The sequence below is a fragment of the Gadus chalcogrammus genome, unplaced genomic scaffold (genome assembly GCF_026213295.1).
Source record: "Gadus chalcogrammus isolate NIFS_2021 unplaced genomic scaffold, NIFS_Gcha_1.0 GACHA092, whole genome shotgun sequence".
Lineage (NCBI taxonomy): Eukaryota > Metazoa > Chordata > Actinopteri > Gadiformes > Gadidae > Gadus > Gadus chalcogrammus.
The window spans coordinates 113486-185574 of NW_026613527.1; the positions used below are offsets into that span (position 1 = coordinate 113486).

The 72089-nt window shown below is 45.3% G+C and overlaps 2 protein-coding genes and 1 long non-coding RNA gene across 6 annotated transcripts; 2 read left to right on the forward strand and 1 right to left on the reverse strand.

Moving 5' to 3' along the window:
• Window positions 1-10550: 10550 nt before the first annotated feature.
• On the forward strand, window positions 10551-12355 carry LOC130378635 (uncharacterized). Its single transcript, XR_008894817.1, has 3 exons — window positions 10551-10703; window positions 12002-12098; window positions 12295-12355. It is a non-coding gene; the product is annotated as an uncharacterized LOC130378635 (long non-coding RNA).
• Window positions 12356-21365: 9010 nt separating this feature from the next.
• On the forward strand, window positions 21366-33135 carry LOC130378634 (NLR family CARD domain-containing protein 3-like). The gene is made up of 7 exons (XM_056585346.1): window positions 21366-22140; window positions 25533-27333; window positions 29651-29824; window positions 31009-31182; window positions 31378-31551; window positions 31728-31774; window positions 33030-33135. The coding sequence occupies exons 1-7, from the start codon at window positions 21792-21794 to the stop codon at window positions 33116-33118; spliced, it is 2808 nt and encodes a 935-aa protein (XP_056441321.1). The 5' UTR covers window positions 21366-21791; the 3' UTR covers window positions 33119-33135.
• Window positions 33136-53654: 20519 nt separating this feature from the next.
• Window positions 53655-56971, reverse strand: LOC130378631 (E3 ubiquitin/ISG15 ligase TRIM25-like). 4 transcript variants are annotated; one of them, XM_056585342.1, is made up of 3 exons: window positions 56918-56971; window positions 55602-56669; window positions 53655-54810 (listed from the first exon to the last, which is right to left on the reverse strand). In XM_056585342.1, the coding sequence occupies exons 2-3, from the start codon at window positions 56665-56667 to the stop codon at window positions 54230-54232; spliced, it is 1647 nt and encodes a 548-aa protein (XP_056441317.1). In that variant the 5' UTR covers window positions 56668-56669; window positions 56918-56971; the 3' UTR covers window positions 53655-54229. The 4 variants fall into 4 exon arrangements, with proteins under 4 accessions (XP_056441317.1, XP_056441316.1, XP_056441318.1 ...); XM_056585341.1 differs by having other exon boundaries at window positions 56826-56944; XM_056585343.1 differs by having other exon boundaries at window positions 56847-56936.
• Between the last annotated feature and the right edge of the window lie 15118 nt (window positions 56972-72089).

The window sequence follows — 72089 nt, forward strand, 5'->3', positions numbered from 1 at the left end:
GGCTGCTCCACCACAGAAGGAGCCGAAGCCTTTACGTCACCCCGGCCACGCCCACTAGGCCACGCCCACTTGACGTCCTCTCTAGCGGGTGGTTTCGAACTCGAGAGGCCAGAGATCGGCAGAGAGCCACCCCGGGCCTAAGTAGATCACGGTATTTTCCTCTCACACGCGTTAGATACAATTCCCTCCGTTAAGCTTCAGTTACCATACCGAAACATGCCGACTTTATAATAAATGAAGTCAGTTAAAAGCATCCCGGGATTGGACAACTTTCTTCAAGAATATGCAACATATTGAAATTCCGTTTAGGTATTATCAAAGATACAAGTGCGTAGATTTGTTAAATAAGGTAAACGGTCGAAAATTGATGTTGTTATGTCTAAAACAGTTGAAGTTCCGTTTGGACAAAACGTTATTACAGTTTATCGCCTAGTTTAGGTCAACGGAAATGAAGACATTTTAGCAGTCTTATTTTGTAAAACACTTCCAGTCTCGTTTGTATTCGCCAACAACATCGCACTAACGCATTTAATTATAGTTATTGTCATATGACCAGCATTGTTTTCCTCACGCGATAAAGGTTTGTCGATGACGACATTTAGTCATAATTTTCGGTGTCAAAAGCAACACTATTTGCAACTACTGGTGGTGGTGGTGGTTATCAGGTACTAAACTCATAAAGCAAAATTTGGCTATATAACTCAAGGTTAACCTGCAGCAACCCCGGCAAGTTCGACCACGTCGGTGGATCATCTAGAAAACACTCTTTGAGTTTGGTGTCACGTTGGTGGCATATCATGGAAAAAATAAAACTCAAGGTTCGCTGCGGCGACCCCGGTGAGTGCGTTGACCAAAGCGCAGCGGTAACAACTCGGGCACTCGTGACTATGACCACGTCGGCGGCACGTTATCTATTACTCATGGTTGACTGCAGTAACCCTGGTGGTTCAACGCACAACTGGGGCACAACTCAGGCATTAGTCGTGAGTTCGTTGCACACGTCTGTGCGGTACAACACAGAACTCTACGTCCTACATCCGGTCGAATTCAAGGTTCTTTCTTCAAGCGCACACAATGCTCTCTAACGTCGTTAAGACAGGTTTTACACGTTTGCAACCATAGCTGTTTTTGGTGGCCTGTTTCCTTTCTAGTGTTGGTCTAGTCTTGTGTCAAGCTGTCATTTTAGTTGTTTTTTTAGTTACATTCATACTCTTTCCAGTGTTATCGTAATTCCATTTAGATATTATCGAAGTTACAAGTGCGTAGTTTTGTTAAATAAGGTAAATGGTTGAAAATTGATGTTATGTCTGGAACAGTTGAAGTTCCAGTCGAACAAAATAGCGTTATAAGTCTTTATCGCCTAGTTTAGGTCAACGAAAATGAAGAGACATTTTAGCAGTCTTATTTTCGTAAAACACTTTTTAGTCTTGGTTTATTCGCCAACTATATTGTACTATGCATTTAATCACTGCTATTGTCACATGCCCAGCATTCACGTTGCGTCCAGTCTCGTTTTCTCACGCGATAAAGGTTTGTTGATGACGACTTAGTCATAATTTTCATTGCCAAAAGCAATACTATTTGCAACTACCGGCGGTGGTGGTTATCAGGTACTAAATTCATAAAGCAAAATTCGGTTTCATAACTCAGGTTAACCTGCAGCAACCCCGGCGAGTGTGACCACGTCGGTGGATCATATAGAAAACACTCTTGAGTTCGCTGTCACGTCAGTGGCGTACATAGGAAAATAAAACTCAAGGTTGCAGCGGCAACCCCGGTGAGTGCGTTGACCACGTCGGTGGTAACAACTCGGGCACTCGTGAGTATGACCACGTCGGTGGCACGTTATCTAATACTCATGGTTTGACTGCAGTAACCCCGGTGAGTGCGTTGCTCACGTCGGTGGGAACAACTCAACCACTCGTGAGTTCGTTGCGCACGTCGGTGAGGTACAACTCAGAACTCTAGTTCGTTGCAGCAACCCCGGTGAGTGCGTTGCCCACGTCGGTGGGAACAACTCAAGCACTCGTGAGTTCGTTGCGCACGTCGGTGCGGTACAACACAGAACTCCACGTTCGCTGCAGCAACCCTGGTAGTGCGTTGACCACGTCGGTGGGCACAACTCGGGGACATGCAAATTTAATTACCACGTCGGTGGCATAATATCAAACACTCAAGTGCAGGGCACTCGGAGTTCATTGAACACGTCGGTGTTTAACACGGAAGTACACAATATTTGCTGCAGCAACACCGGTGAGTGCGTGACCACGTCGGTGGCACATCAAGGGCACTCGTGATTCGTTGACCACGTCGGTGTTCAACATGGAAGTTCACAATACTTGCTGCAACAACACCGGTGAGTGCGTGACCACGTCGGTGGCACATCAAGGGCACTCGTGAGTTCGTTGACCACATCGGTGGTTCAACGCGAAAGCACTCAGGTCACGCAGCGACCCCGGAGAGTGAATCGACCACGGCAGTTGGTACAGCACGAAAGCACTCGTGGCTCGCTGCGTAACAGCTGCAGAGTGCTCTAAATTTTAATTGATCTCGCTGAGGTATTTCAAGTCAACTGCTTTTACGTGATTCATCGATCTCGCTGACTGTTTTAAGCTTATCGTTTTACGGTATGTATGATTGACTCTTAATATGTCGTATATTGGGTATGCCTTTTATCTTCCAGTAGCAGTATAGATCCTTGTCCACTTCTTCTACGAGGGTATGTATGGTCTCATTACCCCCTTTCGCTATTCTATTTTTGGGGTCGGCTCCGCCCCTGCCAGTCCCGGCAGGACATGCCGAGTTATCACCTATTTCCGGCGTAGGCCTACGTCCTCTCTTTTGGGGAAGGCTCCGCCCTGCTAGTCCTGGCAGGATACGCTGAGTCCGCACGTCACCCTGGATCAGTGACGGGGCTCATGCCAAAGATTTACCATGCAAAATATTCCCATGTCGTTATTTAAATAAATCCTGTTCATACTTATCAGTGATCGAGTCTTTATGGGAGAAATGTTAAGCTTGCTGGTAGTTCTACCAGGAGGACTCAAATCACGCGCGGCTGGCCACCAATCACCAGCTACCAATCACCTGCCTACACCTGCTCTATAAAGAGTAGTCTAACATATGTCTTTGCTGCTCAGGTCTTCGTTCGACGCACCTCCATCCACCCCACCACCACCAGGTCGGCCTCAGTCTACTTGTCCAGGGGAAGGCTCCGCCCCTGCTAGTCCTGGCAGGATACGCCGAGTCCGCACGTCACCCTGGATCAGTGACGGGGCTCATGCCGGCTGAGGGCGGGCTGAGGGGGAGGACTAGGGGGTAGGGGGAGGGGGGATTACCGGGCTGAGGGAGAGGGGGGGGGGAAGGGGCTGAGGGGTGAGGGGGAGGGGGGTGACCGGGCTTGAGGGGCTGAGGGGATGGACTAGGGGTGAAAGAGGGGAGGGGGGACCGGGCTGAGGGGGGAGGAGCGTGGGGGTGGGGGGGTGAAGGGGCTGAGGGGGGGGTGGGGGGGGGGGGGGGGGGGGGGGGGGGGGGTGGGGGGGGGGGGGGGGGGGGGTGGGGGGGGGGGGGGGGTGACCGGGTTAGGGCCGGGTGGGGGAGGAAGGGTGAGAAGAGAGGGGGTTGAGGGGGGGGGGGGGGGCTGGATGGGGAAGGAAAGGGGTAGTGGAAGGGTGGAATGAGACCCGGGCTGAGGGGTGACTGGGGCTGAAGGGGTGCCTGATGGGTGAGACTAGGTGATGGGGGATAGGGGTAGTGTGGTGCTGAGGGGTAGGGGGTGGGGGTAGGGGTGGAGACCGGCTGATGGGGGCTGAGGGTGAGACTAGGGGGGAGGGAGGGTTGTGACCGGGCAGTGAGGGGAATGGGAAGGGTGGGTGACGGGGCTGAGGGGGGGGAAAGTGGGGTTGGTGAGGAGGGAGGGGTTGATAGTGGAGGGGGGCTGATGAGGGGGGGGGGCTGATGGTAAATTGGGGCCTGAGGGGGAGGGGGGCTGAGGGAGGGGGGGGGGGGGGGGCTGATGGGGAAGGGGGCTGAGGGGTAGGGGAAGGGCTGATGGGAGGGGGGGGCCTTGAGGTGGGAGGGGGTAGGTGGGAGGGGGGAGGGGGGTGGCGGGCATGGGATGAGGGAGGGGCTGAGGGGGCTAGAGGGGGAGGGGGCCTGAGGGGGAAGGGGGTGGGCTGATGGGGAGGGAGCTGACAGAAGAAGAGGACGCGATCACAAAAAAGAAAGAGAATAAAAAGAAGAAGAGCAAGCCTGGATCCAAGGAGAGGATGTGTTGTTGATGTTTTCATAACCATTGTGTGTTGTATGTTTTCATAACGGTTATGTTTGAGGTGTGTGCATCTATGAATGTGTACATATGTATATGTATGTATGTGTCATATCTATGTATATACGTACACAGAGCGCAGAGAACAGTACTAGTGATGATGATGATGATGAGGATGAAGAGCGGATTCAGCAGCTCATCACTATGTCTCTGGTTTCTCCTTCAGATGCCTGGGAACCTCCACACTGGACCCAAACACGGCCCACAAGAGTCCCTCTCTCTGTCTAAGGACAACAGGAAGGTGACGTGGTTGATTGAGTTCCAGTCGTATACCAGGATCACCAGAACAGATTTGACTACATGGTACCAGGTGTTGGGTAGAGGAGGCCTCTGACATCGGCCGCTGTTACATGGGAAGGTAGAGTGGGAAGGAGGGGTTGATATAGGAGTGACATACAGAGGAATCACAAGGAGAGGATGGGGTTATGACAGCAGGCTTGGAGGGAACAACAAGTCCTGGAGTCTTCTTTGTTGTGATGGTCGTTACTCTGCCTGGTACAACGGTATAGAGACAGTCCTCCCTTTTCCCGCCCCGCTGGCTCCACCAGAGTAGGAGTGTAATCTGGACCGGCCTGCTGGCTCGCTGTCTTCTACATAGTGTCCCCAGGTGGGAGTAGGTCCTCAGACAACACTGTACACACCTCCACACACTTCTGGTCCTCCTTCACACCAGGAGGACCTCCTTGCTCCCCGGGGGTTGGCGGGTCCTGGGATTGGAGGGGTCCTCAGCCTCTCTGTGTCGGTTGTAGAAAAAAAACAACAGACTTAGTGTCGTAAAAAAAAAAAAGTGCAGCCCCCTCCGCCCCGGCGCACACACAAACACACACGCACAGGCACGCACGCACACACACACACACACACACACACACACCAACACACACACACACACACACACACACACACACACACACACACACACACACACACACACACACACCTACATATACACACATACACGTACACACACACATAAAAAAAACACATACGAACACACACCAACACACACATAGTCCCTCCCTCCCCCCCCCCCCCCCCCCCCCCCCTCTCTCCCCCTCTCTCCCTCTCCCCCCCCTCTCTCTCCCCCTCTCCCCTCTCCCCCCTCTCTCTCTCTCTCTCTGTCGTCTCTGTCTCTCTCTCTCCCCCCTCCGTCTCTCTCCCTCTCTCTCCTCTCCCTCTCCCTCTCTCTCTCTCTCTCTCTCCCCTCTCTCTCTCTCCCTCTCCCTCTCCCTCCCTCCCTCCCTCCCTCCCTCCCTTTGCGACCTGATTTAAAGCAGATGTTATTTTTTATTCATAATAACCAAGATGTCTATGGGATAATGTTGCATGTTGTAAATGACTTTAAACTGAATCTTGATTTTTTGTGTTCTGTTGGGAACCAAGCGGTCGCAGAAGATGTTGTTATTAAAGACACGTGCACACCTGTTGATGATTTGTAAAGTCTGATGCTTTTATTGATTTAGTCCTCGTGTTTATTGTGTACATGTAAGGGACTATTTTTCTGTCTTATTTGTTAATGAAGCATAATTGCAATAAACAACTCAGTGGATCCAACTGAATGTGTGTTCAGCCGATGATTTCTTGTTTTATTAGTGAATAATGCTTCCATAAGTGCCGTAATAATAATAATATACTAATCAGAAATTATAAATAGAAGAACAAAGGTTTTTCTGATATTATTCTCAGACCTCCTCCCTTGGTTTTGGTTGTGGGGGGGGGGGTGCCTCAGTGTCTCTGTGTCAGTTGTGGAAAGAAACCACAGACAGACGGCCGGTCTCTCTCTCTCTCTCTCTCTCTCTCTCTCTCTCTCTCTCTCTCATTGTGGGACCGGCTCGTAGGCTGTGTGCGCCTCTCCATTGCGATACATCCACTGTAAACAGAGCTCGTAAGCTGTAATTTGGCACCAAGGCTGAATTTCTTGAACGTCTTCAAATGTATTAAGGGCCCACTATCACCTATATATAAGAATCCATAAAATCCATAAAGTAGCATGCAATGGGACCTTTAATGTCTTCTCTTTCCTGCACTTCTGATATGGGCGTTTAGCAGACGCCTACAATATGTCAAAGATGAAAGAAACAACACTATATCTCTGTCGGCAGTAAGGATGTTAGAACCAAGTGCCAAGAACTAACAATCACTAGGTTAACCATTCCCTGAATACAACAGAGAGAGTGAGGATAAGAGACTCTCCTCTCCCTCCCTCCCCCAATCTCTTTCCCTTTGCTCCCCCCCTCTCTCCCCTACCCCTCCTCCCTACTCCCTCACTCCCATTCCCCCCATCTCTCTCTCCCTCCCTCTCTCACTATCCCCCTCTCCCCCTCTCCCTTTCCCCCCATCTCTCTCTCCCTCCCTCTCTCACTATCCCCTCTCCCCTCTCCCTCTATCCCCTCGCCCCCTCCCTCCCTCTCTCTCCCCACCGCCCTCTGTGCCTCCCTCCCCCCTCTCTCCCTCTCTCTCTCCGAGTCTAAGGACACACAAATACACGCCCGCATATATTAACTCACACACACAAACACGTACATATGAACACACACACGTATATATGAACACAAACACGCCGCGCAACACAAACACTTAAGAAACCACACCACACACACACACACACACATGTATATATGACACACACACACACACAAACAACTGTTATATGAAACACACACACACAAATAATATGAACACTCACACTGTGGCATCCCGCCCCTGAAACCTCGGCCGGCACGGGTCGAGGGACAGTGGAGGACGGGGTATACCGCCACCACACCCGACGGGCGACAGGGAGCACCTGGACCTTCCCCCCAATCAGCGGGGTGGGGGACCTGGCGGCTGGGAGGAGGAAGACCCGGAACCGGCATAAGAGGGGCTACGTAGCGGGAGCAGGGACAGTCCGGGATTACGCAACGAACGCGAGACCTAGAGGCTCACGGAGACCCTAGAGCGCCACCGCATCCTGAGAGACTTCTGAATAAACGCTGTGATACGGCTTAACCATTGCTGCCTCGTGTCTGATCCTTGGAACCCGGCTCATTCACGGAGCCGGTTACCACAACCCACACACACACAACATATATATGAACACACACATACATGAACACACACGCATGCGGGCACACACACGCATATATACACTCAAATATACACACAGACACACACATGCAAACGCAAGCACACATTCACACGTGCATATATAAATGCACGTGCAACTGCATGCCCACACCACACACACATTTATAATCAGACATACATGTACGCACACAAACCACACACATATATGAACACACACACACGCAGATATGAACACACAAAACACGCATATGAACAGACACACAACATATATGCATATATAACCACCCGCGCAGGGACTAAACACACATGTATATATAAACACAACACACACACAGACTACACTAACATGTAATATCAACAACACACAGTCCACACACACACACACATTGTGCTTACTGATTTTAAATGAAACTGTAATGTACTCAACTAAAATAAGTGCTAACTTGAAAGTGATCTTGATAAACCATGAAAGGATGAGACTTTGAAGACTTCCATAAGGTTAAATACGAAGGTTTTACGAAGATATTTCTAATGTCAAATGTTTTTTAATTATTGATTGAGGTTTAATCTTAACATTTCTTTTACAATATTGTGTATTTTCAGGAGTTTCGATAAGTAGATTGGCGAACACAGAGCTTACGTGTTGTTGACGGCTGTCACCAATCTCTGCGTTCGTCAATCTACCTTATCGAGTCTTAAAAAAGATGGCGTCGACGTGGAGAACTACTGATGGTAATATGTGATAAAATGTCCTTTTTAATAAACAATCTGTACAGTTACAAGCTATCAATGCCTTGGTTTTATGATAAGACCCTACATTAGATGAGAGCATATGAGTCATCTAATGTTCAATCCTCCCATAAGAGCCCCGAGGTGAGGCTGCTATGGCTGGGAGAGATAGATGCATGGGAGGGTAGGGTTAGGTTGTGTGGGAGCTGTGCCCTGGCCCACAAGGGTCCGGGTCTGGGTTGGTGGGCAGGGTCCTGGTCCGGGAGAGCTAGCTCCTTGCCTGGGGGGGCCGGGTGCTTGTCTGGGGGTAGTACGGGACCTGGTGTGGGGGGGGTCCCATCATAACCTGAATGGTATGTAACAAAACAGAGACGAGGAGAAAGAAAAAAAGCTAAAACAATGAAAGTCTTGTGGACCCCCCAGGGGAGCGGGACCAGGTCCTGTGTCAGGCCGAGAGAGTCCAGTTCCCCACCCAGCTATCCACTCCCCAACCAGGGAGTGAAGCTGACCAAAGAGCTCCACACACACACACACCTCGCCGCACCGCCGGTGTCCCTGGGTCCTGACGTCCATCAGAGTACCAACGGGCCCTCCAGCGTCCCCAGGAGAGCGAGCCCTGGGTCCTGACGTCCATCAGAGTACCAACGGGCCCTCCAGCGTCCCCAGGAGAGCGAGCCCTGGGTCCTGACGTCCATCAGAGTACCAAGGCCCTCCAGCGTCCCCAGGAGAGCGAGCCCTGGGTCCTGACGTCCACCAGAGTACCAACGGGCCCTCCAGCGTCCCCAGGAGAGCGAGCCCTGGGTCCTGACGTCCACCAGAGTACCAACGGGCCCTTCAGCGTCTCCAGGAGAGCGAGCCCTGCGCTCGGAGCAGAGCGGGAGTTCACCGACTGTCTCGGCGACGACGGGGGATCTGAACCCGGGATCTGACTCCTGTGGGGCTCCTGGGTTTCACGGCGTGGCGAACGCGGCCTGGGTCTCTGAGCCCCCCCCCTCCCCCCCTCAGTCAACAGGTCCTCCATGAAGGGCGTGACTATGTGTAGCTTCAATTAGAGTACCTCAACATACTTCTAACTTGTTTTCCCTGACAGCGGGGAGCTGAAGGGGGGGGTCACACTGTGATGGCTCCACTGTCTCCCAGAGGTCACACTGTGGGGGGGGGGTCACACTGTGATGGCTCCACTGTCTCCAGAGGTACACTGTGGGGGGGGGGGGTCACACTGTGAGGCTCCACTGTCTCCAGAGGTCACACTGTGGGGGGGGGGGGGGGGGTCACACTGTGATGGCTCCACTGTCTCCAGAGGTCACACGTGGGGGGGGGGGGGGTCACACTGTGATGGCTCCACTGTCTCCCAGAGGTCACACTGTGGGGGGGGGTGGGGGGGTCAGGTCTGTGATATGGCTCCACTGTCTCCCAGAGGTCACACTGTGGGGGGGGGGGTCACACTGTGATGGCTCCACTGTCTCCCAGAGGTCACACTGTGGGGGGGGGGGGGTCACACTGTGATGGCTCCACTGTCTCCCAGAGGTCACACTGTGGGGGGGGGGGGGTCACACTGTGATGGCTCCACTGTCTCCAGAGGTCACACTGTGGGGGGGGGGGGTCACACTGTGATGGCTCCACTGTCTCCAGAGGTCACACTGTGGGGGGGGGGGGGGGTCACACTGTGATGGCTCCACTGTCTCCCAGAGGTCACACTGTGGGGGGGGGGGGGGGTCACACTGTGATGGCTCCACTGTCTCCCAGAGGTCACACTGTGGGGGGGGGGGGTCACACTGTGATGGATCCACTGTCTCCCAGAGGTCACACTGTGGGGGGGGGGGGGGGGGGTCACACTGTGACGGCTCCACTGTCTCCCAGAGGTCACACTGTGGGGGGGGGGGGGGTCACACTGTGATGGCTCCACTGTCTCCCAGAGGTCACACTGTGGGGGGGGGGGGGTCACACTGTGATGGCTCCACTGTCTCCCAGAGGTCCTGGGGACCGAGTCTGGGGGTTCTGTTGGGCCCGATGCTTCCTTATGATCAACATGTAAGAAGGATCCCCAGAACCGCCTTCTCTCCTCTGAGAGACGTTGCTCGAGTCAGACCAAAGTCGCTAGACGGCGTGATGCGCTGATCTCTGGTTCAACCGACTCACCACGGAAAGCCCCCGGCTTGTGCAGAACGCCGCTGCTCGACTCCCAACTCGTGTGTGTGCGCGCGTGTGTGTGTGTGTGTGTTGTGAGTGTTAGTGTGTGTCTGTGTGTGTGCATGTCCCGCGTGTTTGCATGTGTGTGTGCATCAGTGTGTTTACGACAATGCATGTGTGCGTGTCTGAGGTGTCAAACCTTCACCTTACATAAAATCACGTGATGCCAGATGAGTTGCATCACTTCCTCCATGAGACGTTCAAACAACTTCCTCCTGAACTACATTCTTCCTCAGTGAGCGGCCATGAAGAGCAATCTTCCTCTAGATCTGTTCTTATCCCTTTCACCTGATTAACTTGTTTTGGGAACACTTCAACCTCCGTTTCTTCCCTTACATTTATATCTGTATTACTTTATACAGTATGGACGCATTTTAATCCCAGAATAGATAAGGTAGGCCGACAGTTTACTACCGTTTATATTGTCTTTAGGTTACTGGTATAATAATGAACAACCAGTTCACTACCGTTTATATTGTTTGTAGGTTACTGGTATATAATAATGAACAACCAGTTCACTACCGTTTATATTGTTTGTAGGTTGCTGGTACATAATAATTATCAACCAGTTTACCACCGTTTATATTGTCTTTAGGTTACTGGTATATAATAATGAACAACCAGTTTGCTACCGTTTATATTGTCTTTAGGTTACTGGTATATAATAATGAACAACCAGTTTACTACCGTTTATATTGTCTTTAGGTTACTGGTATAATAATGATCAACCAGTTTACTACCGTTTATATTGTCTTTAGGTTACTGGTATATAATAATGGTCAACCAGTTTACTACCGTTTATATTGTCTTTAGGTTACTGGTATATAATAATGAGTTTACTGTAGAGAATACAACGTTAGTTCATGTTTCACTGCTTTTCTGACCCGTGTGGTAAATTGAACACTGCGTTCAATATTCAAGTGTTTCATTTGTCTTGATGCTACTACAAATTGAAAGAAGGTCATGGCAGAAGTCATTTTAATGTGCTGATATTTAAGTTAAATATGTGTAGTATAAATATGTATTTAAGTTAAATATGTGCGTAGCGACTGTAGCCATGTCCTACCAGACCTCTCGTACACATTTCGTTTGTAGCACTGAAGGGAAATTCAAATTGAGCGGGATTACTTAGGCGGGCGGAGCCAGGCTAGTGACTGGGGATCTACAGTTTAATAGATGTGGGTCTAGACTCGATTCCTATGGCTTAAACCACAAGCTGGAGAGAGCGAGAGAGAGACATTGGTGGGCATAAGAGGATACCAAATCGATGTGTTGAGCTTCACCAGTAGATTTACTGTCTATCTATGGGATCTGTGGTTCAGTAAAGTGACAGAATTCAGACTTTGTTCCAGTGGAGAAATTGTTCAAAAGTTCTCTACTTTTTAGGGCTGAACGTTTTGGGGAAATAATCTAATCGTGATTATTTGGACCAATATTGCTATTGCATCTACTTTTTTGTGTTGTAGTTTAAGCACAGTTACAGTCTCCAAGGTGTTTAATTATTCATCTGTCATCTGCTGTACACATCTGTACTGTAGTGAGGGCAGTGTGGTTATGTTGTGGGGTTCATATTGATGGTCTATGACGTCCATAATGCTTTAGTGTGATGCAGTCACAATGATCTTCTCTCCCAATAAACAGCTAAAGTTCAAAAGGCAATTGAAGTGATGGATGAGTTGTGTTTGTGTCCAGGTCTCCAGTCTACTATGGATGAGGAGAGAGAGGAGAGGGGTCCTACCTCTAAGACCACTCTGTCTGGGGAACATGGCCGCCGGAGCAAAGCTAAGAGGTAAGAAGAGGATCTCTCTATCTGTGACTGTTGTCCATCTCAGAGCTCAGCAGTGATGCATCATGACTCCATCATTAGTCTGAGTAAAAGCTGTGTGTGTGTGTGTGTGTGTGTGTGTGTGTGTGGTGTGTGTGTGTGTGTGTGTGTGTGTGTGTGTGTGTGTGTGTGTGTGTGTGTGTGTGTGTGTGTGTTAAAGCCCAGAGCAGCAGCAGAGAGCAGACTCCCCTACACCCAGCAGTGTCTCCATGAAGAGTGACCGCTCCATGGATCATCCTCCTGGGCTTAAAGACGGACGCCCCTCCAGAGAGGAGGGGCGTATCGGCTATTGTTATTCGTGTTCGTATTCGTGTTTGTAATAATAATAATAATAAATGAAATTTATATAGCGCTTAATATGGTACTCTAAGACGCTTTACATATTGCCCTATCAAAACTATGTAAGACAGACTAGGAATAAAAGAAAAACAGAGGTTAAACATGAGAATAAGGTGGGAGTTAGGTGGGGAAGGCTAGTGTGAAAAGGTATGTTTTGAGGGCAGATTTGAAAGAAGAGAGGGTTGGAGAGACTTTGATGTGGGAGGGAGTGAATTCCAAAGGGTGGGGGCAGCAACTGAGAAGGCCCGATCACCCCAAGTCCGTCGCTCAGTCCGTGGAACTTGTAGCAGGTTGGCAGAATTGGACCTGAGGAATCGGGAGGGGGCGTGGTGATGGAGGAGGTCGGCAAGGTAGGGGGGGCTAGGCTGTGAGGGCCTTGTAGGTGATGAGAAGATTTTGTAGTTGATTCTGTGTTTAATTGGAAGCCAATGGAGTTCACGGAGGACAGGTGTGATGTGTTCTCTGGAGCGGGTACCAGTGAGGAGGCGTGCAGCTGAGTTCTGGACATATTGAAGTTTTTGAGGACTTTGTTGGTGGTGCCGTGAGAAGACCATTGCAGTAGTCAAGCCTGGATGAAATGAAAGCGTGGATGAGTGTCGCAGCAGCGGTAGTTGACAGGTTGGGGCGGAGGCGGGCGATGTTTCGGAGGTGGAAAAAGGCAGTTTTGGTAATATGGTTAACATGGGGGAGAAGGAGAGAGTGGGGTCCAGGATAACTCCAAGGTTACGGATTTTGGTGGAGGGGGTGATGGTGGAGACGTCAATGTTAAGGGTGAAGTTATTATTAAATTGTATTCGTGTTTTTTGCATTCGTGTTTGTGTTCTTGTTCGTATTCTTGTTTGCATTCGTGGTCAAAAAGCGATATCGCTCCCGACTGTATGGCGTGTTCCTAATGCGGCCCCCTAATCGGCCTCACATCCTGTTTACCTATATTGAGTTCCAGGAGGCATCTCCAACCAACATAAAAGTGCCAGCAGTGGGAGGTAATTTTCAATAAAATAAAACTAAGAATAAATTGGCCCTAACAACAATAGGAGAATTTCTAATTTAAGAACAGTATGAGACTATATTTTGTTCTGTTCAGACTAAATTCTAACTTTTTTACTTCAATGTGGAGATATCTTACCTCTTGAGGGTTAATGGTTTGATCCCGATACAGTATGTAGGGTTATTGCGTTGGTATTGATCCAGATATGTAGGGTTGTTGTGGGGGTATCGGATTCAATTGTTTGATCCAGATATGAAGGGTTATCGTGGGGTATGAGGTTAAAAGGTTTGATCCAGATTGTGTGGGGGTATCAGGTTAAATGGTTTGATCAAGATATGTAGGGTTATGTTGGGGTATCAGGTTAAATATTTTGATCCAGAAATATTGGGTTATTGTGGGGGCATCCGGTTAAATGGTTTGATCCAGATGTGTAGGTTTATGTTGGAGTATCAGATTTGTTTGTTAATGTTTCCACCCGCTTTTAATAGGGGTTACTCCATATAGGGCATGAAGGTAAGTATGCTCCATTGAAAGGGAGACGCTTCTGTGTAACTATTACCTCACAGGAAAATTAATAAGAGGATTGACTATTTTCAAATTGGTTTTGGGGTAATGCCATAAAGCGGTGAGGGAGAAAGATTTGTCTTGGTTGGTTAAAATTGTTTCCTCAACCCATTCCTAACTCACTCTGGCCTGTATAGGCCCACAACAAAGGAAACCTAGCATTATAAACAAGATAATAAGAATAAATATCTGAGACTCCCAATCCACCTATTTTCCTCGATCTGGATGATCTTTTGTAGCTGATTCTTGGTTTTTTATTACTCCACAAGAAATCGAGAATAATTTAATAATTTCTTTGAAACAGTAAAGAGGGGATTTAAGAGGAATTGCTGATGTAAGAAATAATAATCTTGGTAAAATATGAATTTTCACCACTTCTGCTCTGGCCCATAATGAAATGGGAAGAACTGTCCATCTTTTACTGTCCTCCCTAATTGTTTTAAGGGGGAGAGGGCCATTTAAATCAAATGTGTCCTCTATGGGAGTCTTAATGTTGATTCCTAGATATCTCATACCTTGTGGCTTCCATTGAATGGGGGCTGGACCAAGGTGTGAAGAGTAGGTCATAGGCATTAATGGGATGGCTTCCCTCTTATTAAAATGTACCTTATACCCTGAAAACTTCCCAAAAACCTCAATTTATTTCATCACTTGCGGGATTGACTTATGTGGTTGTGATAAAGTTAATAACAAATCATCAAATTGTGCGGAAATTGGTCATTTGAGAGTGATCCTTACCGGGCTTAGGTAACAGCAAGATAGCTGCTTGGCACATAGTCGGTGGCATTGAGTGGTTAGTTAATATATTGTTGAATAGTAAAGTAAGAAGTGGAGATAAGTTATGTAGGAGGCATTTATAAAGCTCTATGGTAAAGCCATCATTGCCTGGTGCTTTCCCAGATGGGAAAGCTTTCAATGCTGAGAATATTTCCTTTCTGTCAGGGGAGCCTCTAAACTTTCTCTCTCTTCTTTAAAGTTGGAAGGAGGAGATATAGTGAAAGAAAGATTCCATCTCTTTCTCGTCTATGGAACCTCTGATACATTTTTGATAATATTCTCTGAAACGCTGTATAGATTTTTTGTTTGTTCATAAATTACCTCACCAGTGCTTTTACATGTATTTGAAATTAATGCGATTTCGTAATGGTTTTTTTAATCTTTAAGGCTAGCATTATGCCTGCTTTGTCACCACTTTCAAAGATTACGACGGAAACTCTAAAACAGTGCAAATGCTGTCTCCTCATGTATGATGATTGTATCTGCCTTACAGACATATTTTATTTTAATTGTATATTCTTAGGATCCCGCTATGCTGTGATTCTACAGTCTTAGTCTCTAAATTAAAACAGTTTTCTTCATCACCTCTCTCTTTTTGGCTGTGCGACTAGCTAATCATACATCCTCACAGGTTAGCCTTAAATATGCCCATACTATTTGTTAAATGAGTGCACTGAAGAGTTCGATTGATCTGAATTAAATCTTTGTTTTCTCTTTAACATGCGACACAAATATTCATCCTTGAGTTTAAAGAGTGTTAAATCTCCACAGTTATTTTATGGTTGATTTGGGAAGATCGAAGATGGAGGCCAGGACAGAGGGACATGGCTGAAATACTAATATTGTGTATTTTGCTGGTCAATCACAGTCTCTACTATATTCTGTGATAAAAGTAAGTAATCAATCCTTGAGTATGGTTCCGAGCATGGGAGATAATAATAATATATTACATTGCTCCGTTTTTTAAGCGCTTTCTAATTACTGTGGCAACCCCTTCGTCGGCGGTGGGGATTCGGGAATTAAACCAAGGAAGACAGGGTTCGGTTTGCAACAGGTTCTTATTACCGGAAGACACTCACAAAGGGAATATAAGTAAACTAAGGTTCTTCAGTAATCGGGAATAATGGGTGCGGGACCTCCTGGTCCAGCCCTTCCGGGGTCGGCGGGGATACAGCTCCGACGCCTCCGGCTCACTTCCTGGGGGGGAAACGTTCTTTTGGTTAGCGTTATGCGACAACACGTCTCCTCCGGTCGCCCTTACTTGCAGTCTGCTCCGTACCAGCCCTTAAAGCTACTCTCTCGTCCCCGTCCCCCAGGTGCCCCCAAATGTCCTGATTGCCCTGGGCACGCTTGATGCTCCCTCTAGTGCAGTGGGTGGAGGGGGGAGGATCTTCCTTCCACTACCGCCACGGGGGGAGGGTGCTGAAGCCGGCTACCCCCCTGGCCAACGGCCGTGGGGTTGCCATGTACTCAAAGACGCTTTTACAAATACAAGAAAAGGATACATACAGACATATCAAACAAAAGGCAAAAGTAAACAAAAAACAAATAATAACACAACACCACAAACAAATATAGAAACCCCCCCAAAAACCATTACGAGAGTGGAGAATGGCGGGGATGATTGTCAAATGTTGAGGTGGTCCTGAAGAGATCGGTTTTAAGTTGACTTTTGAATGAACAGAGTGTATCAGAGTTTCGGATGGCCAGAGGGAGGGAGCTCCAGTGGGTAGGGGCGGCGATGGCGTAGGCTCTGTCCCCCAGGGTGCGATACTCGGTCTTGGTGATGGAGGTGAGAAGGTTGGCATCAGCGGAGCGTAGGCGGCGAGTGGGGGAGTGGCGATGGAGGAGATCTGTCATGTACGAGGGTGCAAAGTTGTTTAGCGCTTTGTAGGTGGTGAGGAGAATCGTGTTCTCTGGAGGGGGAGTTAGTAAGCAGTCGGGCAGCAGAGATTTGAACACAATTTTTTAAGAAAAGGTGAGGGGAGGCCAGACAGAATGCTATTGCATAGTCAAGTCTGCAAGTGATGAAGGTGTGGATTAGTGTTTCGGCAGCTGAGGAGGAAACGGTGGGTCGAAGGCGTGCAATGTTACGGAGGTGGAAGAAGGATGTTTTTTCTGACGCTGTTTATGTGTGACTTGAAGGAGAGCGTGGGGTCCATGATGATGCCGAGGTTTCTGCAAGGGGGGATGGGAGTGACAGAGTGACCATCTGCAAAGTGAGAAGTTCTTGGAGGTGGGGATGATGGTTTTTGGGCTGAAGATGATAACTTCAGTTTTATTGCCGTTGAGTTTGAGGAGGTTGTGGTCCATCCAGGTTTTGTGTCCGTGAGACAGTTGGTGAGAGTTGATAGGATGGCAGGAGTAATGGCTCTGGTGGTGATGTATAGTTGAGTATCGTCGGCCTAACAGAATAGAATGTATATTCCCGCACACAAGGGTTCAAAACACGCCATATGTAGCAATTCTTTAAATGCTACAGAGAGAGACCTATCAGTAGGGAGTGTGGGGCTAGATCTATCTACTGCAGGATCGCTAACCAGGTTTAAGTCTCCCCCAATAACAATTGGATCAGCAGAAAAGTCTAGAAAGAAATTTAGTCTGGGAAGAAATTTGGCCTGCCCTATGTTAGGGGCATTAACATTTACCAAAGTGCACTTTATGTTGTGTAAGAAACCCGGTATAATAATATATCTACCATCTTTGTCCACTGTTTCTTGGGTTAACCTAAAAGATAAGCATTTAGCTATTAAAGTACGGACACCTCTAGAGGCCCCTGTACCCGGTGCTGTATTCTTTTAATGTGTCTCCTGTAACATTGTAACATTGCCACATCACTTTCCAGGGATTTCAAATGTGTTATTATTTTATATCTCTTTGTTTTATTGGAAATCCCTTTTACATTCCAACGTAGTAGTTCAATTGTGGTCATAATATCCTCTTCTACCTTGAAAAACTTTACCCATTAATTTGCTGACAGGAGCAGACAAGAATTAAGAATATAAGCAACAAAAATTTGCCCTGGAATTATAAAGGGTCTGCACGCACATGGATGGGGGATAAGCAACTAACATACAAAGAGATTGCTGAAAGGCAGATACACACATAACAAAAAGGAGAACGAATTTTAGTCCATTCCCTGTCCGTGAACTAATATTAAGGCACAGCTGACCTTGCTGCAGTGATCAGACCCCCACATAACAATAGATTGTAATGATGATAATGATAATCGCTCTAAATAAAAATACAAGAAGGGTACGTCTCTGGCATCATTATGCACGGAAATTCTCATGACGCACGCTCATGGTCTAACCAGAGCAATTTAATCGCTTTAGAAAAGACAAAAAGACAATGGTATTACAGAATGGCTGTTGAAAGGTATTCAAAGGTGAGCCTACATTTTGCTGATGTAATCATACCTCATCTCTCAGCGGACGTTAACGAAAAATAGTAGGAAGTCTGCTACTCAGGTCGTTGGCTGCGTCTGTGGGGTTATCTAGATGTGGTTATTCCCAGTGTTGTGCCTGTATGCGTTCATTGAACGATAGTTCATGAACTCGTTCATATTTTTGCCGAACGTGAACTGAACGTACTGTATTACTGCCTGATGAACGTTACTGTGAACCCGTTCATTCCGGTGTCTGTGAACGGCACGCTCACTTGTTTTAACTTCGTTCAATATGGGGGTTATTTGTTTATCAACACGGTGGATGCGCGCCTTGCGCGTGCAGAACGCCGTATTGTTTGACCGGTTGCCATGGTAATCTCCTTGTGGTTAATTTGCAGTTGCAGTGTTGTCAGCTTACTGTTACATTAAACTGTGATCAGAAAACGCGGTAATATGCTATAGACCCTATAGTATCCGTCGTATAAAGGCTGGGACGAATTTCAAATTATAAATATGTACACTTTATGTTGAAATTATAGACCGTCGCGATTCCCATTGAAACGAATGCCGCGGTGATTATTCTTCGAACGAGAGCTGGTCAATTTTGGAAAATGAATTAAACTGTAATCAGACAACCCGGTATGGGGTTTCTGTGGTATACAGGCTGAGACGAATTTCGAATTATAAATATGAACAATCCATAACGTTAGCTCCCTAGCTCTTAGCTCAGCAGACTAGAATACCTTCTAGAATCATTGCTTGTTGGCCAGGAAACAGAAAGGGGGGGCTGTTTATGTTTGGTTGTAGTCTTTTCGCTCGGTTCTCCGTCTCAACAGTAGTGGTAGAACCCCCCCCCCCTTTCCGTTTCCGGCCAATGAGCAATGAGTCTTCAAACTGAAATCAATGGGACTTACAAAATACCATAAGTAACTAATAGCTCACAGCAACATATTGAAAAAAATAACTATGAACTAATTCATTTTTTGGAAGTGTGAACTTAGTTCAAAATTTTGAATTATGATCGTTTAACTGAACTATTTCATTTAAAAACATTTGAACTGAACTTTGAACTAGTTCCCGTAGAAAGTGAACTTTCCCAACACTGCTTATTCCCTTCGATGGTGATAATCAGCCTTAAAGGATACAACAGGCCATATCGTAGGTCAGTTCCCTGCCGTTTCTTCTTGATGTCAGCAAAAATGTCTCGCTGCTTCTTGACAGGTAGATCCTGAAATGCTTGGAGGCGTCTTCCTCTCCAGCTCAGCTCCTTCTTCTTTCCCGCAGCTTTCAGAATAGCCTGTCTGTCATTCCACCTGAGCATCCGCATTAGGTAAGGGCGAGGAGGTTCGGATGGGGCGGGGCGGGGACGGAGACTCCGATGATGTATTTCAACTTCTGGGACCCTGTCATCAACTTTTTAGTCCAAAATATATCTCAGAATGCCCTTGACCATCTTGTCTGGATCGCCAGCTTCCGCCCCCTCCTCAAGGCCAACCAACACTATGTTGTTTATTTAACTGTGAGCTTCGAATGTGGTTAATTGGTTTTTCAATAAATCCATTTATTTTGTCATGTCGTTTAAAGTTGTGCTCTCTCAGGCCATCTGATCCTCTATTTGATTTGATTTGATTTAAATTTATTTCGAACATGTAAAAGAAAACAAAAAATATATATCATACACAAATTATTGATGTTAAACAAAATAGAAAGCATAATTCGATACATAAATGATAAATACTTGATAATTGTAACATGTTCGAAAAGGGGTGGGAAGAAGTTTACACTTATTTAATCCCATCCCTTCTCCGTCATTCATTGAAATTAACATTCCTTAGTCATAATAATCATTAACATTTTCATTTATTAATAAATATATATGTATATATATATATATTAGATATATATATATATATATTATTCCGTAACGTATCCAAACATATATATTATTATTATTATTATTATTTATTTTTTTTTTCCTCTTTATCTTTCTTCTTTTTTTTTTTTTTTTTTAAATAAAATGTGTAACTTATATGTTCATATCAGATATATACTATAATTTCTTACACATTTGTCAAAAATAATAAATAATAATAAATAAATTAACAAAATAAACAAAAAAAAAAACATTCATGGAAAAAAAAAAAACATTCATGAAAATATATATATATTATCTCACTATTGATAAGTTTTTGTATCCAAACAATATTTTTCATTCAGAGAGAAAATAAATACAAAAAAATAAAGAATAAATAACAAACTAAATAAATAACTAAACAATTAACACCCAATGAAAATCAAACACCTTCATCCTTGTACCCTGTGAGAATCACTTCCTTTAACCTTGTTTTGAATAGTTTTAAGTTAGGACATTGTTTGAGCTCTTCTTTTAACCCATTCCACAATTTTACTCCACAGACAGAAATACAAAAACTTTTTCTGGTTGTACGCACCTTTTTCATTTTAAAATTAAACAATCCCCGTGAAAAATAACTCCCTTCTCTTTGTGTGAACATTTTTTGAATATTTGCCGGTAGTTTGTTATTTTTTGCTTTAAACATTAACTGTGCTGTTTGAAATTCAACCAGATCTGGTAATTTGAGCATTCTTGACTGCATGAATAATGAGTTTGAATGATCCCTATACCCAACATTGAAAATGGTCCGTATTGCTCTTTTCTGCAGAATGAAAAGTGAATGTAATGTACTTTTGTAATTATTGCCCCAAACCTCTACACAGTAACTTAAATAAGGTGAAACCAGTGAACAATAGAGGATTTGTAACGACTTATGATCCAGAACCTGTTTAGCTTTATATAATACTGCAATACTTCTTGACAACTTCGAGTGTATATGTTTTACGTGAGATTTCCAGTTTAATTTCTCATCAATTGTTACCCCAAGGAATTTTATTTGACTAACTTGTTCAATGTCTACGCCATTAAACTGTATCTTTATTTGTTCATTTGTTCTGCAGTTTCCAAATAACATAAATTTTGTTTTGCTCAAGTTTAATGATAATGTATTATTATCTAACCATAATTTTAATTTACTAATTTAGAAGAAGTTAATTTAGAAGCAGAGAAGCGCTGGTGCGCTTCTCTGCGTTAGTTACTCTGCTTAAGGTGGCCCGTGTTTCTTTTTCCGTCCGTTGATCAATTCGTTCAGTTCATCAAAACTTTGTTCAAACGATTCTCTAATGCCAGTGACCTACGTGATCATGTGGACAGCCCAGCCTGGTGTGTCTTTGTCTGCCATGATTTGTTTGGTAGCTTGCCAATTGGTATCACGCGGCTTTACAGTTTGCCTACTCTCTTTGCGATTTCCAACACCTGACATAACGCATCCTTATCTTAGGCACCTTTTCCGTTACTTTGAAGTGTGTTTACAAATATTTAGAGCAACAATAAAGGTGTTAATGTCTATCACTTGCAGAGGAAGTTACCGTGCCACGCCTCGCAGTCACGTGACCTCAAGTTGAAATATTGATCTGAATTAGAAACCAGATTTAAATGAATTATCAATGTTGTTCACTTTAAGGACACTTGTGAGTTGTGAGTGAACAAGTTGGTGCAACGAACGGTTTTATCTTTACCCCAATAAAGATGAGTTTAATGAATCAAGTATCGTGTTTGCTCATTGTCATTTCAGATTGCCTTTTGATTTCTCTTCCAGGGGAGCTTCGATGGATCCGTTCTGAATTTGTGAAGGGAGTTTCACACCCAGTTATCAAAGGTCTCCTGGATGACCTTTATCATCATGAAGTGTTCAGTTCAGAGGAAAAGGACTCTGTGATGGAGGAGCAGAGGAGCAGAGCGGACCAAGCACGTTGTCTGATCGACACGGTGATGGGGAAAGGGGAGAGAGCAAGTCAGATGATGATCGATGGTATCAAGGAGAGGGACAAACACTTATGCATCAACCTGGGTCTGATCTCTTCTCTTGCTGGTGTGGGTGAGTTGTTACCATGATTCTACTTTTTAAAGAAACGATCTCTGCCAGCTTTGTTTTAACAAGAGGGGAGCTTCTTTGTCCTTTAATCCACTGGGATCCAGTGATTCATTATCATCCACTCGGGATTGCATTCGTGTGGAATACAACCTATTTTTTTGAGAGGTAGGGGTTTTACTTAGTGCTGCTGTATTCCTTGGCTCAATGGTGTTATTACTAGCTTAACAGGATACCTTTTATAGTTTGGTAACCCTTACCTTAACCCCTCACACCCATTTCTAAAGGGTTAAAACTAAATCTATATTTTTGTTGAGTGGTACATCGTCAGAGGTGGAACTTGACCTGCCGGTGTGTGGATGGTCTTTGTCTCTTTATAAAACCCGCTCTGCAGGGCGGAATCTGTCTGATGATCGAGGGAATAAATATTACACTGATTGGCCCAAAGGTGGCGCTATAGCAACAGTCCAAAAATGCAAACTTTGAACAATAACCGCTTTTTCTTAGAGTCATGATAGTTTGTTAACACATGCATATCCTCATGGTGAACAAATATGCCCTATGACTAAATTCCTTAAGGATCCTACGTTATTTCACTTAGACAAAAATCCTTTAGCACCTATTTTATATGGACCAATGTCTTCAATCTGACATGAAGCAAAGTCTGTAGAATAAAAAAAACTAAAGCGCCCAGGAGCCATTGACTTCTAAAAAGGGTGTTGTTTAAAACGCGTAAAGACTTAAATGCTTATATCTACATCAAAATGGACTCCTATGATCTTGAGTTCAATAAAAAAGTTCTTCAGAATCAAATTCTGAACCAGAGAGAGTCAACATATTTTCAATTAGGGCGAGGCATCGAAATGGGCGTGGCCTGTGTCTAAAAATCACCACATTTCATAGAAGGAATGTTTGTTTAGAGTGGAACCAACCTAGTGGCTGTTGGGGACCAAAGTTCCAACTGTTCGAGTAAATTGAAGTTGATAGACAAAACAACATGGTCGCCAGAGGCTGAAAATCGTCCAAAATTAACTCAACGCCAAAAGGCAAGTTAACTTAAACCAATGCTCATCCAACTTGGTGCACTCAAAGGCACATGGGTCAAGATGAACCCCTCGGAATTGTATCCATGTCGGGCTATTGGGAGCGGTAAAACAATTAACTGAAAATGCTATTTCTCCAAATTGTACCCAGAACGGGCGATAGGGGAAGCTATATCAATTAACTGAATATGCATAGACTTCGGACTGACATATTATCTGACCTTTTTCTTCTACCGTCATGAAATCCTGTAGACATTTGTATCTCCTCGTGTTCAGCAAATGATCCTAGGAAACCCAGAACCTGTATCAAAATAGCGGTTGGACGTCCAAATTAGCCCAATGAAAGATAGGTGACTAAAGGCGGGGTTAACTTGAGTCAATCATCACCAAACTTGGTGTATTTAAAGAAGCATAGGTCAAGGTTACCCAGGCTAAAGTTCATCAAAATAGGACTATAGGGGGTGCTAAAGCGATCAATTGAAAACTTTAATGAGGCATAACTACTCAGCCTTTTGACGTACGGTCATGACATTTTGTTTGCCCATCAACAGATCCAAGCTGATGCTATTCCAGCGTTGTCAACCGTATGCAAACAAAACAGGTCTTACTTGTCTTCGGCAGGGTCTTAATGGTCTGCGTCACAGTCTTAATGGTCTGGCAGGGTCTTCATGGTCTGCTTCAGAGTCTTAATGGTCTGACAGGATCTTATTGGTCTGCTTTAGGCTTGGCACCCGTAAAATGCTGCTTGCAGCTTTAATTATTATTATTATTATTATTATTATTATTTTAATGCATGACATAGCCTTCTACAGTATTCATTCATGAAGCCCCTATGGATTAATTTATTTTCAAAATCGACTTGCTATTTCTATGCTGTTTCACACATATAAACAATCTTCATTATATCATAATCATAATATTTAAATTAGGTTAATTGCATTTTTGTGGTGTATAGCCTACGTGTGTGCAAGCTAATGTTACAGTTCCGACCTGCCTAGGCACGTCAAAATAGCAACACCCACTGCCCTATCCGCTAGCGCACTTAAACCAGGATGTTTTTGGTCAGTTATGCAACTGCTTTATCGATCTGTAAGATAGCACCATGGATCACTTGCGTCAGAAAACCCCTCTGCTTTTCGCCGACACGCCTTTGAGGGCGTTAGTTTAGTGGTGAGAGTCTGCTGCGGGGGGAAATCAGCTTTGCGCCGGGTGCAAACTAGAAACGATACATGCGTCGTGTAGAAAGTCAAATGCGCTGGGTGCAAGATAGGGCCCAATGTGAGACTTAGGCATTTCAAACATCAATGTGGAATTAAATTAGTCTTAAATTAATTTGATCCAGATATGTAGGGTTAAAGTTGGGGTATTAGGTTTAATGGTTTGATCCAGATATGTAGGGTTATTGTGGTGTATCAGGTTAAAGAATGTTAAACATCATCATTACCATCACCAAATCACCCGACCACATCTCCCCCGTTCTCATCCAACTACACTGGCTCCCTGTCCAACACTGGATTGACCTTAAAACCCTTCTGCTCACCGACAAAGGCCCCCACAACTTGGCCCCCACCTATCTCCCCGACCTCCTCCAGGAGGACAGGCCCTGCCGCTCCCTTCGTCATCCTCAGCTGGTCTTCACAGTCCCGATCCTCTGCCTCAGCAACATGGGTGCTAGGGCTCTCAGCACCGTGGGTGCTAGGGCTCTCCGCACCGTGGGTGCTAGGGCTCTCCGCACCGTGGGTGCTAGGGCTCTCCGCACCGGGGGTGCTAGGGCTCCCCGCACCGTGGGTGCTAGGGCTCTCAGCACCGTGGGTGCTAGGGCTCTCAGCACCGTGGGTGCTAGGGCTCTCCGCACCGTGGGTGCTAGGGCTCTCCGCACCGTGGGTGCTAGGGCTCTGAACTGAACTGAAAGAGACACCCTGACAAGATTCAAATCTTCTCAAAACACATGTGTTCCCACTGGCCGGCTCGCTGTGATGACCCTCTACCGTGGGTTCCCCTCGTATCCCCGTTGTGCTGCTGTTCTTACCCCCTCCTACCTTGGTTTCTTCACTGCTGTTCTTACCCCCTCCTACCTGGGTCTCCTCACTCCTGTTCTTACCCCCTCCTACCTGGGTCTCCTCACTGCTGATCTTACCCCCTCCTATGCATGTCACTGAGCATATTGCTGAGGAAAAACGAAATAGCCGTGAACATTTGAATCTGTAACATGCAGTCTTTGTCACAACCAGCTTCTCTGACCACAAGTTATGAAGCCGCTAAATATTATGAAGTTCATAATTTAACAGGAAATATTGACATGTTCCCATTATCACCATCCACTAACTGATGTCTTCTGTTGTTCTTTTCATTCAGGATCTGCTGCTGAGGAGTGCCGACGTAAAATCAAGTCTCATTTGAAGGACAAGTTATGGTGTGTGTTTGAGGGAAACGCTAAAGCAGGACATTCAATACCTCTGAATGAGATCTACACAGAGCTCTACATCACAGAGAGAGGCAGTGGAGAGGTCAACAAGGAACATGAGGTCAGACTGATTGAAACAGCTTCCAGGAAACCAGTCACGGAGGAAACATCAATAAAATGTGGAGACATCTTCAAACCCTTACCTGACAAATGTAAACCAATCAGGAAAATAATGACAACTGGAGTGGCTGGCATTGGTAAAACCATCTTAACACACAAGTTCACTCTGGACTGGGCTGAAGGCAACGCCAACCAAGACATACACTTCACGTTTCTCTTCACTTTCAGAGAGCTGAATTTACTAAAAGGGACAGAGTTTAGCTTGGTGGAACTTCTTCATCATTTCTTTATTCAGACCAAAGAAGCAGGAATCTACAGATATGACCCGTTCCAAGTTGTCTTCATCTTGGATGGTCTGGACGAGTGTCGACTTCCTCTGAACTTCCAGAACAACCAAATCTGGACTGATGTCACAAAGTCCACCTCGGTGGACGTGCTGCTGACAAACCTCATCAGGGGCAACCTGCTTCCCTCTGCTCGCATCTGGATAACCACACGCCCTGCGGCAGCCAATCGGATCCCTGCTGAGTGTGTTGACAGGGTGACAGAGGTGAGGGAGTTCACCGACTCACAGAAGGAGGAGTACTTCAGGAAGAGATTCAGAGAGGAGACACTGGCCAACACAATCATCGCCCACATCAAGAAATCACGAAGCCTCCACATCATGTGTCACATCCCAGTCTTCTGTTGGATCACTGTTAAAGTTCTGAACGACTTCTTCAAATCATCCCAGCTAGGAGAAGAGATGCCCAAGACCATGACTCAGATGTACAGCCACTTCCTGAGGTTTCAGTCCATGCAGGGGGGCAGGAAGTATCATGGGAGAGCTGAAACAGATCAACAATGGAGTCCAGAGAGCAGGAAGATTATTGTTTCTCTGGGAAAACTGGCTTTTAAGCAACTTGAGAACGGCAACCTGATCTTCTACGAGGAAGACCTTGCAAAGTGTGACATCAAAATCAAAGAAGCCTCAGAGTACTCAGGAGTGTTCACCCAGATCTTTAAAGAGGAGTGTGGGCTGTACCAGGATAATGTGTTCTGCTTTGTCCACCTGAGCATCCAGGAGTTTCTGGCTGCCCTTTATGTCTTTATGTCATTCATCGACACTGGGATCAATCTGCTCTCAGGACAACCACAATTCCACTGGTCTATTTTTCCTAGAAACAAAGGAAATGTCAAACTCTACCAGAGTGCTGTGGACAAGGCCTTAAAAAGTGAGGACGGACGCCTGGACTTGTTCCTCCGCTTCCTCCTGGGCCTCTCTCTGGAGACCAATCAGAACGTCCTAAAATGTCTGCTGGGAAAGACAGTAAGTAGCTCAGAGACCAGTAAGAAAATTGGCTCTTTCATTAAGAAGAAGATAGGTGGAGATCTCTCTACAGAGAAAAAAATCAATCTATTCCACTGTCTGAATGAGCTAAACGACCGTTCTCTAGTGGAGGAGATCCAACAGTACCTCAAATCAGGAAGACTCTCCAAAGAATATCTCTCTCCTGCTCAGTGGTCAGCTCTGGTCTTCATCTTACTGTCGTCAGAAGAGGAGCTGGACGTGTTTGACCTGAATAAATACTCTGCTTCAGAGGAGGGTCTTCTGAGGCTGCTGCCAGTGGTGAAAGCCTCAAAAACATCCCTGTAGGTTCACTAATAACATGTATTACAATACACACAACACAATATACATAATGCTAGAATATAAACTTTATAATAATATATAAAACATCTCTGTAGGTTCGCTTATATCATTTATTATAATACAAACAACCCAATATACCTCATAGTAGAAGATTCAAATTATAACATGCTTTTTTTGTATCGCAATACACACATTTCTTTATAACCAGGGTGAAAAGTCTAATTCAAAAGCTCTATTTATTTTGAAATAATAATTAAGGAAAGCCAAGAATTAACAAAAAAAAAAGATTAGTTAAATACAGCTTTATTCAAATATCTAGCTATGAGTATAAATACGTTTTTATTGATAAGGATAAATTAAATATATATACATTCATTATTAATTAAAGGTTGGGTATGGAATTCGCTTTTTTGGCTATTTTTGCAAAATTACTTGAAATCCTTCATAATCATAACCCACTTACAGCCACTGAGTTAGAAGTACTGACATTAAAATTAAACAAGTCAATCATCTGTGGAACGGGCAGGGCTCGAAAAACTCCAGCCAATGATTTCCAGAGCCACCGAGTCTATTGGACAGTAAGTACCTCAATCAAACGGTCGTACTGCACTCCCCCTCCCCCTCCCCCGCGCCCCCAGGTACTTGGAATGGGTGGAGTCAGAGTCAGCGTTGAAGGAGAGGGGGTAGGACCATTTGAGTTGTGTATTTTCAAAATCTGCTGGCGTTTCGCAAATCCCATACCCAACCTTTAAAGATAACACATTTGGACCTTGTTCAGTACGTTTGCTTACATGGACGCGTTGGAGCAATTGCTCCGTCGCTAGCGTAGCCACTTTTTAGAGTTTAACACAGTTTTAAACTCAAGAAGTCACGTGACGTCTTAAACTCCATTGCTGTGTAACATGTACTTGTGGTTTAACCTGCCGCTGTGTTTTACCTTGATCTCCATTGCTGTGTCTTCAGAGAAATTCACATCAGACACTAGAGGGCGTATTTTGTGGGTGTTAGTCTAATCTCGAAACTGACCTGGTTTTAGAGGAGACTTAACCAGATTGATGAAACAAGGCTCCATCATAACCGACACACACACAGAATTAGTTTTATGAATTATTATTAATAGGTATGATACATACCACTTATTACACCAGATAGGCCTTCAGTACAATACGGGGTCTTGATCGCGCTGTTCAGCAAGAGCTTTACGCGCTTCTACTTTCAAGCGCTTCCATAGATTTTTTAAATGTGCCGGGCTGCTCGGTCTTCTGCTTGGAAATTTATAGTTGAATGTGTTTGACAGATTATCCCAAACAGCCTTTCTTCAGAGTGTGGTGGTGGTGTCTTTCCTTGGATTTTCCACCGTGTCCACAACACCTCAAATGCAGTGCAGCAAATATAATTTTTGTAATCACGTTTGCATACACACACCAAGAGAAAACAATGACAAGTAATTGATTGACGTAGGTGAGGGCAGATTCCAGACTCAGATTTCCACAAAAAGTAGCCTAGACTATTTCATAATATATGTCAACATTATTAGAGTTTTTATTTATTATAGTTTTATTATATTAAAGTTCACTTTACATTCCAATTAAGTTTTTGTTGGTAATTATAGCACAAAATGCATCCACCATTAAGTATACTAGAAATCAGAGTACTTCCGGTTTCCAAGCAGTTTAAACCGAGTCAACTAGGAATCTGCTGATCGTGTACGAATCAATCACCTTCAACCTCGTGCGCAGCTGCGTGTTAAACTCCAAAACCTCTGTTTTAAGGAGTACGGTTTTAAAGCGCAGCTTTGCTAACTGACAGAGCAATTGGCCCGTTGGGTTTAACCAACAGGATGCGTTGAGAAATAGACTTCAGGGTCTTCTGGGGGAAGGGTGAGAGGTCACGAGTGAGGGGGAAAAAGGAGAGAGATGGAAGAGACAGTACTTTATTCTCTCTAGAGATCGCCCAGCTAAGTGATATTTAAACTAGGGCTGTCAAATTAACGCGTTCATTTTGATTAATTAATCACAGAAAAAATAACGCATTAAAAAATTAAAGCAGATTTATCGCGCTTCTATAGTGCCCTTTGACCCGGTGGAGGCAGACGAGAAGACGCTGCTCGGCCCCGTGAAGGGAAAATTCTAGTTTAAACAACTCCTGAGCGCACCTCTCCCAAGTGTGCTCATACCACAGAATTGAAGTGGACTTGAGTACGGTTGGCGTGCTCACACTAGCCAAACAATCTAGACTTGAGCACGGTACCGGTGGCCTAGTGTGAGTGCGCCCTTAATCACAGTTCTTTATGTGTTTTGTCTATTGTGTGTTAAGGCTGAATGGCTGCAGTTTGTCAGAGAGATGCTGTGAAGCTCTGGCCTCAGTTCTCAGCTCCACCTCCTCTAGTCTGAGAGAGCTGGACCTGAGTACCAATGATCTGGAGGATTCAGGAGTGAAGCTGCTCTCTGCTGGACTGAGGAGTCCACACTGTACTATGGAAACTCTAAGGTCAGTTTCACTTAATGGTCAAACATTTACACCACAAGTACCACATCAGAGGACATCGAACAGATTTGCCTCCAGAATGTTAACAAGTCTAAATAAATATGTAAATTACGTCGTCTCGGTAATCAAAACACATTTTCTACTGGCTACTATCTTACTACTATAATAGAAGGCCAGTCGCACCAGTTACTCAAAGTTACTCATGTGCGCATGTGCCAAGAAGCCTGCAGCACACACGCACGCACGCAGGCACACGCACACACATACAGCACGCGCAAACATATACATATACTGCTAACACGCACATACACACTGCATACACACACCGCACACACACGCACATGTGCACGACCATACACGGAAACGCACAGACACAAACACACACACATGCACACAGACACACACACATGCGCACACACCCCATGTCAAGACAAAGGCAGCGACAAATACACAAAAGCACACACACACCACAGCGACACTTGCCCGTACACATAACGGCTCCGCCATTGACACACACGCACAGGTAAGAACACACACGCACGTGCACACACGCCTCCAATTAGGATTTATTTTCTTCTCTGGGTCATCATGAATAGTGCATTTCTTTACATGCTCTTGAATACACTAGTGCTGCGGTGAAATTTCAACGTAACTTTGCACAAAGTTCAAACGTGTTTTTCTAGTTTTCTGATTAAAGCAGAGTGTCTTCAGGGGAACTTAAGTGGGTTGTGTTTCCCATTAGAGCGATCAAGCTGGTGCTGCAATACAGCCGCTATTTAACCCAGCACTGAACTAAACCTTGGCAGTCTGCATGCATCACAGCGCCATTACCACTCATCTTATCAAACACAAGACCTCAATCTCACTCTATTTGTGTTGCCATGACAGTAAAAGGTGTACCTTGGATTCAGTTTGTTAATGATGATATAAGGTGTTTGTTTTATTATATTCCTATTCTATTCATAATCATGTAGTCAGACAGTAAGGTGGACTTTAGAGTAGAGTTCTTCTTAGAACTGCTCTTTTTCTGGTGTTTGCTGAATCTTTAGTTATCTGAATTCGAAGTTTTTCATATTTTCAAGATCTACTGTATTGACATTTAGTTGAACTAAAGAAACGTCTAATAACAAATTTCAAATTCAACATTAATCAGAGTTTCTAAAGTTTTCCGTTTATTGTGTGTGAAGTTTGAAAGGCTGTCATCTGTCAGAGAGATGCTGTGAAGCTCTGGCCTCAGTTCTCAGCTCAGACTCCTCTATTCTGAGAGAGCTGGACCTGAGTACCAATGATCTGCAGGATTCAGGAGTGAAGCTGCTCTCTGCTGGACTGGGGAGTCCAAACTGTACACTGGAAACTCTCAGGTCAGTTTCACTGAATGGTCAAACAGTTCCACCACAAGTTCCAAATCAGAGCAGATTTACCTCCAGAAAAATAATAATTTTCACTGTGTGTGTGCGTGTGCGTGTGTGTGTGTGTGTGTGTGTGTGTGTGTGTGTGTGTGTGTGTGTGTGTGTGTGTGTGTGTGTGTGTGTGTGTGTGTGTGTGTGTGTGTGCAGGTTGTCTGGCTGCCTGGTCACACAGGAAGGCTGTGCTTCTCTGGCCTCAGCTCTGAGCTTCACCCCCTCCCATCTGAGAGAGCTGGACCTGAGCTACAATCACCCAGGAGACTCTGGAGCTGCGCTGCTCTCTGCTGGACTGGAGGATCCACGCTGGAGACTGGACACTCTCAGGTATGGAGAGGACAGCTCACCACTCAGGGACAAAGTCTCCTACAAGGATTCATGTCGCTGCTAGATGAAGTGGTTTGAAAAGGCAGCTGTCACTCATGTTGTGTAGAACGTTATGAGACAGCAGATGATGAAGGTGAATGTTTCAACATGCTGCTTTCACTTTGATTCCCCCCCAGTGTGGAGCATGGTGGAGTTTGGAGGCTGAAACCAGCTCTAAAGAAGTGTAAGTGTCTGTTTGATTCAGAGTGTGGGGAGTGTGGAGTGTGGGGGGGTGAAGGGGCTGTGGGGGGGTGACCGGGTTAGGGGCCGGTTAGGAGGAGGTGAAGGGGTGAGAGAGAGGGGGCTGAGGGGGAGGGGGCTGAGGGGGAGGACTAGGGGGGAGGGGGAGGGGGGATGACCGGGCTGAGGGGGGGCTGAGGGGGAGGGGTGAAGGGGCTGAGGGGTGAGGGGGAGGGAGGTGACGGGGCTTAGGGGGAGGACTAGGGGGGAGGGGGATGGGGGATGACCGGGCTGAGGGGGGGGTGAGGGGGAGGGGGTGACCGGGCTGAGGGGGAGGGAGGTGACGGGGCTGAGGGGGAGGACTAGGGGTGAGGGGGAGGGGGAGGGGGGGGCTGAGGGGGGGCTGAGGGGAGGACTAGGGGTGATGGGGAGGGGGGGTGAAGGGGCTGAAGGGGCTGAGGGGGAGGGGGGAGGGGGACCGGGATGAGGGGGGGGACCGGGATGAGGGGGAGGACTAGGGGTGAGGAGGAGGGGGGGGGGAGGGGGGTGACCGGCTGAGGGGGGGCTGAGGGTGAGGACTAGGGGTGAGGGGGAGGGGGGCTGACCGGGCTGAGGGGGAGGACTTGGGGTGAGAGGGAGGGGGGGTGACCAGCTGAGGGGGGGCTGAAGGTGAGGACTAGGGGTGAGGGGGAGGGGGACTGACCGGGCTGAGGGGGAGGACTAGGGGTGTGGGGGAGGGGGGGGTAAGGGGGAGGGGGGAGGGGAAGGGGGGTGAAGGGGCTGAGGGAGGAGGGGGAGGGGTGTGACCGGGCAGTGAGGGGAAGGGGAAGGGGGGGTGACGGGGCTGAGGGGGGGATGAGAGGGAGGGGGATGAGAGGGAGGGGGATGAGGGGGGTTGGTGAGGGGGGGGGGGGCTGATGAGGAGGGGGCTGAAGAAGAAGAGAGAGCGATCACAAAAGAAAGAGAATAAAAAGAAGAAGAGCAGCCTGGATCCAAGGAGAGATGTTTGTTGTTGATGTATTCATAATATTGTTGTTGATGTTTTCATAATATTGTTGTTGATGTTTTCATAACGTTATTGTTGAGGTGTGTGTATCTATGTATGTGTACATATGTATATGTATGTATCTGTTCATATCTATGTATATGTACACAGAGCGCAGGAGAACAGTACTAGTGATGATGATGATGATGATGATGATGATGATGATGAGGATGAAGAGCGGTCCAGCAGCTCATCATGTCTGGTTCTCCCTCAGATGCCTGTGACCTCACACTGGACCCCAACACGGCCCACAGTTACCTCTCTCTATCTGAGGACAACAGGAAGGTGACGTGGGTTGAATAGGACCAGTCGTATCCGGATCACCCAGACAGATTTGACTCCGTGCTCCAGGTGTTGGGTAGAGAGGCTCTGACTGGCCGCTGTTACTGGGAGGTAGAGTGGGAAGGATGGGTTGTTCTCGGAGTGACATACAGAGGAATCACAAGGAGAGGAGAGGGTGGTGACAGCTGGCTTGGAGAGAACAACAAGTCCTGGAGTCTTTATTGTTCTGATGGTCGTTACTCTGCCCGGTACAACGGTATAGATACAGACCTCCCTCTCCGCGCCGCTGGCTCCACCAGAGTAGGAGTGTATCTGGACCGGCCTGCTGGCTCTCTGTCCTTCTACAGAGTGTCCCCAGGTGGAGGAGGGTCCTCAGACACACCTCCACACCTCCACACCTTCTGGTCCTCCTTCACCCAGGAGGACCTCCTCCCGGGGCTCTGGGTAGGGTGGGGGTCCTCAGCCTCTCTGTGTCGGTGGTAGAAAGAAAAAAAGGACCTCCTCCCTCATCATGTGTGTGTATTTACGGGCGTGCGGGGCCCCTGCGCCTGTAAATACACACACACACACACACACACACACACACACACACACACACACACACACACACACACACACACACACAGAGAGGGTCTCTCTCTCTCTCTCTCTCTCTCTAGCTCTCTCTCTCTCTCTCTCTCTCTCTCTCTCTCTCTCCCTCTCCCTCTCTCTCGCTCTCTCTCTCTCTCTCTCTCTCTCTCTCTCTCTCTTTCTCTCTCTCTCTCTCTCCCCCCCCCCTCTCTCTCTCTCCTTTAAAGTATAACATGATAAACCATGAAAAGACTTTTAAGATCTCCCATAGTTAGATAAGCACATTCACGTTTGTAGAATTTCAGACGGCACCAATCTTGGTCTTAAGGGCTCTGATATCATTTTTATCATAATCCTGATTTACAACCTGATTTAAAGCAGATTTTATATTCATAATAACCAAGAGGTTTATGGCATAGTGTTGCATGTCGTGAATTACTTAAGACTGAATCTTGATTTTTCGGAACCAAAGGCCGCAGGACATGTTCAGTTATTAAAGATACGTGCACACCTGTTGATGATTTGTAAAGTCTGCTGCTTCTATTGTTTTAGTCCTCGTGTTTATTGTGAACATGTAAGGGACTATTTTTCTGTCTTATTTGTTAATGAAGAATAATTGCAATAAACAACTCAGTGGATCCAACTGAATGTTCTCGTGTGTTCAGCCGATGATTGCTCGTTTTATTATTGAATAATGCTTCCATAAGTGCCTTAGGAATAATAATATATTAATCAGAAATTATTAATAGAACAACAAATGTTTTTCCGATATTATTCCCGGACCTCCTCCCTGGGTTTTGTTTTGGGGGGGTTGCCTCAGTGTCTCTTTGTCAGTTGTAGAAAGAAACCACAGACAGACGGCCGGACAATCTCTCTCTATCTCTCTTTCTCACTCCCCGTCTCTCTCTGTCTCTCTCTCCCCGTCTCCCCCTCCCCCCCCTGTCTCCCTCCCTCCCCCGGTCTCCCTCATGATTCAATGAATAATTCACATAATAGACTTTAAAGTTAAATGTCCCGTTTATTTAAAACATATCTTATGTTAAATAAGGTGCATATTAAGATCAAATTAATAACATTTCCATCTCACTCTAGATTCAATGCATTTCAGTCGAGTATGTCTTGACGAGGCTGCCTGCTAGCGCCAGCTTCAGGGGCTGTGGCAGCTCGTACCTGCGAGCTTTCTACCAAACGTTTTGCGTTGAGGTGATATTTAAAGGGGACATATTATGAAAACAGCACTTTTCTTGGGATTTGGGGTGTTAGGGTTAGGTTGTGGGTATATGGTGCTACCACACGCATACAAACTTTGAAAAAAGTCTGTACTTGATTTTTTGAGTAAGATACGCATTTCTGGAAGCAGCCCGCCTCAAGCTACCAAACGAGCGAGTCAGTTTCAGCGCCCGTTCCTACGTAGGATGGGGCGCTCATTTGAATATGACCCCACCCCCTTTAATCAGAGTATAAATAGGACACGGCCTTGTGTTTCATGATTGGAATTCATCATGTCGAGGATTCACAAGAGGTGTTCTGTTGTTGGCTGTATGGACGTCCACAAATCCCTCCATCGTGTCCCAGAGGACGAAAGAGCGACGTGGATTGATTTCATTTTTGAAGGCGATGTCCCGGCTACAGTTGGCAAAAACCTGTTGGTCTGCGCTAACCACTTTACGACTGACTGTTTCTCCAACTTCGGTCAGTACACGGAAGGATTAGCTGTGAAACTTTATCTGAACGTGGGGTCCCTTCCAACTTTGCGTGGAATACCTGCAGACGAAGGACATGTAAGTATACAAATAATTTGCTATGTGTTTCTTTCAGAGGTGTAGCCATGGTTTCAACATTGGGGGGGACAAAATCTTTGCATGTTCAAAGATTTTGAACATGCATTAATCTGGTGCACTCTGAGAGCAAAATCTCAATACCTTGCACCTAATTTTGAAGACCTTTTTCTGGATGGATGTTTAAAACACTTTAATACTGGATGTGACCAAGCAGTGTGGGAGTGTGGAAGACTTGAAATTAGGAAAAGGTTGACACACATATACTTCAGAGCTCTGTTTTCCTTTACTTTTTAAATTAAATATAACATTTTGCACTCCTCAATATTTCAACCAATCCAGTCCTTTTTTTTCACATTACATTGATTGATGTTTTGCCTTTTTTACAAAACGCACACAATCAAACACCTGCACCACCACAACAAGGACACAAAATCCAGCCCGTTCTTACTTCCATTACATTTTTTATTGCATAACCATCACATTTGCCAATGTTGAGTAAAACCCACCCAGGTGCATCTATCTCATGGACCTAAATAGAAGTCACCCCAAAACTTTTGTCACCCCTCAGAAAACATAGATTTTCTGATATTTTCATCCACTTGTTTAATAAGTACATAGATGAGTTTCACGAGAGAGCGCACTGAGCTAATCTCATGGTGAAACCATTAGCCGTATTGAATGATGCACTGTTAAAGAATTAGACATGTCAAGGACGTAACCTAAATGTTTTCTGATTAGTTATGGATTAATCTATGAATACATAATAATAATAATAATAATACATTTAATTTAGAGGCGCCTTTCAAAACACCCAAGGTCACCTTACAGAGCATATAGTCATCATAAATTTTTTAAAAAACAAGACATTGTGGAAAAAATAAATAAATAAATAAACATAAGCAATAAGAAATAAATAAAACAAAAACAAGACAAAACAAAACAAAAAACAAACAAAACAGTGATCAGTTAGACGTTGTGTGCGAGTTTGAACAGGTGAGTTTTGAGTTGTGACTTGAAGGTTGTAATGGTGTCTGACTGTTTTATGTGTGGGGGGAGGGAGTTCCAGAGCCTGGGTGCTGAACAGCTGAATGACCGGGCACCCATTGAAGTGAGTCGTGATACATACCTTATACAATGTTTTGTAACCTTGAATGAAACTAGACTTAATAATTATTATATTGCTATTGTGGCATTCGGCGGTCGAGGAACCAATAAGATAAAGTTTAGTTAAAGAACTAGTGACAAGTTGCCAACAACGCCACCCCAGGAATTTCACCTGGAGAGTTAGATTAACCTAAGTTAAAGCACACAAGTTTGTTTACTAATGAAAGCTTGAGACTGGGTCCAGCATACAAACTCAATTCCTTTTAATAAATATATATAATTTTAAACATGACTTCTCAATAAAATATGTTCACACAACCACACTAAAGCGAACACACACACACACACACACACACAAAATACACAAAAAGGAGAGGGCAATTACTAAATGGGGTTTAAATCAGGGTTAAATCGCTTCAACCCACAACTTAACCCTCATAAGGTGTTCGGGTCTGTGGGACCCGTTTTCAGTTTTTAGCTTTATAAAAGTGATACAAATAATTATTTTTTTTAACTAAGATTCATTGGCTTTGGCTCATTTTCTGTGAGGAACATAAATCAGAAACATTTTCAAGGACCCCCCACTGTATACCCCCCCATCACATTTATATTACACACAGGGTGTTCGGGTCCAGTGGACCCGGAGCTAGTTTAAGTGTGGAAATCATAGGTTCTGTGCACCCTCATTTTCCCTTTCTCCTCTGTGTGTGTGTGTGTGTGTGTGTGTGTGTGTGTGTGTGTGTGTGTGTGTGTGTGTGTGTGTGTGTGTGTGTGTGTGTGTGTGTGTGTGTGTGTGTGTGTGTGTGTGTGTGTGTGTGTGTGGGGAGAGTAAAGCAGGTGAATGGGCCCTTGGTGTGAGCACCCACAGTGTGCACCCACTCTTCCCGCACAAGGTTGCAACATTGGAGCACCCAACACTATCTACACCCATATTCCCCCACATTTCACCCTCTGTCTTGCGGGAACCAAGCTTGGGGATCTGACACTATAAAAAATCTATGTCAGCGTGGTTCCATACCACAACTGATCAAGATGGCAAAGCGATTCTCTGTTCAGACTGCCTTACAGTTGATATTTGAAGAGGCAGAGGGTTTTGATGGTGATGCTGAGGAAACAGTTTCAGAAAGTGAGGATAACATTTCTGAAAATTCAGAGTCTGACACTGAGTTTGAAGAGGAGGATCAGCATCAGCCAGCTCCGAAACGTAAAAGACAAATACACTATATACATAATACATAATAATATAAAACACAATATACATGCAACCAGTGCAAAAAATACACATGCAATACACACACAGTGAGACTCTGCCCCTCATGTGTGGTATAGACTGATATACGTATAATGGCTGTGTTCAAACGCTTTAATGTGTTGTTCAGACATATGTTATTGAGTATGTTTCAATTTCTAATGATGTTGATAATTTCCCAGTTATGCCTGTTTTATGATGCATTTCCTTATTTTATTACATGCTAATACGAAAATAAACAAAAACGAGTGGCACCTCTATTCATAAATGTGATTTAACAAAGGTAAAGGGAACACATTTAACATATGTGTTGTTTATATTACTTGCAATTGGGATGAGGTAACCATTTGGTGAGTATTTAAAAAAAAAGTTAGATTATGTTGAATTAAAAGGCCTAAAATGCAATGGGTCCACCAGACCCAGCAGCACCTCCTGTGTAACAAAAAAACGAACACCCTATGAGGGTTACAACCCCAATAAATGCAAACCAAAAGAAAACTAACAAAGAAATTAAATCAAAACAATGAAGATTTATCCAAACTGATAAGTAAAGCAATTAAGCCAAACCAAAATAACTAAGAAAACGAATTAACCCAAAACAAACATGCAAAGCAACCCACAAAACACAAATAATATCATCAATAAGATCAGTTAGAAGTCGGTTCAATGAATAGATTAAGATAATGAGACTGAGGATGAGGCAGCAATCACCATACTCGGTGGCAGGTACAGCACAGTAGGAGATGCAGGGTAGGATGGATGTGTTGGCTATATAACCAGTGGACAAAACAGCAGCCGGCCAACAGCAGCGTGAAGAGGGGGGGGGGGGACGTGCTGGCAGAAACCGCCCACACACACGTCAACCCTGCCATAGAAAAATACATTTGTTCTAGAGGCTGAACAACAACTGTAGTAACTTCAGTTAGCGTCGTCTTATCCACATACCGTCAGGAGTTGAACATCAAAGGGGAGGAAGGGGATCACTTGTACCGAGCAGCACAATTACAAGTGCAACTCGATCAATCAGCTGATCGCTCCCCGCTGCAACAGGTAGAGGAGGAAAACACTCGCACGCCCTACAACTGGGGTCGATACGGGAGAAGGAAGACCCGGCCAATGAACTGCCTGAGGGATGGAAGCCAATGTTGAGGACTTGTGCAAAGTTTAGAAGGTACACAGATGCACACAACTACTACATGCCAAACAACGGCGAGCTGCACGATCCAGCTAAAAGGCGATCAGGTGCGGTGATAACAGGAGTGATAACAGGAGGCGGGGCATCCAGGAGCTCCCAGGCAAGAGGGCTCCCAGTGCACAACCACTCACCTTTATAGGCAGCGCACCCAACAGTGATAGGCCGGTACTGCAGCACAAATTAAAGGCCCATCCTGCTACATTAGGAACGCACCATATGTATTTAGGATGAGTTTAACAGGTCGATCATCTCCTCATCAGTAAATCGCTAGAACTACTGCGGTCCAGTGGCCGGTAAAATACAGTTGTATTCGTTAGTTGTATGGTGAGCAGACATTGTTAAATATCATTAATCTCCTGAGGGTGGCATTCTATTTTTTTCAACGGGGCTGAATCCAGTCACTTGACCATCATGGTTGCTATGGTGGTTGCTATCGATCGCCCCCTCTAATCCTTACATGGCTCTAAAAGCCACGCGGCAAAGGAGCTGCCGTCACTTGTGTTGTTTTTGTCGTAAACTAGGGTCCAATGGTTAAAAAATAGACAGATATTCCAAGGTACCCTTAAAAGGCAGCTTGGATGTTTTTATTTTCTGCAGTTTAGGCTTCTTCTATAACCTATTTTTGAAAGCAAAACACCAAGCTCAATGATTTAACGAGGCAGGGTTATTTGAAACAATTTATTGAATAAATATTTGTGAGAGGTCATTCCTTCTCCTGAGTTTGCTTCCAATTTATGTCTAGTGTACAACCCTACTGTCCACAAGCATCACCCCCCCTCCCCATATGGATTTGGAGAATTGTTGCCACGTCCCAGTGGTGGAGGTATCATATATATGAAAGAGGGCATTCAATTATACTACAATGATCAATTAGGAGGCGAAGCCCTAAAGGAAGTGATGCAATAGGTGACTGGGTCGACAACATTTAAGTAAGCTGTTACTTGAGGTCTCTTACATATCAAAGGGAGTCTCAAAGGATGCATACGCTTCAACCTGTGGCTCCAGCCCTACAGGAAATGACTCAGCAAGTGCTCCATCTCGTTGCACCTGCACCCAGCGGCTCGCTTGCAAGATTTTGGCCTGAAGTTATTCCCAGACCTACACCGTAGCCATCCAACCTGCACATCTGAGAATCAGGCCTCTCTTTAATAATGACAAAAATGTATGAGAGAAATACACATTCACGGTTCGGTACGTACCTCGGTTTTGAAGTCACGGTACGGTACAGGACGGTTTCGGTTTATAGTTATGGTGAAAAAACGGATTGCTTGACAGAACGAACGTTTTGTTCGTTCTGTTTAAGTTTAATTAGTAACGAATTCAACACAACAGTTTTAGGTGTCAGTATGAAACATACAAATAAAATGTGTAACAAATATAAAAAATATACTGCTGCAATTCTCCAATAACCCTAACATAAAATTAATGGAAAAAAAATCCAGTGTTAATGCTCAGTCTAGGCACTTTAAGCTGGTATGTAACCAAGAGTATGTAAACTTTAAGGGTTTAAAGAAAATATTCCTGCAGCTCTCTAAAGCTCTGAAGTTCTCATAAATATAAATATCAATCATTAAATAAAAGTGCAACTGCAGCCTTAACTTAAATTACAGCTTATGTATTTTATAAAAAAGGAAAATACTGCTTCAAACAACAAGGTCCTCAAATGAATAAAATAATGCTAAAATTATAACAGTAATAATAACATAAACAGTTTCAGCTTCATTCAACTTTCAGTTTTTTTTTTAGCAAGATTAACTTGCCCGTTCTGAATTCCCAGACAGGTGTAGGGGTTGATTAAATAGTGTGGTGAGCTGGGTTTGAACGGTTTGAACAACTTTTTTTCTTTTCGCAGCGGTGACAGCAACACCTGGATGGTGCCTTTTTAAATGCGTGTGCATGTTCGATGTGTTTTCCATTTGCATAGGCGATCGCTGTTGAACAATGTCTGCACACAGCTTTCGACTTGTCCACTCATCTTTCCCCATTGTGATAATTAACCTGGAATCCAAAGTTCTCCCACACTTGGGATTTCAATGACAGGGGCAGGGGGCATCTTCAAGCTCCGGTTTTCTGTTGTCGCTCGCCATGCAGTTCGCTCTCAGTTCGCTAGTAGCCATCAATCCACACACAGTCGCGATCGCGCTCTGCTACTGCTTAAGCAGAGTACGCGCTCGTGCGAGCCGAGCCTAATAAGGCTAAACGGTCCGGGGGGAACTCCGACTTCAAGTTTTAAGTTCCGCACCGCAAAACAAGCCTTTACATTCGCCATATTAACGCTATGTACGCCACATTTACGTACCGCGGTGCACCTCTGTAACCGCACCGAAGTGCCTGTACCGTGACGGTTCGGTTCAAATACGTGTACCGTTACACCACTAGTGTGTATCTGTGTCTGTTCAAGCATTTTTGTGTGTGTGCGCTAACATGTTGTAATGTGCGTGTGTGTGTGTGTGTGTGTGTGTGCGTGTGTGTGCGTGTGTGTGTGTGTGTGTGTGTGTGTGTGGGCGTGTGTGTGTGTGTGTGTGTGTGCATTCGTGTGCGTGCATTCGTGTGCGTGTGTGTGTGTGTGCATTCGTGTGCGTGCATGCAAACATGTTGTAATGTGTGTACTCGCCTAACTATCCAACAGTGGACTTCGGCGTCGTAACACCTTCACCAACAGGGGACCTCCGAGCCAAGAGGGGACATTTTTCAGGTCCCCTTTTGGTCATGCCTTAAATCAACCTAAAAACATGCCTAAAATATTTTGACGCATTTTCTCAACTTTTGCCAAGAGGGGACCTGAAAGTGTGTGAGTGTTTAGTCCATACTCTATAGCGCCTCTGCTGGCCAGAGCTTGATTTTCAACGACCAATCCACACACGTCGCTTCAAACACTCCTCTATTGTGTGAACGACCTGCAGCCGTTCACACGTCTGTCAGAGTGTAGAGGGCTGTTAAACAGACTACTTAGTAAAGTCTCTTCAAACATGCAATCACGAAGAAAACCAGTCTCTTGAAACATGCAAACAACAAACAAACATAGTGTATTTTTCTAATAAAATGTAACTGCTCAGCTTTAAAAGTTCCATACTTTTTTTGTATGTAATGACAGGGGTCCACTGTTGGATAGCATGGAGCGACATTCACACTCCTGGTTTTATGAAAAGAGGAAATAACTATATATACTGTAAGGGAAAGATAGAGATCTCAACTAATGTAATAATAATTTGTCAAACTTGATTTGTTAGTGTGTTTTTAGGAATAGAATAGTCTAACAAAAACCTATCTATTCATTTGTATCAATAAAAATGATAAACAAATACAATTAAAATACAATATAAGGGTCTAGACCTTTGAAATTGTTCGATCCCCAAATAAGCCTTAATTTACCATTTTACAATGTACTTCAGTCCCCAATCTATTTTTAAAGAAATGCATTTGAATTGTTGATTTGCATCACAGAAAGTGGTCCACACTTGTACTGTATGGAATGACAGGGGTCCACTGTTGGCTAGTGCATAATGACAGAAGTTCCCTCTTATGGTGCGGCCACACCAGACGCGTATCTCGCGTACTTTTTACGCGAGATACGCGCGTAAAATGTTGCTTGACCATTTTGTGTCAAAAAATGGTCACATACGCGCAATACGCGCCATACGCGCATGCGTCACTCGCCTAGATGAGTCCAATGTCCATGCAAGTGAACGGAGCGTTCCCTCTTCGTCATAACTATCAAACCAAATGTTATGTTATGTTACTATTTCCACCCAGAATAAAGAAAGTTGTCGGCCGTGGCTGTGTGTGTGTGTGTGTCTTGCCCCAGGATGAGGCTCCCCACGGTAAAGGCTCCAACACTTGGGTGTGTGTGTGTGTGTGTGTGTGTGTGTGTGTGTTGCCCCAGGATAAGCTGCGCTGGAGTCCGAGGTAGGAAACCCAAACGCCGCCGTGTTTGGGTGATAGAGTTTAGATCGGGTTAGATTAAATAATCTCGGATATAAATAACAATAATCGGGTTAAATAACTTCACATGGTGTGTCTGGTGTGTTTCCAGCATTCGTAGTGTTGATCAGCAGATATATAGTCCGCCAAGACGTTGAGGTTGCTTAGTAACCAGAGACTCTGTCCATGCAAGTGAACGGAGCGTTCCCTCTTCGTCATAACTATCAAACCAAACATCCTTCACATTCACCGAGCGAACATTATGAAAGTAAAATGCACATTTCTCGCTAGAAATGTTTCCATAAAAGCATTTAATGGCGTAACTATGTTACTATTTCCACACAGAATAAAGAAAGATGTCGGCCGTATGCTTCTGTCCAAGCTCACTACTCTCTGCCAGTGACGTCGGGTCAAGCTCAACGCTGATTGGGCAACGCGGCTTTCGTCAGACGCGTATCTCGCGTACTTCGCGTAAAAAGTTCAATTTTTTGAACTCTTGAAATGTACGCGATATACGCGCGTATAGCGCGTATTGCGCGTAAATATACGCGCCACATACGCGCTATACGCGCGTACAATGTTGCTTATACGCTTAATACGCGTGAAACGCGTAATACGCGTATTAAACCAATGGTTCCCTATGGAAAAAATGGCGATTTGAGACGCGAAGTACGCGAGATACGCGTCTGGTGTGGCCGCACCTTTAGATAGCATAGAGTGACATTCACACTCCAACATGGATGAGTAAAAAAATAAATAAGCTAAATGGATAGTTCTTAAGAGGTAATAACAATCTAAATATGATATATATATATATATATATATATATATATATATATATATATTCAAATATATATGTATGCATATATATTGTGTTATTTTGCAAGTAAAGTTGCCCCAACAATGTTGTAATTGTGGCTTGTTGAACCCAAATTTCTAAACTTAATAAAGTTTTTATTTCTTTACAACTACAAACTTGTGTGCTTAGTCTACGGTTAAAGGATGGTTACTGTATGGAATGACAGGGGTCCACTGTTGGCTGATGCATAATGACAGAAGTTCCCTCTTAGATAGCATAGAGTGACATTCACACTCCAACATGGATGAGTAAAATAATAAATAAGCAAAATGGATAGTTCTTAAGAGATAATAACAATCAGAATATGATATATTTAGATTGTTATTATGATATATTTATATTGGCTATTACAAAATGACACAAGTCCCTTCTTTGATAGCACGGAGCGACATTCACACTCCTGCTTTTATGAAAGAGGAAATAACTATATATACTCAATGTTACTATGTTTTTGTAACTGAATCTTAAGGCTCAGCTTTAATGGATTGCTTAACCATTGTCAAGTATGAAACTGTATTAAATAAAGGGCTACCCAGAAGGCAAAGAACCAGTCAGCTAGAGGATGGCTAAATAATCATTCATGTCTCTCTACATATTTTTAAGAACAGTTGAGTGACCAGCAACCATGCACTTCACAGATCCTAACTTTAAGCTTAAATTGTGGTGAGTGCTGCCTCTGAGAAGTGAGAAACTTAGAGCGGGGGAGGGTTGTTGCTCTCGTCTCGTATCGTGATGGGGGATGGTTACCTGAGTTGACGATGGTCGTTAGGCCTTTCTACAGTGAGTTTCAAGGTTGCTAACTTGCCTCTGGCAATGCAACTGCAGACAGGTCGGCTTCCAGTTTTATTCTAGATTCTATCAAACTAGGCGGATTATTCTTTTGAATTCTAATAAATTGCTCTGATCATAATAAAATACTAATTTAACTATAGAGATACAGTAGGATTTTGTTACTATACCATTTCTTCACCACATTATATACCGCTTTTAGGGAGGGGGGGATGTGGAATGGATTTACATACTTTATGCTACTTAAGGGTGCACTCACACCTTGCTCAACTGGCCCCATTGTTCTCTGGCCTGCACTCACACCAGGCACGGCTTTATGGGTGGGCCTGACGGACCCAGGCCCACCCACTGTTCAACAGGCCCACCCAAAACTTTTCTTAAAAAAATAAAAAATAAAATAATATATATTATATATTTAATTTATTGCACAGTTCTTTTCAATGCTGTGGAATGAAAGCGTCAAGGGAAGTGTTTTTGCCTCTGAATCACGTCTTTGATATCACTCCGCATGTCAGGTATTCATAAACCCCAGCGTATTCGGTTGCTAAGCAACGTAAACGTCTTATGCAGACTATTTCTCTGCTATTCAACGCTACGAATAGTAATTTTAAAAAGACAGACCTTGTGAAGTTCTTTTTTTGCATTGGCAATATAGCCTTTAACTTCACGTCTAATAGCCTCCAGTCCATCACCGCATCAGTGACAGACACGATTGATTTGACCGAGAACCTCAAACAAGAACTGACAGACATGCGCTCAGATGACTGTGCGTTCTTAAACATGTTGGCAACAACAAATAAGATGATGGAGGATCATGATGTCAACAACTGGGATGTACCCAGTTTGCACTCCCGCTCAAGAAATCTCCCAGGCCGATTTGAGGGAAGTATCTTCACATGCACGTTGGGGAAATCGACAAGAGTGAGGAGTGACAGTGACCTGCGCAACATTTCCAACGCGCTAATAGGCTGCCAGCTTAATGAACTGAACAACCGATTCCACAGTGACACCTATGGGCTCATGTCATCTGCAGCAATCCTGATGTCCCCATCCTCGATATAAATGACACCACTTTGGCTACTAAAGCGAACTCTCTCAATGATACAGGAAAGCGCTAGATAACCATATCAGAGTCGGAGCTCGCAGTGTTTGTGCAACTCAGAGAGAAGGAAAAAAGAGGAGAACATCTCAAAAGTATTCTTGAAGTGATGGACACATGCAATGAGGACGTTTTCCCGAATATCCATGCTTTCAAGCTCTGATCACACAATGACATCCTGTTTAGTTGAACGCGTCTTTTCCAGTGTCAACCGAATTAAAACAGCAAATAGGAGCACCATGCTTACAACTCGCCTTAAGTCCCTCTGTCTGTTGACATTTGAGAGACAGCTTACAGTAACTCTCGACTTCGATGAAATCATTGACATTTTCAAGAGCGAACCCCGCCGATTACTCCTGTAAATGAATTAATACATTTTCTTCTCATGCTCTCTCTTCTTCCCATGCCTATCTATTTTCATGTTTGGCAATCTTTTAAGCCTGCCTGTTGGCGCAAAACTACCCAGTTATTATTTTGATGTTCTGCCCTTAAGGATATTGTTAGTTTGCCTGATAAGTTAAAGGCTTCTGAAAGGCTTTGTTTTTGAAATGCAGCAAAATAAATGTTGATATTGATGCTTGCTCTGATTTGCGTTAAAGGGCTGTTAACCTTCTGACCTCGGATGACCGTGAATTTGCGGTAGACTATTGTAGTTATTATCTCGTAGTAGCCTAAATTTGAATGCATGTTGCGTATAATAAGCCCAGCCAGTCTGTTGCGATGTCGAAATATTGTTGAAAACTTAAACAATTCAACAGAATTACGAAATAGTCGGCCTCATGTTATACAAGCAGAACTAAACTACGAGGGAAATATTTGATTCCTGACTACTTTTACAGTCTATCTATAGGCCTTAGGTCTATAAAGTGACGTGCTAAAGCATGATGCGTAATTGAGATTCCAAAAGCGCTCTTCTTTGTTCATACCAACGTGAGCTGGATGACGTAGTCCTTGCGAGACTCTTCTTTCTTTATAGGTCCATGCCCTTCTTCCCCACAACAATCATTTTAAACAATGGCGGCAAGGGGTTCACGAGTGGGTTTACGTTGGTGCGATAGTGAAGTCGAGTGTTTACTTGAAATTTGGGCCGACGACAGCACTCAGTCGCAGCTGGACACCACGCTTGGTGATGACGTATTTATCGTATTACGACGTGATGACGTATGTATGAAGGAGCAATCGTGCCCAGGCCACGGCCTTTGGGAGCAGTGTGACCACGGGCCAGCGGGGGGAGGGGGGAAGGGGGGGAATCTTGCTGAATCTTCCTGCAGCAAGGAACAGGCAAACGGCCCTAGTGTGAGTGGCCCCTGAGAAGTGAGAGACGGGGGAGGGTTGTTGCATTTACATACTTTATGCTACTTAGGGTGCACTCACACCAACGCCGTTGGCAGTTTTCACACCTAACTGGCTCAACTGGCCCCATTGTTCTCTGGCCTGGGAACACTAGGCCAGGGGTCTTCAATTAAAATTGAACAAGGTCCAGTTACTAAAAATTCCTTCTAAGTAAGGTCCGAACCTACCACGTCCTAATAGCCTTCTTTTGTCAAATACAATCAACACGGCATATTACCTTATATTTTCAGATGTATTTATTTTCAATTTCCAAATAGCTTACTTTTAACCATGAAAAACTACTAAGTCAAAGTAACGCATATTAACATTTAAAGTAAACAAAACAGGTAGGCCTACAATTCAAGTAAACATAAAAGGTGCATAAGGCCTACATGTGAAGTAAGCAGAACAGGAACACCAGGCCTTCATTTCAAATAAACACAAAAAGAGCATCAGGCCTTCATTTCAAGTAAGCACAACAGTGTCTCAAGTGGTGTTAGACCCAACAGGTCCTCACAGATCTTTCTTGTCTTGATGAAACAATCGCACATAAACCAAAAGCTGGGCATTATCCGTTACATCTGAAGACTCATCAATGGCTAAGGATGGGGCACTCTGAACAGCCGCATGAAGCTGTGACAGTGCGTCATCTGATAACATTTCGGATTTTCTGGTTGTCGTTGCAGCTCACATTGGGATTTGCTTTATTTTTTCACACAATTCATCCATTTGTTTACCTTCAAATAACGTCTCGGCAGCGGCGTTCAAGCACTCCTTCACAACAGTCGTGTGAAGGACTGCTTGATAAACAGTCAATTTATCACGGTTCAATCAATCAACAATCGCTGTTCCCTGCACTTGAACCGCCTTAAAGCTATCATCCGTCTTTTTGATGGAGTTACCTACAGCATATGTCAGAACCTGCACAATAGTATACAGACCATCAAAGAAAGTTTGATGTGTTGAATTTTGTTTTTAACTTTGTGCTGTTAAACAGAAAAGATGGTCCCCACTTGGATTGTACAGAATGACAGAAGTCCCCTCTTTGCCTGTACAAAATGAAACTGGTCCCCTGTTAAATGGTATGCAGCGACACTTACACTCCAGCATTTATGTATTCATTAGGGTAGAAAAAAATTGTTAACTGCTTTCTCTATAGTACAAAATAAGTAATTTGCCATAGAGCCTTTACACAGTTCCTCCATAGTTCATAAGAGACATTTTGTCCTGAGAAAAAAAAACGTATACATAACAGGGCTAACTAGGGCTGTCAATCAATTAAAATATTTTATCGTGATTAATCGCATTATTGTCCATATTTAACTTGCAAATTGCCAATTAATTGCACATTTTTTAACCATTCTAAATATATCTTAAAAGATGATTATTGATTATTGATGAGGATTACATTTATTCTTTTCCACACTTCATGAATGGATCCATGCAGCAGGAGTGTGAGGGTCGCCCCATACCATTTAACAGGGGACTTCTGTCATGTTGTACAATCCAAGTGGGGACCATCTTTTCATATTTTAGAGCACAATGTTTGTCTGTTCTTTGAATGTGAACTTATGTAAGGGACAGTTTTTTCTAAATTATATTTTTCCACAATATCATGACTTCAGTTTTAACTACCACAATTTATCACGGTTCAATCAAGCAACAATCGCTGTTCCCTGCACTTGAACATCCTTAAAGCTATCACCTGTCTTTTTGATGGAGTTATCTACAGCATATGTCGGAACCTGCACAATAGTATACAGACCATTCAAGAAAGTTTACAGTTTTTCTCAGTCGCTTTGGTTAATTTCTCAGATCAGAATTGAAATTCTCAAAACTACCTGTTCAATTTTCACATCAGTGCGTCACTTGTGCACATGAAAAAAATAGTTTCTCATTTATTTGAAAACGTTGCGAATGCTTTGGTACATCCATGCACATGATTATGTACAATTCTCTGCTCTTTCCTACATTATCAATTGCTTATGTCATGTTGATCAAAATGTATTGTAATGGTCTCTATGGAAGAGTCTCACCCCCACAACATTTAGGTATTAGTTCATTGCATAAGTCTTTGCATGCAAAATGGTTGAACAAGTTGTCATAATATGTCAAGCATATTTCTATACATTTCTATACACTGGCCTTAGACTCTTTTTTTTGTTCTTTTTTCTAAATCTATCCTGAATTGGTCAATTGCTACCAGTTGAATCTTGCCTTTCTCTAAAGAAGGGAAATGTGTGAAGTGTTAGTTCAACCAACGATCAACCAATAGCTCAAAGGTGCATCTCCTGAACCATGAACTGGCAAGTATATAGCTGGAGCACAACACAATGTTACAGTAAATTGTCTGAGAATTTGTGGCCCAACACACAGGAACGTCAGGAGTTGTAGGATGACTGCACTGTAATTCCGACAGCAATGCATGTACAGTTTTCCCTAAGGAGATTTTCCTATGTTCACATTTCTAGCAATGACATGGTCTGTCAACAAATTGCAGTACAAACAGTCAAAGCGTAAATGTGAATCTTGTCCAGTCTCTTGCAATCAATCTCCCACATACACTAAGGTGTAACTTACAATTTACAATAATTGTCTTCAAAACTTTAGCCATAGTTTACATCAGATTATCCCTCAAGAGTACACTGTTATATTGACAACATGACTAAGCAATTTGACTGTCTTATCCGTAGACAATGACGCAAGGACTTGTCATTCTGATGGCACTGACATGTTCATTGAACTTTTGAGAGATGAGCTAAGGATTTTGAGCAAGAGACTGGCTTTTGCAGGTAATCCATGGTGTTTTGCTATTTGAACGCATTGTTTTGAGAAATGCACTTACTGCTTTGCAAATTTCATTTCTGATCTGAGAAATGTACCAAAGCGACTGAGAAAAACTGTAATGTGTAGAATTTTGTTTTTAAATTTGTGCTGTTAAACAGAAAAGATGGTCCCCACTTGGAATGTACAGAATGACAGAAGTCCCCTCTTTGCCTGTACAAAATGACACTGGTCCCCTGTTAAATGGTATGGAGCGACACTTACACTCCAGCATTTATGCATACATATGGGTTGGAAAAAAATGGTTAACTGCTTTCTCTATCGCAAAAAAATAAATAATTTGGACAGTTTAGACAGTTCTTCCATAGTTCAAAAGAGACATTTTGTCATGAGATAAAAAACGTTTATATAACAGGGCTAACTAGGGCTGTCAATTAATTAAAATATTTAATCGTGATTAATCGCATTATTGTCCATATTTAACTTGCAAATTGCAAATTAATCGCACATTTTTTAACCCTTCTAAATATATCTTAAAAGATGATCATAGATTATTGATGAGGATTACATTTTTTCTTTTCCACACTTCATGAATAGATACATGCAGGAGTGTGAGGGTCGCCCCTTACCATTTAACAGGGGACTTCTGTCATGTTTTACAATCCAAGTGGGGACCATCTTTTATATTTTAGAGCACAAAGTTTGTCTGTTCTTTGAATGTGAATTTATGTATGGGACAGTTTTTTCTAGATTATATTTTTCCACAATAACATGACTTCAGTTTTAACTACCACAATTTATCACGGTTCAATCAATCAACAATCGCTGTTCCCTGCACTTGAACCGCCTTAAAGCTATCATCTGTCTTTTTGATGGAGTTACCTACAGCATATGTCAGAACCTGCACAATAGTATACAGACCATCAAAGAAAGTTTGATGTGTAGAATTTTGTTTTTAACTTTGTGCCGTCAAACAGAAAAGATGGTCCCCACTTGGATTGTACAGAATGACAGAAGTCCCCTCTTTGCCTGTACAAAATGACACTGGTCCCCTGTTCAATGGTATGGAGCGACACTTACACTCCAGCATTTATGTATTCATTAGGTTAGAAAAAAATTGTTAACTGCGTTCCCTATAGTAAAAAATAAATAATTTGCCATAGAGCCTTTAGACAGTTCTTCCATAGTTCATAAGAGACTTTTTTTCGTGAGAAAAAAAGGCGTATAGATAACAGGGCTAACTAGGGCTGTCAATCAATAAAAATATTTAATGATGATTAATCGCATTATTGTCCATATTTAACTTGCAAATTGCAAATTAAACGCACATCTTTTAACCCTTCTAAATATATCTTAAAAGATGATTCTGATTATTGATGAGGATTACATTTATTCTTTTCCACACATGAAAAGATCCATGCAGGAGTGTGAGGGTCGCCCCATACCATTTAACAGGGGACTCGTCATGTCATGTTTTACAATCCAAATGGGGACCATCTTTTATATTTTCCCATGTAAACGCACTGAAAGAAGCAACAGTTGCAGTTGGCAAACACTCATTGAGTGAAACAAGAGGCACAGACAGCTCCCTTGCTGCAGTGAATGGAGTCCCCTCTTTGATATGTAAATATCGCTTAAGTATTCAAGTCCCCTCTTGGCAACTTCTTTAAAAGAAATAAAAAAAACAAATTTGAAGTTATATTATGACAAAATAACTTAAAACTAAACTCTGTATTATGTTTTTGTATTTTTTAAATGACCAGAAATAGAGGTCCACACTTGGTCGATGAAAACCGATAGTCCCCTGTTGGTATGGTAAACGTGTATGTGTGTGTGGCTTGTGTGTGTGCAAACATGTTGCAGTGTGTGTGTGTGCACAGACCTGAGCTGCCCCCCGGGACCCTCTCCAGGTGGTGGGGGTTCCGGGGGATGCCGTCCAGGTGGTGGTGGGACTCGGACCACATGCAGAGCTCGCTGGTGTTGGGGCCCCCCAGGGGGACGGCCGCCGCCACCCCCCCGCGCCGGGACCCCAGCCCCGTGGTCTGGGGGGGGGGGGGACCAACCAAGGATCTGTTAGGGGCTGATCGTGGTCCCACGTCGACGCAGCCCAAGAGGGTCTACGGACCCCTCACGTCCTCGCGGACCCTCCTTGCGTCCACAGCAAGGGCCTGACGCGCGCCTCCCCGATACGTTAACCCTCCGTCGAGGCGACGCAGCAGCAAGGGCTGTGATTGGTCCGCTCACTAAAACCCGCCGCAGAACCGAAGCAGGTTCACGACTGCCTGGAAGCGTCTGCGGGTTCATGGTTGCGTCGATGTGGAACCATAATCAGCCCTTTAGCCGGTGGCTAATAAGCAATAGCATTGACCCCTCTCATTTAGGGGGCGGACGCAGAGACACTCAAAGCCCCGTACCCTGCAGGGCGAAGCACTCCTGGACGGAGAGGGGCGCCCCCAGGAGGGGGGGGGGGGGTCGGGCATGTGACCACAGCCACAGCCCGACGAATTACAGTTTGCAATTCGTAAACACGGAGAAAGAGAGAGATTTGATTTAGATTTTTCAAAACTACTTTTTTTTACAATCAACCGAGAGTACAATACATCAGGAAATGTGCTATTTGTTCAGTCTTTAAAAATTGTTGGTTTATCCAACAAAATCCTGTGCAAAGTGCAACTCATCATTTTCAACAAAGCAAATAATATTATTGTAACACCGGCGCTGTTTAAAAGCATCTACATCCCCTAACGCCTTATAAAACGTATACTCCAGCCAGACTCTGGCTCTGACGTTACAGAGGAACACAGGAGGGGCCTCATGCCCTGCTCTGCCCTCCACCTTATTTCTCCGGCTGATGTACACAGCCATTTTCGCATCTCCTAAGAGATAATTTACTAGCTGCTACTTAAAATATTACTTTTTTTGTATCCAGCACCAAAGTTTTTCAGAACAAAACATTCAACAGACTAAAAACCAAAGTTAAAAGAGAGAAAAAAACAGTGAGTCTCGGGCACTCAGTAAAAATATGGAAAACTGTCTCCCGTAGGCCACAGAACAGACATGTGTTTGAAACAGCAGGATTTAAAACCGAGATAAAAGTATTTGAGGCGATGGCACCATGTAGTACCCTCCACTGGAGGTGGAGGGTACCCCCCCCCCAAAACCACCCCCCCCCCAAACCAAAACCCAGTTGGATCCAATGAGTTGTTTATTGCAATTATAATTCATTAACAAATAAGACAGAAAAATAGTCCCTTACATGTACACAATTAACACGAGGACTAAAACAATAGAGGCAGCAGAATTTACAAATCATCAACAGGTGAGCACGTATCTTTAATAACTGAACATGTTCTGCGACCGCTTGGTTCCCAACAGAACACAAAAAATCAAGATTCAGTTTAAAGTCATTTACAACATGCAACATTATCCCATAGACATCTTGGTTATTATGAATAAAAAATAACATCTGCTTTAAATCAGGTCGCAAATCAGGATTATGACAAATGATGATATAAGAGCCCTTAAGACTTAAACTGGTGAAGTCTGAAAATATATAAAGGTTGACCATCAATAGGTATTTTATATACATTTCAAATAAGAGAGGGAGAGGGAGAGGGAGAGAGAGGGAGAGGGAGAGGGAGAGAGAGGGAGAGGGAGAGGGAGAGGGAGAGGGAGAGAGAGGCAGACTATGTGTGTGTGTGTATGTGTTTTTTTTATGTGTGTGTGAACGTGTGTGTGTGTGTGTGTGTGTGTGTGTGTGCGTGTTGTGGCATTCCCCCGGTGCCACGCCCCCGGTTCGGGAGAGTCGAGGCCGGGATATACCGCCGGTGGCCAACAGCCGGCGACAAACCCCGACCTCCCGAGAGCCGCAATCGGGGAAACGAGGAACACCTGGGCGGGAGACACCCAGGTGTTAAAAGGAGGCCACCGGCCGACAGAACGGGGAGAGTCGAGTGGAAGAGAGGACGACGCAGAGGATCAAGACACCGTATAGTGAGCCGCACGGCGGACACGTGGACCCCGACTCGAGCAACCCCCCGTCTTTGATGTGCAGCGTGCGCTTGTGTGGCTATTGGAAACGAGTGTAATAAACCGCCGTTTGAGGCTTTGGACCCTCACACCCTGCCTGGTCCTTACTTTGTGCCCCTCTACCGTACCGAGTTACCACGGTGTGTGTGTGTGTGCGTGTTCGTTTGTGTGCGCGGCGGGGCGGAGGGGGCTGCACTTTTTTTTTTTACTACACTTAGTCTGCACCCCCCCCCCACAGAGGCCCCACAGAGGCCCCGCAGAGTGTGTGTGTGTGTGTGTGTGTGTGTGTGTGTGTGTGTGTGTGTGTGTGTGTGTGTGTGTGTGTGTGTGTGTTTACGGGCACGCAGCCCGACGCTGAGGGAGGAGGTCCTTTGTTTTTTCCTCGGCACAAAGCGAGGTGTCCCGCGCCCGTTTTGTTTTCTACCGACACAGAGATGCTGAGGACCCCTGCAACCCCCCCCTTGGGGTCCGCCGCCACCACCCCTGAACCCTCACCCCCGGGAGGAGGTCCTCCTGGGTGAAGGAGGACCAGAAGGTGTGGAGGTGTGTCAGTGTGTCTGAGGACCCTCCTCCACCTGGGGACACTCTGTAGAAGGACAGAGAGCCAGCAGGCCGGTCCAGATACACTCCTACTCTGGTGGAGCCAGCGGGGGGGGGAGGGAGGGCTGTCTCTATACCGTTGTACCAGGCAGAGTAACGACCATCATAACAATAAAGAACCCAGGACTTGTTGTTCCCTCCAAGCCTGCTGTCACCACCCCGTCCTCTCCTTGTGATTCCTCTGTATGTCACTCCTATATAGACCCATCCTCCCCACTCTACCTCCCAGTAACAGCGGCCAGGCAGAGCCTCTCTACCCAACACCTGGTCCCAGGAGTCAAATCTGTCTGGGTGATCCGGATACGACTGGTCCTCTCCAACCAGCGTCACCTTCCTGTTGTCCTCAGACAGAGAGAGGTGACTGTAGGCCGTGTTGGGGTCCAGTGTGAGGTCACAGGCATCTGAGGGAGAACCAGACATGATGAGCTGCTGAACCGCTCTTCATCCTCATCATCATCATCATCACTAGTACTGTTCTCCTGCGCTCTGTGTACGTATACATAGATATGAACACATACATACATATACATATGTACACATACATAAATACACACACCTCAACAATAACGTTATGAAAACATCAACAACAATATTATGAATGTAGTAACCACAATATTATGAATGTATTAACAACAATGCTATGAATGTATCAACGACAATGTTTTGAACACATTGTGGTAACCCGGCCCGAACCAGCGGCCCTGAAGCCCAGGGGACCGGTGGTGCAGGGGGTCTACCACCCTTCTCCCCCAGAGGGCGCCGGGGACCGCATTGGCGCATTGGCTCAGAGGAAACACCCGCGAGGGAGGCCGATCAGACGCAGGTGAGCGGTACATAAAGGGAGGCGGAGACGGGCTAATGAGACACGTGTGGGTCCAGTGTAGGACAGAGGACCGGACCGAGGACCGGACCGAGATACGCTCCCAGGACGGACCGCTGCAGCCGAGTCCCGTTCCCGAGGAGGCCGACGGGCCATATGGATGTGAGTGTCCAAGCATGCTATGTGTTTTTTTGGATTACATTTTTTAGTGTAAGGTTATCTTCTCAACCTTATTTTACACAGTGGCACTCATATCTTAAGGGAAAAACATCTGACATGTTTAATTTAGTTTGAATGTAAAATATTTCTTTATATTTGAAGAATATTGAATGTACATTTGACAGCCCTAAATCAAACCAAACAGACACTTACACTTGTGTGGAACTGATCTCAGGTCAGGCACCTTCTTCATCTCCATCTTCAGTGTCTCCTCCAGCTGATCCAGGGCTCTCCTCAAGGTCCCAACGTATGATGGAGGACGGACCTCCACCGTGGTCCAGTCCCTGGTGGGTGGAGGATCCTTCAGGGATCTGAAGGTCTGGAGGAGGTGGAGGTGGTCTTCAGTTTGGGTGAACTGCTTCACCTCTGAGCTTCTATTGGTCAGATCTTTTATTTCCTGCTCCAGCTCTTTGATGAGGCCTTCAGCTTCTTTCTCTGTGGATTTCAGTTTCTCTTGAACCGTTTTGTTGTGATCATCCAGACACTTTTCAACAGAGCGCCTCAGAGCAGTGAGGACCTGCACACCATCGGCTATCTCTCTGTCTGCGTCTGCTTTGCTGTGGTCCACCCTGTCTATGATGTCTTTAATCTTTCGTTGTCTCTCCTTGATCATCTGCTGAACTTCAGCCTCTATCTTCCCCAGCTGGGCCATCTTCACTTCATATTCCTCCTTTAAAGGGACAAGAGGGTGGGACTTGTGGTCTGTCTCTGTGCAGAACTGACACACATACACCTGTTCATTCTGGCAGAAGAGTTCCAGGAGTCGGTTGTGTTTCTTACACATCCTGTCTTCCAGACTGTCCAAAGGGTCGACCAGCTGATGTGTCTTCAGACGGGAGACTCTCTGATGTGGCTCCAGGTGGGTCTGGCAGTAAGAGGTATAACACACCAGGCAGGACTTCACTGCCTTCAGCTGGGTCCCAGTACAGACGTCACAAGGAACTTCTCTGGGTTCAACGCAAGGCTGCTCTTTGACTCGTACAGAACTTCTAAACTGATCAACCATCCCTGATATGAAGGTTTTAACCCGTAAAACAGGTCTTGTGTGGAACAGCTCGTTGCAGACAGGACATTTGTACTGGACTATGTCATCCCAGAACACTGTAATATAGGTTCTGCAGAAGTTGTGTCCACATGGTGTGGTAACTGGGCTGTTGAACACATCCAGACAGATGGAACAGGAGAAGTCCTCCTCAGACCACAATGTCGCAGAGGCCATTCCTAGAAAACCATTGTTAAATAAAGTTAAATCATTTATAATGTACAACAATGGTAAAATGGAGGTAGTAGCCAATCAGTAGTTTTGTTTTGAGTAACAGCAGTGAACAGTGACAGGTGAGAGTACTCAACATATACACTAACGATTTCAACCCATACCTGATGATAGTAAAATAGTACCTTTCCTATTGATATGATCAATAAGTTACAGAAATGTATGATGAATCCCGGATCAGAGTGGAGTAAATTACCTGGGTCTTCTCACTGCTGTAATGAAGTGAGCATCACCAAACCGTCCGACTCGGTAACAAGGAAATTATCCTGTGAACCAACCAGTTGGACCAGTTTACCCTCCTCTCAGACTAACCTCCTATTGGCTGCTGTTCCATGACATCACTGTACAGGTGTCCTGCTGCTCGAGGCGGAACAATGTCACTTCAATCAGGCATCTTGTTGGGCTGGATTGGATTGGGTTCATCTTGGAACAAACTTTACAGGCAGGTATTAAGAAAGGGCCAAGGTAAACACATACACACACACACACACACACACACACACACACACACACACACACACACACACACACACACACACACACACACACACACACACACACACACACACACACACACACACACACACACACACACATTGTTAAAGCGATATAAGAGTTTTTTTTAGGGGGTATACCACATTCTCCCCTGCTTAACTAAATGTCGTCCCGACATTTCCGGTTTCAGTCCATTCTGTTGTAACAATTTGATTACCTACAGGTTAGAGTCCATTATTCAAGAAATATATCTGATGACAGATTTCACATTACAGATATCTCACGCTAATGTTATGAGTTAAACAGTGGAAGTCATTGTGCACTACGACAACCATCTATTCACTCCGCTGTGTTCACTGGTAGCTTGTCTTGACTGGAATAGGCGTGACCTTTGACCTTATGTATAATCACATAGAATCTCACACTTTCACTTATACTATTCACTCAAATCTCATCACATTTCCTCATTTCGTTGCATTATAAGAGTCTTTCCACAGTCTTTGGCTGCATCCGAATACTTAGTACATACTATTTCTGTCCAGTGTCTACTACTTGACCATACTACACTTGACTGTGTAGTACGGTCTACAGCTATGTGTAGAACGCCTCAGAACGCTTCCGAACACCGCCGAAACTCCACCGGATGTTTGGAGATGACGTATCTCCCCCCAGACGGCGGCAAAATGTACCTGTTTTCCGTCTTGTTATCGTTGCTATTAAATAAAAAAATTCTCTTTCTCCGCGAATGGCTCTTGAAATGGATATCGCTGCTAGAAGGCGTCGTCGTCGGTCATCTCGTAGAGCGACTTACCGGCAGGTTATGATGTATACATGTGGAGATTTGGTAAGTCATTTTTTTGGAATAATAATACATTTACAGTTATTTGTTACTCCGTGAAAAAGACGATTGAAGTTAATTTTTCCTTTTTTATTGAACACACACACACACACACACACACACACACACACACACACACACACACACACACACACACACACACACACACACACACACACACACACACACACACACACACACACACACACACACAAATAAAAAGCCGCTGTTGGTGGTGTCGGGTCAGCCATCTCTTCTTCGTTTGTTACCAGACTCCGGTTGCATTGTGGGATAGCGTAGTGTGGTCCGTGGTTTACTTTGGCGGTAGTACGCATTCGGAAACGTCTTCCGTACTACAGAATGCGTACCGAGTATTCAGACGCGATATATTTTTCGCATACTACAAAATGCATACTATATAGTATGCAAGTATGAGTATTCGGATGCAGCCTTTGTCTTTGCAACCTGTAAACACATTGTTTTATAACCACCATTTCTTCTTCGGTATCCATGTGCGATTCTAATGTAGGAACTGACTTTCTTGTGGGCCTATATTAACTAAAAGTAGCTTTTCTTAAACCTCTTCTTCCTCAAAACACATTTTCAATCCGTTACTTAAACAGGAACTTACAAATGACATCCATCCTAAACCCGGATGGGTTTAGCTGCTCTTGAGGTGGGGAAGGCAGGCCTTGTTCCTGGACTGGAGCTCGGCCATCCTCATCCAATCATCTGGCCCGTTTTCGGGCTCGTTCTCAGCTCCCACACAGGATGTACTTGTGCCTCGAAACGCGCTCACAAATGAATAAACAAGAACTATGTACATGGACTTTTACTCATTTTTTTCCAACATTTATCCAACACCAAGATCTCCAAGCTCTCTGAATAACTCACTGCGTGTCGGCGCGGTGGTGCTGGCGGCGCTCCGCCTGCAGCCCGGCACACTCATCAGCCGGTCACCGCCGGCGGCCGTGGAGCCGGACAGCCCCATGGAGACAGGCCGGACAGCCCCATGGAGACGGGCCCGGCTGCCCCATGGAGACGGGCCCGGCTGCCCCATGGAGACGGGCCCGGCTGCCCCATGGAGACGGGCCCGGCTGCCCCATGGAGACGGGCCCGGCTGCCCCATGGAGACGGGCCCGGCTGCCCCATGGAGACGGGCCCGGCTGCCCCATGGAGACGGGCCCGGCTGCCCCATGGAGACGGGCCCGGCTGCCCCATGGAGACGGGCCCGGCTGCCCCATGGAGACGGGCCCGGCTGCCCCATGGAGACAGGCCTGGCTGCGGGGCTGTTGGAGAGGTCGGGATGGTAGCCTGCGGAGGCCCGGCTGTAGAAGGTGTCTTCGTCCTCACCGTGGTGGGCGTTGTCGGACCCTCCGCGTCCGGGTGTTTTCTGTGGACGGGACGAGCGGTCAACTTTGATGTGCGACAGGAACCTCAAGGAGGGGACCTTTGAGCGTGGTGAAGCCCTGCTGGTGCTTGACTTTGAGTAAAGGTGCGTTGACTTGAGGCGCGCTGAGACACTGTTCCCCGTCGCCAAGTCTGCCGTTGTGTTCTCAAACCACACATAAGATCAACTCGTTTTAAACATTCCTTTTCGACAGAACCTGAAATCTATTGGTTGCGTCATTCGTCACGCCGGGGTCAACGTTTTTAAACATAAAGCGAGTCTCCACCACGAGACAGTGGCGCAGGCCCCTCCCCCCCATAAATTGCAGCGCAGCTTTCCCGACAGGAAAACGATGGAGTGGGTCGCATTCGACGCATCTCATGTGATCGCACCTCCATTCAGCTGATCAAGTTTGTATTAGTGAGTGTATTAGTGCTCATCAATCTTTTTTGGGACGTAGAAGCCATCATGTCATGAGCCAATCAGCTGTGGCTATTGACCATCCTTTGTAGGGAAGTTATGTCCAATCTGGAGGGCTTAACCACGAGGGGACCTTCATGCAGCGTCTATCCACCTACAGTGTTCCTCCCACAACCCAATGGGTTTACAAATTAATAAATGGTGCTCTCACACCAAACTGCGTGCATGTTTCAGAAAAAGGCAACACATGTGAAGGGAATAAAAGGCCTGGGTGATCTGTTATCTATGCTCTTTGAGTTTCCCCCCCCACCTTGCTCATCGTGATGTGATGACCCGGTGGTCCGGCGCCGTTTGACCGAGGGGGGCGGGGGGGGGGGGGGTGGAATCCGGGAGCTCAACCAAAGATGTGAGGCTGTTGTCCATATGGCGCTTTGTCCTTGAGCCAGAGAAATATATTAACAACAAGATATGAGCACCTGATACATCTTGACTCTGGTAAAGATCAAGCAAGGCTTCACATAAATCCTGAATTATTATGAATCCCGGGTAACTCCTAATATTTACCGTAGCAGCGATATACCATTGAACGAATACAAAGGGTAACAAGGCCCTCCTAGTTTCCGCGGCCCACCTGTTCGCCTGCATGTTGGTCATGGTTGTGAAGTACAGGCTTTCCACAGAATCGGCTGCTCGATGATGGAAAAAATCATAATCACCATTAAAACCAAATCAATCATCGAATTATATTTTAAATGTGTGTTTTAAAACAATCTAATGTAGTAATTTTAAGGTATTTAAATGAATATGATATTGTAATATATCATATACTCGTCTTTTCTGAAGTACAGGAGACTCCTTTGGTGAAACTTGCTCGTCTGGTATACGACCACTAGGGGGTACCAAACGGCCGCTCCCATCCTCCCCTACACAAAGGGTTATAAACATCTCAAAGACAAGCTTTAAGTAAATGAATTGATAAAATAAAATAAAAACGAAACCCTCTGCTCTCTATTCAAATTGTTCCTTAATTAGATTCAATTAGTGCCTATTCAGCGGCGCGGCTGTTTAATTGAAGCCTCGTTGCCCTCAGGGTCCCTAGGTTAGGTTATGGTGACTCCTCATCACGCTGCATTCGATTCAGTGCCAAACCAGGAACCACCTGAGCAGGAGAAAGGGGATCTTTTGGCCATTGATGATGCTCTGGGGGGTGACACCTTCTTAACAGTCTTTTTTTTTTGGTGATTCAATTTGTTTTATTTTTTAGTTTCATTTCCCGGTGTCCAGATTTTGAAGACCTTTCGCTTTTTTTTGTCAGGAAGATCGTCTGTTGAGGAAAGGGATTTAGAGAATAAACAAGTTTTAGGTGTTTATGTATCTGTCTGTCTGTCTCCCTTTCTCTCTCTTTCACTATCCACCTCTCACCTCGAAATGTGTTCATTTGTAATGTACACACACACACACACACACACACACACACACACACACACACACACACACACACACACACACACACACACACACACACACACACACACACACACACACACACACAAACAGACATGCAGACACACAGACATACATACACAGACACATACATGTGGCGTGTGTGTGTGTGCAAGTGAGTGTACTGCTCTGCAATTAGCATGTTTTGGCACGTTTTTTGTGTGTGAAATTGGACGAAAGATTTTAAAAAATAAATTTGGGACCCTCTAGTTCTCATTCTCGTTCTCTCTTCTCTGCGGTTCCATTTGTCGCTATTTAGCGCATATGGAAGCAATCTAAAACAAAATGGAGGATGGCCCTTAAAAACAGTACTTAGGTTGAATCCCATTACTTGGCTCGCTTCAAAAACTCAGCCCTAACCCTCGCTGTTGCGCGTTCACGCGCCGTGGAGCCATGTCCCAATACCATTTTAAAGGTAGCTTAAGGGGTAGGGGGAGGGCTAACATCCCCTCAAAATTGAGATTTTCGATGGGCACCCTCAAAGCGCTTCAGTTGTGACTTGCTCCCACAATACCTTGCGAGAAAACGGAAAATCAAGAAATATCCTAGACAAGATGGAGGGCGAAAAGATGCGACAGGATTGGAAAAACACAAATGTAAGTGTTTTCTCTGTAATTAACTAGTAATTATTTTATTAATTATACTTTGCAGCCCGGCCGCGGGCTTCGAAGCCCGGCCGCGGACTCTCGGAAGATCGCGAAAGTCCGCGGCCGACTTTCGCGGAAGATGGCGAGGCCGACTTTCGCGGGCCGCCCGACCCCGGTTCTCGGCCGGGCTGCAGACCGGGCTGCATATCATGTCGTATGATATCCAGATCTTCCATGTTCTAGTGACTCCAGGTTAAAAATAAGCTTTATACTAATATATTATATTATATCAGTAATATTCTATAAGGCAAGGCAAGGCAAGGCAACTTTATTTATATAGCACTTTTCATACACAAGGCAGACTCAAAGTGCTTCACATATAAACATTGTTATACATTAAAAAAGAAAAGAAAACATATGCAAAGAAATTAGTAAAATAGAAAGTTAAAAAGGCTTTTTAGTAAGTAAAATTGAAAGTGAGTTAAAAAGGCATTTTAGTAAAATAAAGCTAAAGTATTTAAGATTTAGCAGAAAGCTAAAGCAAACATAAAAGTCTTCAATCTTGTTTTGAAGGTGCTCAGAGTTGGGGCAAGTCTTAAATCCTCAGGGAGTTTATTCCAGCTATTTGTTGCATAGTAACTAAATCCTGTTTTCCCATGTTTCGTGTTTACTCGGGGGATAATTAACAGATTGGTCTCAGAAGATCTTAGTGTTCTAGAAGGCTTATGTAGTGGAAGCATATCAGTTAAATATTTTGGGCCTAAACCATGTAGGGATTTATAGGTTAGCAACATGATTTTAAAATCAATTCTCTGACCTACAGGAAGCCAATGTAACGATTTAAGAATTGGTGTAATATGTTCAAATTTTTTGGTCTTTGTTAATACTCTAGCAGCAGCATTCTGAACAAGCTGAAGCTTCCTTAGAGTTTGTTTTGGGAGACCTGTAAGGAGACCATTGCAGTAATCAAGCTTACTAGTGATAAAGGCATGTACAAGTTTTTGTAAGTCTTCTGTGGACATGAGCCCTCTAAGTCTTGCTACATTTTTAAGGTGATAATATGCAGATTTTGTAACTGATTTGATGTGACTTTCGAAATGTAAATCAGAATCCATGATAACCCCTAGGTTTCTGGCTTTGATTGAGGTTTTCAGGGACAGAGAGTGAAGGTGTTGGGTTACTTTAAGCCTTTCCGTTTTAGCACCAAATACAATTATCTCTGTTTTATCCTCATTTAGCTGAAGGAAATTTCGGCACATCCAGTCTTTCACTTGCTCAATGCACTGGCACAGCAGATCTATGGGCCGATAGTCATTTGGTGATAGCGATACATAGATTTGCGTGTCATCAGCATAGCAATGATGGTCAATATTGTTATTATGCATGATTTGCCCTAGTGGGAGCATGTAGATGTTGAATAAAGAGGGTCCTAAGATCGAACCTTGTGGGACTCCACACATCACGTTGGTTGATTCTGATACAAAGTCGCCGATGGAAACAAAGTAGTTCCTATTTTGTAGGTAGGATCTGAACCAATTTAAGACTGTGCCTGAAAGCCCCACCCAGTTTTCTAACCTGTCCAAAAGTATTGTATGGTCTACAGTGTCGAATGCAGCACTGAGGTCTAGTAGCATTAGTATTGAGGTTTTTCCAGAGTCTGTGTTAAGACGGATGTCGTTTACAACTTTAATGAGGGCGGTCTCAGTGCTGTGCAGGGGTCGAAATCCTGATTGGAAGGTGTCATAACAACCAGTTGATGCCAGGAAGTGATTAAGTTGCTGGAGGACAACTTTCTCAATGATTTTACTTATGAAGGGCAGATTTGATATTGGTCTGTAGTTGTTAATAATAGAGGTATCTAGGCTCCGCTTTTTTAAAAGGGGTTTAATAACTGCAGTTTTCAGGGCTTTTGGAAAGTTGCCTGACTGGAGAGAGTTGTTAACTATCTGCAATATGTCTATTGCTAGGCAGTCAAAAACATTCTTAAAGAGGTTGGTAGGTAAAGAATCAAGGCAACAGGTGGATGGCTTTAGTTGTGTAACAGTTTCCACAAGAGTTTTAGAGTCAATAACATTAAAGCATGCCATCCCTGCCACGTTACTTTTGCCTGAACAGGGTGGTAGTCCAACATTTTTGTTTGAAGTGGAGATATTGATGGCGCGTCTGATGCCTTCAATTTTATCAGTATAAAAAGCTGCAAACTCATTGCATTTCTGCGTGGAATGGAGATCAGGTGGAATTTGTGTTGGGGGGTTGGTCAGTCTGTCAACAGTTGCAAATAGGGTTTTTGCATTATTATTATTGGATTTAATGATATTGGAGAAAAATGTTTCTCTAGCACTTTTTAAGTCTGAATTGTAGGCACGGAGGCTCTCTTTGTAGATATCATGGTGAATTTGAAGTTTTGTTTTACGCCAGATGCGTTCAACCTTCCTGCATTCTTTTTTCTGTGCTGTTACAGAGGCAGCTTTTCTCCAGGGTGCCTTTTGCTTTCCAGAAATCGTTTTAACCTTATAAGGTGCAATGACATCCATGATTTTCAAAATTTTCAAATTAAAGTTTTCTACAAGATCATCAGCAGAACATGGGTTGAGAGGTGGTAGTAAGGAGATGGCCTTTCTAAAAAGTACATACGATTCTTCATTGATATACCGTTTTTTGACAGTATTTGATTTTGTCTGTATGTCGGGAATAAACGATATATTAAAGAAAACACAAAAGTGGTCAGACAAGGAAGGATCAGTCACAGAGAGATCAGAAACATTGAGGCCCTTTGTGATAACCAGGTCTAGAGTGTGGCCCTTACAATGAGTAGTCTCTTTCACATGTTGGGACAGTTCAAATGTGTCCAAAATGGTAAAAAGTTTTTTTGCACACTTGTCATTCAAATCATCAGTATGAAAATTGAAGTCACCAGTTATAACTAGACAGTCAAAGTCTGTGGAGATGCTAGACAATAATTCTGTGAATTCATCGAAAAAATTTGCAGAGTATGAGGGTGGCCTGTAAATAATTAATAGGAGAACTCTGGGGGAGCATTTCAATACAGCACAAAGGTATTCGAATGATGGAAAATCACCAAATAACATCTGTTTCCCCTGAAAATCATTTTTAAATATAACAGCAACCCCTCCACCTCTTTTCCCAGATCTACATGCATCAAAAAAGTTATAGTTGGGAGGAGCTGTCTCTATCAGAACAGTTGCACTGTTATTTTGTTCCAGCCATGTTTCAGTTAAAAACATAAAATCCAGTTTAGAGGTGGTAATAAAATCATTAACTAAAAATGATTTGTTATTAAGAGACCTAACATTAAGTAGACCCATCTTGATGGTGTTGTTGATAGGCTTTAAGGTTGTTTTTGGTTTGGAGGAAATATGTATGAGATTTGTGAGGTTAGCAGTGTGTCTACGTTTCCCTTTGTTTACTCTCTTAGTGGTTACAGCAGGAATGCAAAAGTTGCCATGTTTTGACATAGGCAACCTTGGGTTCAGCAGATTATGCGAAACGTCCTTTATACTTTGTCTACGGCTGAACCCTTTTTTGTCTCAGTAATACTCAGGACTACTATCAGTACAGGGGGCGGGGGGCTGGGGCGCTCTCCGCTTTGGTGTTATCAGCCTGTGTGAATGACCTGGCGATGCTATCATTGACACAGATGCAAGTTTGATGCCTACATATTCCTGTTTCTTAAATTCAGCTGGAAAATCGCAAAGGGAGGAGACAGTGGAGCTGGAGTTGTTGTGGCTATGGGAGAGATGAGGAGGAGGGTGGCCGTTCCTCGCCAAGCCAGCATCAGCGATGGGGGAGGGCACGGTGTCCATGGTGTCGGGCAGGCTGTTGTCTCTCTTCAAGGTCTTTGGTCTGTAATGCAGAGGAGGGGGGGGGAGGCCGTTCCTCGTCAAGCCAGCATCAGCGATTGGGGAAGGCACAGTGTTGATGGCGTCGGGCGGGCTGTTGTCTCTCTTCAAGGTCTGTGGGCTGTCTGCTATCTGTGTGTCAGATAGTGGCAGAGTAGATGTGTGGGGGAGGCTGTAGTCTCGCTTCTTCTCAACCTGTGCTCTGATTGCGGCCTGTGCGTCAGACCATGGCAAGATTGTGGCCTGTGCGTATAAGTAATATTATATATACTAATATATTATATTATATTAGTAATATTCTATAAGTAATATTATATATACTAATATATTATATTATATTATATTAGTAATATTCTATAAGTATGATTATATATACTAATAAATTATATTATATTAGTAATATTACATGGTTAATCAATGTATTTTTTGGCAGTACTATATTGTGTACATAGCTATTATATATTGTACATAACATATGGCCATATCAACCAGTTCTGGCATATAATTCCTATTTCCTTCTTATTCGTTTTCTTTCAGGACTTCGTTGAGTCCACTGCCACCAGCCCCCCTCCCCCCACCTCTCCCTCATGCTCCTCCACCCCAGGCACCTCTTCCACCACCCCAGACACTCCTTCCAAGAGGAGAGTGCCAGGGAGCAGGCGAGGCATGAGGAGAGCGAGGCAAAGTTGGCGGAATGGTTGAGAAGATGTGATTCTCCACCATTCTCTCAAAAGCTGAAAGAGAGAGTGTGTGTGTGTGTGTGTATTTTTAGGTGTGCGTGTGTGTGTATTTTTAGATGCGTGTGTGTGTATTTTTAGATATGTGGTTCAGTGTTTCTTATTTAAATAAAGTGTTTCTTCTAAAGTGTTCTTGTTCATAACCGATTATTATCTAAGGATGCACTCACACTAGGCCATCTGGCCGTGGCCGTGGCCTAACCATGCTCAAATCTGCCAGTGTGAGTGTGGCCAGTCTGGCGAGGCCGGGCCAATTTGGCCACTTGGGAGAGGTGTGCTGCTACGGCACGGGCCGCTACGGTACAGATGCTAATGAGCCGACACGCGCACACGCACGGCTACGCAACCTGAGCTGGATGATGTATAGTCAATGCGACGACCACGGACATAATAAAGGCGACGAGCCTTCTTTCCCATTAAACGGTAAACATCACATCAAGCAGTTCAACTGTTGGTGTGTTCTCTGTGTTGTTGTCCATTGTTGTTAAAACTCTGACTGGCGGCAGACTTTATTATGGTCCATGCAGCGGACGCTTGGTGATGACGTGTTACGACGTGATGACGTATGTACAAGAGCCTTCCGTGGCCAGGCCACAGCTGCGACGGCCAACGGCCACGGCCAGATGGCCTAGTGTGAGTGCAGGCCAGAGAACAATGGGGCCATTTGAGCACGGTTAGGTGTGAAAACGGCCAATGGCCACGGCCAGATGGCCTAGTGTGAGTGCACCCTAATACCACCTTTAACATGTAGCTAAGTGACATTCAAAATAAAGGTATATTACGAGGGACAAATAGTATTATTATTATTTATTTTTAATACTTTATTTAAACATGCCAATTACAAAATATAAATACCATTTCAGGTTAAACATCTTTACAATGGGTCTTGCTCGTTGCCCGAGACAATGGCAGCCAGTCTGTCTCTTGTAACATTACCAGGGGTCTGGTTATCTGCTAGGGGGCACGGGGAGGCCATGATGACGTCACAGGGTAGGGTTGTCCCATTTGGTAGGGGATCGGTTAGGGGTAGCAATGAGGGGTAGCAATGAGGGGTAGCAATGAGGGGTAGCAATGAGGGTTAGGGTTGAGACAGAGCAAAGAAATGGGATTGGGCCTTAGCATGGTGTAGCATCTTATCCTAGCTCTCTGTGTTGTGTACGGGGAATGGGTTAACGTAGTGATGGTTAGTGCTTGGCACTTGGTTCTATGAACATCCTTACTGTACCCACAGAGAAATATTGTTGTTTCTCTTTCTCCTGACCAATGGACTTTTTGTAAGTCTCTCTGGATAAAAGCGTTTGATAACCGAGGTGAATGGAGACTCCACTGTTATGACGAGTTGGAGGAAATGTCTCCAGAGGACTGAGCTCATGGTCCTCCAGGCCACCATTGAGAGGAACGGACTGAAGACTGGGTCCAGGTCAGGGGGCAGGACCCCTTAGGACCTGGGACTGAAGACTGGGTCCAGGTCAGGGGGCAGGACCCCTTACGACCTGGGACTGAAGACTGGGACCAGGTCAGGGGTCAGGACCCCTTAGGACCTGGGACTGAAGACTGGGTCTAGGTCAGGGAGCAGGACCCCTCAGAAACCTGGGACCGAAGACTGGGTCCAGGTCAGGGGTCAGGACCCCTTAGAGAGCTGGGACTGAAGACTGGGTCCAAGTCAGGGGTCAGGACCCCTTAGAGACCTGGGACTGGAGACTGGGTCCAGGTCAGGACCCCTTAGAGACCTGGGACTGAAGACTGGGTCCAGGTCAGGACCCCTCAGAGACCTGGGACTGAAGACTGGGTCCAGGTCAGGACCCCTTAGAGACCTGGGACTGAAGACTGGGTCCAGGTCAGGGGGCAGGACCCCTTAGAGACCTTGGACTGAAGACTGGGTCCAGGTCAGGGGGCAGGACCCCTTAGAGACCTGGGACTGAAGACTGGGTCCAGGTCAGGGGTCATGACCCCTCAGAGTGCTGCTGGGACCCAAGGGGCTGGAGGGACATTCCAGGTGTGCTGCTAGGATAACCAACAGAAAGCTCTGGAGAAACATCTGCTCAGCTTGAAAGAGTCAAACTGAAGAAAGGGGAAGAACCATTGGCTGAACACACGAGAACCTTCAGTTGGATCCACTGAGTTGTTTATTGCAATTATTCTTCATTAACAATTATAACAGAAAAATAGTCCCTTACATGTACACAATAAATGCAAGGACTAAAATCATAGAAGAAGTAGGCATTACAAATGATAAACAGGTGTGAACGTATCTTTAATAACTGAACCTGTTCTGCGGCCGCTTGGTTCCCAAGAGAACACAAGGAACCAAGATTCAGTTTAAAGTCATTTACCACATGCAACATTATTCCATAGACCTCTTGTTCTTTCAATCAGGTTCCTTGTTAGGATTATGACAGAAAGTAGGGTATAATAGACCTGAAGACCTTATGTCTGAAAATATGCAAATATTGTGGCATAAAAAACGTGTGATTTACCATCAGTTGGTATTTAATATACATTTAAAATAACAAATCTAAATCCTCCTTAGCTAACCCTATGGAAGATCTTAAAATGTTCTTAATTTCATGGTTTATCATGCTAAACAGGAGAGAGAGAGAAAGAGAGAGAGAGAGAGAGAGAGAGAGAGAGAGAGAGAGAGAGAGAGAGAGAGAGAGAGAGAGAGAGAAAGAAAAAGAGAGTGAGAGAGACGGACAGCGAGAGAGAGACAGAGAGAGAGAGACAACGAGTGAGACAAAGAGATACTATAACTGTCACAGAGACACTGAGTTATCAGTCCTTTCAAGCCACCTTTCAACAGTATGTTGAGGATTTTGATGATATCCAATATGGCCATGAAGAGTGTTATTTCCAGACCCGTGTATTAATTGCCTGTTTTCATGTAGGCTAGGCTTTTGAACCCCCTGGAAACTCTGGAGAATCTGGATGGAATTCCCCTCGACGAAGGGGTGGCGAGCTAGTGAACATACCTCCTTACCCAAAGGAGTGGACCGAGATGTGGCGAGGAAGAGAGCGTTCTTCCTTTACCTTCTTCATTTGATGAACTTGGCACCTTAGCATGAATAAATTAAACTAAAAACTTGATATACGGTGAAAGCGCCTGAGGCGCCACAAACGACCCCTTGACTTTTTGACTTCTGACTCTGACTTGACATTACTCTTTTTATAAATGCATGCTGAAGTGACCGAGCCAAGGAAACTAAAGGAAACAAAGACTGAACTTTAAGAAAACTAAACATTTCCAAGGAATTTATTTTCTTATTTTTATTCGTTCTTATGGACATTTGTTTGACATTTAATGGTGTTTAAAGAGAGTTGTTTCTTACCTAATGTTATGGTCTAAACTGTGAAAATTGTTGATTATTCTTGATTGCACTGAGAATCTATTTTATTTTTTCTTACAAAGTTGAATACAGTCAAATTAAAAGTAACCTATGGCTGCAGTTAATCATTGTGTTGGCACTTTATTATTTCCCTCCATACAAACCTAGTCACTAGTCCAAATCTGAGTACTCTACTGCCCTAGAGGGTTACACACACACACACGCACGCACGCACGCACGCACGCTCGCTCGCACGCACGCACGCACGCACGCACGCACGCACGCACGCACGCACGCACGCACGCACGCACGCACGCACGCACGCACGCACGCACGCACGCACGCACTCACTCACTCACTCACTCACTCACTCACTCACTCACTCACTCACTCACTCACTCACTCACACACACACACACACACACACACACACACACACACACACACACACACACACACACACCACACACACACACTCACTCACTCACTCACTCACTCACTCACTCACTCACTCACTCACTCACTCACTCACTCACTCACTCACTCACTCACTCACTCACTCACTCACACACACACACACACACACACACACACACACACACACTCTCTCTGAATATAGTGAGTACAAAATAACAATAAGTGCCTACATTAAGTTCCAGGACGTACAACATACAATAAGTGCATACATTAAGTTCCAGGACGTACAACATACAATAAGTGCATACATTAAGTTCCAGGACATACAACGTACAATAAGTGCATACATTAAGTTCCAGGACATACAACGTACAATAAGTGCGTACAACGTACAATAAGTGCGTACAACGTACAATAAGTGCGTGGCAGTGTACCAGTATTATATAAGTAGTTTCAGTGTCGATACCGATCAATGAATCTGTTCTTCAATGTACAAACATGCTCACAAACGTCCCTCCGAGCCCATCGCCCTCCGTGCGAGTCCACCGCCGCCCCGGATGTGGAGATCCACTGGATCCTCCCCGGGCTCCTCGTCAGCCACGCGGCCAACACCTCCAGGGCGTTGGTGTTCTCCCACGGCTCTCTGGGAGTACCGCAGGGGCTGCCGTCGGACTGCGGCGTGGACACGGCGTGGACACGCTCGCCATGGAGGTCAACGTGACCAGACACCCAGGACCGGGACGAGGAGAACGACGCAGAGGAAGTCGGCAAAGTCGCCACAGTCGGCGTCCGGACTCCGGACGAGGATTAAGGTGCGGACCGAGGAGTCGGTGGACGGATCCGGGGACGATGAAGGCGGGACGTCGACACACAAGTGACCCCGAGCGACTCACGGAGCACACACGTGACCCCGAGCGCGCCGGTCACACACACCAGAGCTGGTGCCGTGCAGCACACGACTCAAAGCCCCCAAGGCTCGGCACAAAGCCCCCGAGAGGAGAACCATCCCCCCCCCCCCCCCCCCCCGATGACCCCGACCTGCAGACCCCCCCCCCCCCCCCCCCCCGATTACCCCGTCCTGCAGACCCCCCCCCCCCCCGCAGCAGAGCACCACATCTGGACCACAGAGCCGTCTCACTCGCTGGCAGACGGACACAAACAGAGCCAGCAGCCGCGGCGCTGTAACCCACGGCAACGAGACCTGTCACAGACGCAGACGTCGGGATAGTCACGACACGAGACGCAACACACCCGCCGTGAGAGAGGGGGGGAGGGAGGCCCAGAGGGGCGGGGGGAGGGAAGGGGGGGAGGGCGGCCCAGAGGGGCGGGGGGAGGGAGGGAGGCCCAGAGGGGCGGGGGGAGGGAGGGGGGGAGGGAGGCCCAGAGGGGCGGGGGGAGGGAAGGGGGGGAGGGAGGCCCAGAGGGGCGGGGGGAGGGAGGGAGGCCCAGAGGGGCGGGGGGAGGGAGGGGGGGAGGGAGGCCCAGAGGGGCGGGGGGAGGGAGGACAAGAGGGGCGGGGGGGAGGGAGGGGGGGAGGGGGGGAGGGGAGGGAGGCCAAGAGGGGCGGGGGGAGGGAGGGGGGGGAGGGAGGCCCAGAGGGGCGGGGGGAGGGGGGGAGGGGAGGGAGGGAGGCCCAGAGGGGCGGGGGGAGGGAGGCCCAGAGGGGAGGGAGGCCAAGAGGGGCGGGGGGAGGGGCGGGGGGAGGGGAGGGGCGGGGGGGAGGGGCGGGGGGGAGGGAGGCCAAGAGGGGCGGGGGGAGGGGCGGGGGGAGGGAGGCCCAGAGGGGCGGGGGGAGGGG

Excerpts from the sequence above, each read along its gene's own strand:
- LOC130378634 (XM_056585346.1), top strand. The coding sequence starts at position 21,792 with ATGAGTTTAATGAATCAAGTATCGTGTTTGCTCATTGTCATTTCAGAT. Across the intron at positions 31,183-31,377 it reads TGTACACTGGAAACTCTCAG|GTTGTCTGGCTGCCTGGTCA; the intron begins GTCAGTTTCACT and ends GTGTGTGTGCAG. Across the intron at positions 31,775-33,029 it reads GAAACCAGCTCTAAAGAAGT|ATGCCTGTGACCTCACACTG; the intron begins GTAAGTGTCTGT and ends GTTCTCCCTCAG.
- LOC130378631 (XM_056585342.1), bottom strand. The coding sequence starts at position 56,667 with ATGGCCTCTGCGACATTGTGGTCTGAGGAGGACTTCTCCTGTTCCATC. Across the intron at positions 54,811-55,601 it reads GAGATCAGTTCCACACAAGT|ATGCCTGTGACCTCACACTG; the intron begins GTAAGTGTCTGT and ends GTTCTCCCTCAG.